The sequence below is a fragment of the Pristis pectinata genome, chromosome 29 (assembly GCF_009764475.1).
Source record: "Pristis pectinata isolate sPriPec2 chromosome 29, sPriPec2.1.pri, whole genome shotgun sequence".
Classification (NCBI taxonomy): Eukaryota; Metazoa; Chordata; class Chondrichthyes; order Rhinopristiformes; family Pristidae; genus Pristis; species Pristis pectinata.
In genome coordinates this window covers 7388483-7460571 of record NC_067433.1, presented here as the reverse complement: position 1 = coordinate 7460571, position 72089 = coordinate 7388483, and the positions used below count along the sequence as shown (strand labels likewise).

The 72089-nt window shown below is 42.5% G+C and overlaps 1 protein-coding gene across 1 annotated transcript; it reads left to right on the top strand.

Moving 5' to 3' along the window:
* Positions 1-18624: 18624 nt before the first annotated feature.
* On the top strand, positions 18625-61225 carry LOC127584292 (substance-P receptor-like). The gene is made up of 5 exons (XM_052040963.1): positions 18625-19250; positions 39825-40025; positions 58180-58330; positions 58984-59180; positions 60930-61225. Exons 1-5 carry the CDS (start codon positions 18859-18861, stop codon positions 61204-61206), a joined length of 1218 nt encoding a protein of 405 aa, XP_051896923.1. The 5' UTR covers positions 18625-18858; the 3' UTR covers positions 61207-61225.
* Positions 61226-72089: the final 10864 nt, after the last annotated feature.

Here is a 72089-nt window from a genome sequence, read left to right as displayed (position 1 = left end):
GCAATTTTGGGCCCTGTATCTAAGGAAAGATGTGCCAGCCCTGCAGTGGGTCCAGAGGAGGTTCACAAGAATGATCCCAGGAATGAAAGGCTTAACATATGAGGAGCATTTGATTCCTCTGGGCCTGTACTCGATGGAGTTCAGAAAGATGAGAGGAGATCTTATTGAAACCAACTGGATACTGAAAGGCCTGGATAGTGTGGGTGTGGAGAGGATGTTTCCATTAGTAGCAGAATCTAGGATTTGAGGGCACAGCCTCAGAATGAAGGAGTGTACCTTTAAAACTGAGATGAGGAGGAATTTCTCGAATTGATTGCTACAGAGGGCAGTGGAGGCCAAGTTATTGGGTGTATTTAGGGCAGACATTGATAGGTTCTTGATTGGTAGGGTGGTTAAGGGTTACGGGGATAAGGCAGGAAAATGGAGTAAAAAAATCAGCAATGATTGAATAGCAGAGCAGATTCAATGGGCCAAATGGCCCAATTCTGCTCCTATATCTTAAGGTCTTATGGTCTTGATGCTGTTTGTATGGTTTACATATTCACCCTGTGCCCACTTGGGATTCCCCACGTACTCCAGTTTCCTCCCAATTCCCAAAGACATGCTACTAGGTTAATTGACCGCTATAATTTGCCCCCTGAGTGGGCAAAAGAACCAGAAGAGTAGAGTTAATGGCATGTGTGAGAGAGAATTAGTTGCACGGCAACAGAGAAGTAAGGAGCTGGGGAATGGGAAAGATAAGATTGCTCTGTTGAGTATGGACCTGATGAGCAAAATTGACTCCCTTATCATAATAAGTATCACCCTATCACCCTTGACTGCCTTCCATTGATAAGAACAAAAATGTGCAGGTTAGTAGGTTAATTGGCAACTGTATATATACCCTAGTTTGTACTTGAACAGTAGAATCTGTGGGGAGATGATGGAATGTGGGGGAAATAAAATGGGTTAGGGTAGTACTCGTGCAAGATTAATGCTTGATGGTCAGCATGGACTCAGTGGGCTGAAGGGCCTGTTTCCATGCTGTATCTCTCTGTGACTATATGAATGTAAGCAACAGGAATCTCCCAGTCAGCTTCTCTATTCTATTCTTCCTTCAATAAGATCATGCTGACCTAAATGTGGCCTCAGCACCACTTCCCTGTCCTTTTCCAATGCCCACAACGCCCTGGTAGATCAAATATCTACAAGTCTCAGACTTCTCAATTCTATTTGGGTAGAGATCCCAAATAGTCAGGAACCTCAGAGAGAAGAAACGCCTCCTCATCTCAGTCTGAAATGGGCGACCACTTATTTTATATCTATGCTTCCTAGTTCTAGATAGCCCCACCAGAGGAAATATCCTCTCAACAGTATTACTGGTGAAACTGGTACATCTCCACCTTCCTCTACTATCTCAGAGACCTGTTAGTTTTTCCAAGTTGTTGTAAGCTTCAAATATACTTTTACATTAAACATTGCACCAGACATAGCAGGGAAGAAAAATACTCTAGAAAAATTATCCTCTCCTTTCAGATTCCATCTTCTTCAGCCCTTTGTCACTTCCACCTATCACCTCCCAGCTTATGGACAGGCACGGTAGTGTAGCAGTTAGCATAACACTATTACAGTGCCAGCGACCTGGGTTCAATTCCGGCCACTGTCTGTAAGGAGTTCGTACATTCTCCCCGTAGCTGTGTGGGTTTCCTCCCGGTGCTATGGTTTCCTCCCTCATTCCAAAGACGTACAGGTTAGGAAGTTGTGGGCATGCCACGTTGGCGCCGGAAGCGTGGTGACACTTGTGGCTGCCCCCAGAACACGCTACGCAAAAGATGCATTTCACTGTGTGTTTCGATGTACATGTGACTTATAAAGATATCTTATCTTTCTTTTTCAATCTTTTTATTAATTTTCAAATTAATATAGATTGATACATATAACATCAGTAATTATACACGTAATACAAAGAGATCGGGAGGACAATCATGACATATATAGTCATAAAGAATAAAAAACATATTCTAGACCCCACGGTTTCTTGGTGAATCAAAATATTACAAAAAAAAGTCAAAAGGAGAAAAAAAAGATTTATTATATACAAAAACAAATCAAGAAAAATGTAAGTAATAAAACGAAACAAACTAAAAAAAATACAAAAGAAAAAAAACTGGACTGATATTTCTTGATGAACAAAGAGCATTTATTATGTTGTCAACTCCGCTCCTCTAAATTCAAAGATTATTGAAAAGGGATCTATATCATATGAAAATATTAAAGAGATCTTATCTTATCTTACTCTCAAAATGTCTTAATAAATGTTTGAAAACAAATTATCTTTCTTTCTGTAGTTGGGGCATATTTTGAGAGTCGGAATTTCAAGCACTTTTAGTCCTAAGGGAAGTTGTTTTTCTCCCTGACTTCAAATGTAGCATCTTTCCTTTTAAGTAAAATTGGCGGATGCTCACGGTATTTTAGAGGAATAAAAGGAGATCTCTGAGACGTGTAGGGTTTGGGATCAATGGAGAGAAGCTGCTTCCTCTGGCTGGAGAGCTGAGAACCAGGAACACGATCTCAGGGTTTGAGACCTGCCAACTTAACATGGAGAGGAGGAAAAATTTTTCCACTTTCGGGGTTGTGAATCTGTGGAATTTTCTACCCCAGAGGCCATAGACGCCGAGCCCTGGAGTATATTCAAGCCTTTGACTGGTAGTTATTCGGATACTCAAAGAATCAGAGGATAATGGAAAGCAAGTGTTGCCAAGCCAAGTAACTTTACACCACTTTTAAATATCCAAGCTTAAACAGGACCAGGATCTCCTTGATTGGAAGAAGTTTACCTCCCTAGTTTTAAACCTCACCACTGCCTTCAGACACATGTTTGATAAAGTCATGAAGCCCTTGTTGATAAAACATTGCAATACTGACAATAGATGAATATCTACCATCTGAGCTTGCCACAGGGCTTATTTGCAGACAGGAAGATTTTAAATTCCACCAAGATGTAACAACATTTTGAAGTTTTGTGCGTTAAGTTTCAGTTACATGTGGATGGGAGTTTGCTGAGAACTGAGATGTTTGGCCGTTTATCATCTTACAAGGGAACCGCTGATGTCCAAGCAACATAGGCGCAGGGTCGGAATGGAAGAGTGCCACAAGTGGTTTCACCCTCACACTAACTAACAATTGTCCACAGTAAGCCCGAATGGTGATATTGGAGGCCCAACAACTCCTTAAGCTAGAGCACCTGGAATGTACTGTGACACAGAGCACTTTGGACAAGTGAAATGGAGGGTGTAGGGAGGAAACGCAAATGCAAGGCCCTGAGAAGGCTATGAACGGAGGGTGGAGAAAGTGTAAGAAGGAAGGAGCTACCAAAGGGCAGCAGAGAGCATTCAAAGTTCAGCTGATTCAAGTTCTTGTTAAGGGCACATATACCAAGGGTATAAATGACATGAAAATTAATTTTTTGCAGCAGCAGAACAGTACATTATAAACATGACAACATAAATTACATAAACCCAAATTAACATAAATTATACATAACTTTCATGACAAAATAAACAAAAATAGACTCGACAGCATTAGTGCAAGTTGAGGGAAATATAGTCCGAGGTAGAATTAGGGTTTTTCAGGTCCTGATGTCACTGGGGAAGAAGCTGTTGTTGAACCTGGAGGTGTGGATCTTCAGGCTCCTGTATCTCCTGCCTGATGGCAGCAATGAGAAGAGGGCATGGCCCGGATGGTGGGTGTCCTTAATGATGGAGCAAGAGAACTGGAGCAAAGGAGCTATGTATTTCATTGGACCAAATATTACTTTCACACAATCATAGACCCATAGAATCATTGTGGTACAGTAGATCATTCAGTCTATCAGGTCTAAACTGGCTCCTCGCACAGCAATTCCATTAATATTAGCCCTCGCATTCTCCGCATAACCCTGCATGTTGTTCTCCTTCAAGTGCCGATCCAACTCCCCCTTGAATGCATTGACTGACTTTGTTTGTACCATGCCCACAGGCAGCAAGTTCCAGATTATCACCATCCTCTGAGTAAAAGAGTGATTCCTCACATCCCTCTTGCATCTTTTGAGCAAGGTTTCAAATCTATTTCACCTCATTGGCTTGAGCCATCCGCTAATAGCAACAGCTTCCCTCTGTATGCACTCTCTAAACCAGCCATGTCCTTGTACACCCCTACCACATCTCCTCTCAGCTTTCTTAATTCCAAGGAGAACAATCTCAACTCCTCCAGTCCTGCCTTACTTTTCTTGTCTGAACTACATCTGCAAGGGTAATTATCTGTGAAAGAGTAAAGAGGAAACTGGAAGACTTGTGTCACATACAACATACATTCCAGTTTCCTCATAATCAGTTTAGAGATAACAATTGTCATAACATTGGTTGTTTGTAATCATTGCTGTTCTCAGCTGTATCACTTCATGGATTGTGTCATGTGGCTGACTGCTATCTATGTTCCTACATTGTTTAGCGTGGAGCTTACCAGGAGCTCTCTGCCTCTTGGGAACAACATCAGAGTAAGGAAATTCTCTCACTGATACCGTAACATCTGTCTTACATTTAATAAAATACCTCTGTTTTGATTTGAATTGCCAATGAATTCTCAGTATTTTGGAGAGAGACAGAGACAGAAAAGTCATATTTCAAGGAATCATTGCCCCCACCTAAGTCACCTGCTAGTATGTAGACATGCAATGCTAGTACACAAGTTTATAAGAAATGGAGTTCTACTAAAGTTGTGCATCTTTCTCTTCAAAGTCAAAGTCAAAGTTGAGTTTACTGTCATATGCACAAATACATGTGTGCACAGGTGCAATGAAAAATTTACTTGCAGCAACATCACAGGTACATAGCATCAGATAAGCAAAATTCACTAGAAAAACATAAATTATACACAATTTTTACAAGAAAGAAAGAACACAATTAGAACAAAAAAAACAAGGTTCATTGTAATGCAAAGTGGTCATCGTGTTGCTATACTGAGGTAGGGATTAGGATTGTGCAGGTTGGTTCATGAGCCAAATTGTTGAAAGGAAGTAGCTGTTCTTGAACCTGGTGGTGTGGGACGTCAGGCTTCTGTACCTCCTGCCCTATGGTAGCTGTGAGAAGGTGGCACGGCCCGGATGGTGGGGATCTTTGATGACAGATTTTGCCTTCTTGAGGCAGCACCTCATGTAGATACTACCAGTGGTGAGGAGGTGGGTATATAAGGTGGGCTTATAAGGTAACTGAAGTCAGAATCATGCTTGTTTAGATATGAAATTATGCTTAATAGCCATACACATCACTGTGGACACCTTACTACGGTAGACACCTTACTACACACATATTACAGTGTAATGCATTTCTAAAAGATTACTGGCAGATTGGACCTTGATATTAGATAACAGATTGGATTTGCTCTGACAAATTGCTTCTGCTTTGGTTCAAACATCCTTACAAGTGGTTTCATTGAATCTAGGTACCCCGTGCCCTTAAACTGGTCCTGGGCTTCATCATGAGTTCATTTATCTTGCTCTGCCAACAACACATTCAACAGCTGTGTTGGCTAATAGACCCCTTAAGTCCAGAAGGTGACTTGCATTAAATCTTAATTTTCTGAATCAAATAAATAAGCCATTCAGTTATCTGGAGGATGCAAGCAGACGTTCCCAGTAGCTAATGGACCGTATTTATCTGATTTTCTTTCATCTCCAAACAGCACAAGTTGAGAAATAGGAAAACTATTAAAGCATCTCTCAGAAAGAAATGTTGAAAGATAAGCATAAACTCAGACTGGGTTTACTAACTGATATTTGTTTAACATAAGCCTCTGTAGTGACAAAGAGGATCGTGTCATCATACAGATCCCAAAAAGCAAGGATGTCAATGAAAAAGCAGACTTCTAAGTTTTAGTGGTGTTTCTTGATTTATTTGCTTCATATCCATGCTCGCCAATCCTTGAGCCATTACTTCAACAGAACAATTGAAGAAAAAGTCAATGCAAAATTAAATGTTTAACTGGTTGCACTCTTGCCTTCAGGAAGTTGTGAGTTCAAATCCCTCTACTTTCCATGGCAGGAAATCTTTTGTGAAGATTGTCGCAATGAGGGTATCTCTGAGGCCCTCAGTGGTCTCCTCATCCTTGCAGAAGCACAAGATGGGGGCATGGAGGAATAATGTAAACTCCACTCTGCGCCCTTTCCGAGATTCAATCAGCTCCAGGCACCCTGTTGTTTTCCTTCTGCTTTCACCACCTTATCAGAAATTGGAGGGACTCCGAGCTTATCTCTCACAGATTGTCGAGCAGGATGGAGGCAGGATCATTTTCATTGACAGTAAAATCTTAATTAGAAATATCTTGAAAATGTTCTCTTCAATAGTTTTTGACAGCTACATTTTTTTAATTAGATGTCTTGCTTCTTTGTTAAGTGTGTTTAAATCATTTTATGTTTAAATACCTCATTTAAAAATACATGGTGACTACATGGTGGTGAGCTTTGGTAGCACTGTAAAAGCCATTATGTTGTGGCTATCAGTGAGATTTCTTTTTATCCCACTTGCCTTGTCTTCCTGCCATTTGTTCATTCAGATCATAGCACCTGCTCTGAACCTCTGCCTTGCTTCCCCAACCATTCATGTTCTTTTGTTTGGACTTTATGTCATTCTGCCAATTCTTGTTCATTTCCATCAAATCACTTCTGGTATTTCCTGGCCAGGAGTCCTTCTGCAAGCATCAACAGTCACCTGAGTATTGCTGGTTCTCTGTCACTGCCATTGGTTGGAGCTTTCTCACTGAAGCCCTGATGGAAGGGACCTTGTTTGACCAAATCCTTTAATTTTTTTCGACACTGTTCTTCTGACAACATAATTTCCACTGCAACCATTCTCAAGAGACAATTTGTTGGGCATCATTGAGTAGATGCAGATGATTCATCCTGCACAGAGCAATCCCTTGCAAAGTGCAAGTCACACGGACATCTTTGTGACCTTGGCCATGCACAATGGCACCATCGGTCAAGTGCCAAAGAAACATCAAAAATCTGCAGATGCTGGAAACCTGAAATAAATAAAGAAAATGCTGGAAAAACTCAGCAGGTCAGGCAGCATCTGTGGAAAGAGAAACAGTTAATGTTTCAGGTTGAAGACCCTTCATCTTCTGTGACATAAAATGACTTTTCTCTTTCCAAAGACCTGCTGAGTTTCTTCAGCATTTTCTGTTTTGAGGTCAATCTTTAGATTACATGCATCAGCAGCTATAAGTACGTTTTATACAATTAATATAACTGCATTAAACATTGAGGACTAATTATTCTAAATGTTGTATAATGTAAGAATATATACGCAAGATAAAATATTATAACCATAAAATAAAGACAGCCGAGAAGAAAGTTGGAACAAATGCCAAGAAGTGCTCATATCTATCTGATTGGCCTGAAGGGGAAAATATTCTTGAATAATATTACCAAAACAATTCTGTCTGTAACATTTTAAACTTCTTTGTTACTTTTCACAGAAGAATGTAAAGGGGCCCTCCAGAGCACAGGAGACCAAGTGGAGTGTTTAACAGGCAGCTGGACAAGGTTACACACTGCCTTTCATTGCAGTATGACAGACTCCCCCTCGTCCTGTGCACGAACCCAGTACTAACTGCAAGTCTTAAAGAGACACCGGTATGTTAAAATAGTAAAGCTCCTCTTTTTATAATACATGGTGGCTGCATGATGGGTGGTGCTAACAATTTCTCAACCCCATGTGCTGGTTGTTTTACGCCTGTCGCACATGCAGGTTCTGCTCTAGGTTAGGCACCATTCTGAGCTGGAAGTATTTCCGTGCTACTTCATTCTACATATCCCCTATTCTATCAGAACTCCTTTCTTACTTTCCAAACTGTTTCCGAGCTTCTCAGATTCAGGGTGTCCAAAACCGATAAATAAAAGGCCAAAGCAAATCAGCATTCCAACAATATTGAAAATTCAATCAAGAATAAACCATGGAAACATCAATGACCCTTGGCATCTAAATGTGCAGCTACAGGTGGACTTTCTGGGACATGGGATCTGATGCATTCGCGAGCCTTGACCATGTGTACGAAGCCGTTAAACTTCACTCAGCACTGCATCCACATCCCTGCAGTTTGGTACATGTGGTACAGGTTTCCTTAAGGTTTCCTTCATCTTAATAGCCAAGGCATCCATTGACTCTCAGGGTACCCATGTTAAGTCATGGAATCCAACACACTCCCAGCAGTTGCAGGTGCGGCCTTGGGCTCAAATGGCACTGGCTCATATCTGGCGCTAGCCTCTCACAATAATGGACTAAGTCAACACACAAGCATTAGGATGGATGTTAATGGAAATATCTGAACTTGAGAAATAAAGTGATGAAGGCCAAATGGCCCACCAATGCTGTTCCACCTTTCAATATGACCTGAAGAGGATGCAGACGAGACTTCCAAGAGTGATATCAGAAATACGAGGGTGTATATCTCAGAAAGGGATGGGCAGACTGGATTGCTTTTCTATGAGGAAACAAAAGGCAAGGGGTGGCCTAATGGAGGCACACAAGGTTTGCATAGACTGGATATAGAGAGCGTGCTTCCACTTCTGGGGAAGGGCACAACCAATTACAGGAAAATCTCCAAGAAGTCAAATAGGGAATTTTCGAAGAACAGTGAGAATGTGGAACTCATTACCAGCACAGCAGTGAGGCGCCACAAGGGGAGGAGGGGCTCACAAGTACATGAGAGAGAATGGAACGGGGGGGTGGGGGGGGCAACACTGGCAGACTTAGATGAGGAAAAACAGGAGAAGGTTGGAAAGGAGCAGGAGGACCAGGATGGGTGGATTGGTTTAACAGCTTGTTTCGTACTGTAGATCCCGTGTGTAAAATCCTGTGTAACTTCAAATTCACTCTCCTGCCCAATTTCCGTATTCCTTCATTCTCTTCCTAACAATCTGTCAACTCAGCCTTGAATTGAATCAGCCCAAGCACCCACAGTCCTCTGGTAATAAGGTGGGAGCACAAATTTTCTGTATACTGGGTCAGACAGGTACAGATTAATGTTGCACTGTGACCAGAACTGTTTAAGTTCTCCCTCATGTATCCCTTGAGAAACACTGTTTAGATTTCCTACTTTGTCTTCTAAGGAGAAGTAAACGTAATCTGAAGCCTTTGCTTCTTCTTGGAGTTTCTTGGAGTCAAGATGATGGGCTTCCACTCCAGCTCTGTGCTCTGTGAGGTAGCTGAGGAGTCTAATATGGGACCTGCAGCCTCTGCTACAAGTCAGGCGGGTGGGAGGTGGAGTCTGATGGGTGGGAGGTTGTGATCTGCTACACTTATTTCACAATTTATGCTGGATCCAAATGATCCTAACAGAAGGTCTCAAGGTTCTCAGTGCCACCCCAAATGCTACTTCTCCCTTTTGAGGGTCATCGGCCAGAAGTCAATTGGATGTTGCTCTACTTCATTGAGGCATTGAAAATATCCTTGAACTGTTTCCTCTGTCCACCTGGTAATCTCTTGCTGCATTGAAACTCAGGAGTCTGGTTTTGGAAGGTGAACAACATGATCTGCCACCAGAGTCATCTGAAGGTAATCACAATCTTGATGCCAGGGACGTTGGTCTGGCAGAGGACTCTGACATCAGTTTGCCTCCCCAGCTCATGGTTTTCGAGTAAGTTGCAGAGTCAGCATCAGGGAAACCTCCCCAGTGTGCCTGCTGTGGTAGACGATAAGGTTTCTGCTGAGTCTGAGGTCTTGATTTCCAAGTACATTTTCCCTCAGTTGACTAAAGGCTGTGCTGGCGCATTGAAGACAATGGTGGATTTCAACATCAATGTCATCAATGAAAGCTGACTCCTGAGCTCCAGGAAATGATTCCCATTTCCCGGATCTAGTCATGGGTCTTCATTGTTAGGAGGTGATGAATGCGCTGGGGGCAGCCTGGGAGAGGTCCTATGATTGTAGATAGTTATTGCAAATACCCATTTTTTTATCTGCTTCTGTGAAGAAGTCCATGAGGACTTGGAATTTACTCTCTCGAAGTGCACCTTTGCAAGCAGCATGTCCAAACTGCAGCTCAGTGACTGAGGTTGGAGTGACCTTGGTGCCTAAGTGAAGACAAGGTACATTGAATAGTTTCCCTTTTGTCCCATGGATTAGCTGCACTCTAGTGGAAAGTTCACTGGAGTTGGGGTGTGGTACTGTGGCAAGATACACGGAGAAAAGTATTTAGGAGATAACACAACCTTACTGCTGATTAAAGAATTACATTCTAGGAAAATCATGAAAAATTTTACAGGGAAACCAGCCTTTCTTATTGCCCTCATTATCCTTCATCCTATAAATAGAAGCAAATGATAACTGAAGTCAGGCCTGCCCTTTGACATCAGCCAATGAAATCACACAAGACTTGGGTTGACCCTTCAGTATCTCTGGGTATATCAGTAGCTGCCTGCTCCTGCTCCTACCTCAGTTCCAAAGCAAGTCTGAGAAAGGGAATGCAGGGCTCAGGAGACCCTACAGTCCTGCAAGCATGGCCTCACCAACGTGAGCCTAATGCTGCAACTCCACAGCGCGCAACATGTACTCATTTGAAGTCCAAAGCTGCTGTAATAGCCCAGAGCTCTCACACGCTGACAGGCTTGAAGCCAACATAAATATTGAAAAGTGTGAAAAATTATAAAGAAAGAAAGCACATGGCATGATAAATGAATCGTGCAGCTTTTGTAACTGCTCAGGTTTTGAAGGCAGTGATGTCTAGATTCCTACTCTGAAAATCAACAGTTATTGAGGACTTGGGCTTGTTCTTCTGAGGCAAAATTGAACTGGATCATTCAACAGGGAGATTTCATTCCCCAAGCCCCCTGATTAGATGCCTGGAGGATGTAGCTTTAAGGTGGGAGGGGGTAAGTGTTAAGTTTTTGTACACAAAGAGCACAAAGGGCGATAGGTGCCTGGAATGCACTGCCAGAGGTGGTGGTGGAAGCAGACACAAGAGTGGCATTTAAGAGGCATTTAGATAGGCACATGAACATGCAGGCAATAGAGGGATCTGGATCATGTGCAGGCAGATAGGTTTAGTTTAATTTGGCATCATGGTTGGCACAAACATTGTGGGCCAAAGGGCCTGTTCCTATGCTGTGCTATACTGTTCTATGTCCTATGTACTATTAGTAGTTATCCTTCAACCATTTACCACAGGAAACAGATGTTTGTGGGACCCTATCATGTGGCTGTCAAGCCTTCCTCCAATACATGTAGGAAAACGTGTTCAGGAAAATGCCAATGATTGCAAAGTGTTACAGGATGCCCCAAGTGTACCATAAACAAGGACAGTGAACTCTGGATGACTTTCTGCAAACTTCAATACATGGCCTCTCACCTCCAACAACCTTTCCCAAATTGACTTTGACACCATTTCCCGTATTTTGATAACTGATAAATGAATGTTTCCAAGCCCAAAGAGAAAAGGAACAAATGATTTTCCTTCAGTGCCATCATGATGTTTCTCCTGCGTTTCTTATCCCAAATTAGAGGTGACTAATCATCAAATTCTGGAGAGGACGAGACAATACTGGAAGTTAGCCAATCCTAATATAATTATTCCTATATATAACTTCAAATCTTTATACAGCTGTTTGGTTTATTTTAACAACTGGCCACAGCCTTTGTCATTTCTGCTGTGTTTATTCCTCATAATGACCAGATAAATGATGATAAAGGGTGGAAATGGGGCAAGTCTTGAGGGAGGGAATTAGTTCAACATCTCCAACCTTTCCTTTCACACCACCTAACTGTTCCTTTCATCTTCATAACCTTGCTTAAACTTTATCACGAAAGCAGTTCCAGTCTGTTCAGAAATCGGGAATTGATTAGTCTGAGGAAGGATCTGGCAGAATCCTCATCAGGCTCCATATCAAACCTTCTTTTTAGCCTTAGAACATTGGCCAACCAATAAGTAATGAATGGTGTAGCTTTAATCCAAGATAAAAGCAAATAATTTAAGTGGGAAAATAGCCTGAAAGGCACTAAGAATATAAACACGAAAAGAAACTACTTGCAGAAAATGCAAATAAAACAATGTTTATAGGGAGGGGGTGCAAAGGTAGTGGGAAGTAGAATAAATCAAGGGGAAATAAACAGTACGTAAGTAATTCAGAGAATCAGAACTCTGATAAAGGTAAGGACACAACTCAGGCTGGACAGAGGTTGGAGTTGGGGTGAGGGTACCTGGTAATTGACCTCCACTGAGAACCCAATGCAACCTGATGTCTGGGACACCTAACAGAAAATTAGCTGAATTGTCAACACACAGAAGACAGGATCTCCAAACCACATTGCCTGTTGGTGGTTGGCTTAAGGCTGAAATTGGCAATAGCAACAGAGTGTGTCTTCTCTTTGGCTCTCAATCATCAGCCAGCCTCTGGTGGAAACCGAACTTCAGTGGTAGACAAGAGGTTATTTGCATCTCCAGTAGACCCATTACAGACTGTCTCCAGGTTAAGAACACCTGACTTACAGTCACCCATATATATGAACGAGCTCCCATAATACTTATTAAATTCAAAAGTCCGACGTACGGACATATGTTCATTCCTGCAAATGGCAGAACTAGTTTCCTCTCTCTGCACTTTTAGTAATCGTTCTTTCTTTCAGTCTTATGTGTTTTTGATGCCATTACAGCACTGTGGAGGTGTGGTTACCATATTGAGTGATTTTTGTGTATTTTCCGATTTACAGACAAAATTGATTTATAGATGTCTCTAAAAACGGAACCTGTTCATTACCAAGGGACAGTCTGTAACACCAAGCAACCTTTCTAGAGTTCTTGCTCTGAGCTCAGCCATTGTCAATAGGAGAATCAGTGAATCTTTTTAGGCTCTACAACTGGCTTGCCCTATATGAGATGTCAACAATTGTATTACCTCCTCAGGTATACTCATAGTTGTACTTCCACTGTTAGGTCAATGTCAAACATTTTCTATGTTGATTTGCCCTGGATAATACTACACTTCTTCAGCACTGTTACAGCTATATTCACAAAGACAAGTAGAAAGCAATCCATTGGTTACACCTCATAGGTGTTGGGGAGGCTATGGTCAGGAGTTGAGCTGATTTCTGCATAATACAAAGCAGTAATGGGAAGTTAAATCTAAATAGAACAATTAGTGCAAAAAAACATTCCCAGGGACAAAGCGAAACCACAAAAGTAAATATTAGGACAAATGACAAATTTGGAGAAAGGGAGGGGGGTGGGGAAGAGAGAGAGAGAGAGAGAGAGAGATAAGCTGTAAGTTAGTGTTTACCCTAACTCTTTGACCCAATCAGATCTTTTCAAAATCTTTCATTGTGTTATTCCCCAGCCTTCCTTTTGGACAAAAATGCCCAGCTTGTTAAAAGTCCCCCCCCCTCCAAATCTATAACCCCCACTAAAAATGAGAAAGGCAGCAAGGGCAAGGGAACACTGCCTCCTGCAGGTTCCCCTCCAACTAGCAAACCATTCTCACGTTGATTTATCATCCATGCTTCAGTGTCACTGGGTTCAAATCCTGGATCTCCCCACATAACAGCACTGTGCAAATAGCTTCACCACACAGACCAGAGCAGTTCAACAAGGTAGATTACCCTCAGCTTCTAAAGGGCAATTACAGGAGGGCAATAAATGCTGATCTTTCAAGCAAGATCTCAAAAAAATGATTTGGAAAAAAATTAATAGAATTGACTATCAATAATATATCCTCTCCAACTTTTCTTTCCATTCAGCTCAATTGAAAATCTTGTTGCAGAGTGAGCAATTAATTCAATATGGCCTTTCTCCATGTTCTATGCTGTAAATGTTTTTCTTGTCCAGTCCTTTCTCTGGGTCTTCCCTTCCCAACACTGTGAAAGTTATTCTGAAATAAGCTCTTTGGAATATTTCCTTCTCTGATATGGTTACATAGCAGTTGTGTTATTGGACCAAAACCCAGAAGCATACCCCATGATCTGGAGAAAAAGTTCAAATCAAATTTTAGGGGAATTTAAGTTCAAGCACTCAAGCATATTGGCAATCAAAAACTAGCACCAGTAATGATGATTGTGAAACTGCTGGATTGTAATAAAAACCTAGAAACAATTGTTCACTATTATTCTTCAGGGAAGGAAATTAGCTAACAGTACCCAATAAAAGAATAGAAAGCTAACACGGGTAATGTGAATTATGTTGCATCCAGAGAGTTTCAGAAGATTTGTGAGGTGGTGAAAGAGAAGAATTGAACCATTTGGGATTAAAGAGGTTATGGGTCTGTGTTAATGAAATTGGCCAGAAGACGGAAAACGGTCAATAGTTGTTAATCAAATTGGAATTAACAATAAAATAATGCATTTATATAGCACATGCACCAACTCAGATCATCTAAATATAGCCCATTAGTATTTCCGAAGTGTCGTCACCATTTTTATGCAGGAACCTGTGCAGAATAACCTCCAACAAACACAAATTTGATAATGATAAGAAAATCTGTTTCTGTGACACTGATTGAAGGATAAATGTTGGGCAGGACAATGGGATGGCTCCCTCCCTCTTCTATGAAATAGTGCCACACTCCCTCAATATTGTATTGCAGTGTTGGTGTTATAAATGTGTACTCAAGTGTAACCAAGTGAGCCAATTGAATATTTGTGAAGTATACAATACTATCTACAAGGGTTGGTAACAGGGCTACATATTGAAGATTTCTACTTTGTTATTTGGACCACAATTTCAAAGGTTGCAAAGGAAATGAAAATTGGAAATGTAGTTAACAGTGGGGAGGAAAGTGAGGCAGACACCCAGCAGACCAGATTTAATGTGGAGAGGTGTGAATGTGATATGTCTTGGATGAGAAATGCAGAGAACCCATACGATATAAATAGCATGGTCAAAAGAGGGTGTAAGTTTAGACAAACTTGGAAAATTAGTTACGTCTTTGAAAGCTGCAAGACATTGATACAGCATTTTTCTAAAATAAAAGATCTGAAAATATATAGAAAGAACAAAACCCACATTTTTTATTGTCTTTCGCATTCTCGCAATCTCAAGATACTTTTGAGCTTATGAAATATTTTGTGAGTGTCGTCACTGTTGTAACATAGCATGGCAGCCAGTTACAATAGTGCAATAATGTTGATATAATCATTTTTAGTGATGTGACTTGAGGGTTATGTATTGGCCAGAACACCAGAGATATTCCATTTTCAGTCAAATTATGACCAAGGCAAATTTTATATCCACCCGAGACCAAGTTTAACATCTCATTAAAAAGACTGTATCTCCATCACTGCAGTAATCTTCTAGAGCTAAACAGCAGTATCAGCCTTATATCTACAGAGCGGGGCTTGAATCCACAACCACCTGACTGAAAGAATTAAATTGAATACATAGCACAGAAACAGGCCATTTGGTCAAACCAATAAATTTCAGCAGTTATGGTCCACTTGATGTCTTTTCTCATCTAAATCTATCAGTATAATGAGAAGCAAATAACTGCAGATGCCGGAAATCTGAACTAAATACAGCCAATGCTGGAAACACATAGCAGATTGGACAGCACCTGTGGAGAGAGAAACAGAGTTAATTTTTCAAGATGAAGACCTTCCTGTCAGAATTGGGAAACATTAGAAACTGTTTGAAGTTTCAAAACAAAAGGGAGAGTGGAAGGAACAAAGAAATGTCTGTGATAGGATGAAGACCAAGAGAAAATGGATGACGCAGGTTTGTACCAACTGAGAGAAGTTGATGAAGTCTTGCTGATGGCCGATACTGTGTCTGGAGGAGGTGTAGATAGTGGGAGGATAGAGGAAAGACAAACATAGAGAAGAGACTGCTGGAGGTATACCGGGTACAGCAGTTCTCATTGTGTAGTCTCCTCTACATTGGCAAACCCAAACACACGTTGGTGACCACTTTGCTGGATGTCTCCATTCAGTCCATAAGGATAACCCTGAGCTTCTAGTGACTTGTCACTTTAATTCTCCATCCCATTACCACTCCCAACTCTCTATCATTGGCTTCCTATACTTTTCCAATGAAACTTAGTGCAAGCTCAAGAAACATTTGTCTAGGTTCCCTACAGCCCATGAGGCAGAGTATTGGACTCAACAATTTCAGCACTTCCAACTTACATTTGAATTGGCAAGTTCTGATGTAAGAGGTTAGAACACCAGAGATGTTCCGTGAATTATGTGGTGCCTGTAGGGAGGGAACAGGTTGAGAACCTTTCATGTCATGTGTTTGTCAACCTTAGTTGTTAATTCTGTTTCTTTTTCCACAAATGCTGCCTGACCTGCTGAGTACTTCCAGTATTTCTTGTTTGCTATCAGTGCAACCCTCTACTTCCAACTCCCTCACATCCACATAAACGTGTTCACCGCAGCCACCCCCATGTTCCATGACTGCCATGCATACAGAAGCTAAGGCACAAAAGCTAAGAAGTTATTTCAAAGCATTATAAAGCAATGATTAGAGCTCAGATAGAGCCATACTGGATATTGTGCTTTGGGTAGAATTTCAAAGCATTGCAGAGGGGCAGAGGAGACATATTAAATGGCACTTCCATTTCACAGTCAGGCTGGAGAAGCCAGGATTGACAAACGGTCATTGACCTTATGAAGGGTCTTCGACCAGAAACATTAACTCTGTTCTTCCTTCCACAGATGCTGCCTGGCCTGCTGAGCATTCCAACAATTTCTTTTTCTTTTACTTCTGGGAAACATGACCATAAAAAAAAGGAGCAGGAGTAGGCCACTCGGCCCCTCAATCCTGCCCCACCACTCAATATGATCATGGTTGATCTACCCCAGGCCTCATCTTCTCTTCTGTGCCAGATCTTTCTCTGTATCTGTGATACTTTATTCTGCATTCTGTTACTGTTTTCCCCTGCACTACCTCAATGCACTGTGTAATGAATTGATATGTACAAACAGTATGGAAGACAAGTTTTTCACTGTACCTTGGTACAAGTGATAATAATAAACCAATCTAATCCAATTCAATTCAATTCAAATCCCCATAACCTTCAATTCCCCAATCTTTCAAACATTAATCTACCTCCACCTTAAGTATTTTTAATAATCTAACCTCCACAACCCTCTGGGGTAGAGAATTCCTGAGATTCAACACCCCCAGTGGAAAGAAATTACTATGCACTTGCATTTTAAGTGAGCGGCCTCTTGTAACTATGTCCGCTCGATCGAGACAGTCCCACTGGACAAACCATCTCATCCTCCACCCTGTTATGCGCCCTCAGTGTTTTATATTCGTCAATAAGGTCACCCTCATTCTTCTGAATCAAAGAATATACACCCAACCTGTTTAGCCTGTCTTGAGAGGACAGCTGGGATTGTTCTCCTTATAGAAGGGAAAGTTGAAGGGATATTTATAAGACTTGTTCAAAAGGATTGGGGGTTTAGATGGGATGGATTGGCAGGTAGACCAGTAACAGAGCACAAGAGAGCTGGAGTTCACGTGTGGAAGTATTGATGTTGTTATGATCTGGATTATTCTTTTGAAAGGGGCAGTGGAAGCAAATTCAAAAGTGACACTTAAAAATTGATCCACTATATGATGACGTCAGGCGGGAACTCGCAGTAGGGCGGGAACTGCATTGAGGGCTCCTGTCACCGAAAGAGCCGAGAGACAGGTGGAAAAGGGGGGGGGGGGGGGGGGGCGGTGGTAGGTGGAGGTCGCGGAACGGTCGACAAAAACAGCGAGGGAAACCGAAACCACAAATCCTTTGCACAACCGAAAGTGAGCAGATTTTAGAAAAATTACAGAGGATGACACTGTTCAGGGTCTCAACCGTGGACTGTTATAGAAATGAAGTTGCAATGGATTTGAATTTGCATTTGAATTTGAGAGTGAAACAGACCGAGTTTAGATGCATTGCAATAACATTTCATCCTTAACGTTATGCACAAAAATTAATTGGATGAGCATTTTTTTAAAAATGGAAGTTTCATTATTCATAGTCCAAATCCCCATCTCTGCGTCCTGCATACTCGGACCTACCTCCAGGAGAGGAATTAGTCATCCGGCGTGTTGAGAGAAGGGCGGAAGGCAGATCCGGGTGAACAACTGCTCCAAGAAAGAACAAACAGAAAACCATGCCCGGCCGATGATGTGTGAGAATTAAAATCCATTACCCAGTAGCAGCGGCACCGAACTCGGGATGTTTAAACTGCCCATTCTGGAGGCGGTCTAACCGGGCACATTTGGGTTACAATGCAGTCCCGTCACTTGTCCTGTAGTAAATCATACAACGCGCGAATCAGCGGCGCTTTGTACAAAGGTGCAATTAGATGAAACAATGAATTAAAAACCTTTTATTAACTCAGTTTCTGGAGTTAAACGCCGTTCCCGTCGCGGGTAATTTGGAAGGGGGTGGGGGCGAGGACACCTAACTACGGGTATGGGGGGGGGGGAAGGGGGGGGAAGGGTTAAGGGAGAGGATTCCTTGAGATATTGAAGTGGGAGGTCCCAGCGTCTTTATTGCCCTCCCCCGAGCACTGACGTCTCCCATGCAAAGACATTGTTTTTAAATGCACCCTCAGCCTCCTCCCATCTCCCAGTGTGTATCTGTCAAGACTGCATGAGCCCACACCTGTGGCAGAAACCGCCAGGCGACACTCAACAACTCACCGCCGCCGAGAGTCGATGCCAGGGAATGGATCCGCAAACTTTCACTGGGAACCTCTGGGAAAGAGCTGCCCCGTAAAGTGAAGACGACGGACATACGCGGCTCTCGGGGAAGGCAGGCTGGTTTCCTTCAACATGTACTGAGCTTCTAAAGGTGGAAGACACCAGACTGGGTACTCAGACTCGAGAGCAAAGGAGGAGGGGCGGGTTTTCAGCGCCGCAGCCATGGATCTCAGCGTTGTCAACGGGTCCTGGAACGATTCCAGCCCCTGGAACGGCACGGAGCTGCTGGACACCAAGTTCCTCCAGCCCAAGTGGCTCATCGTCCTCTGGGCTCTTGCCTACTCCATCATCGTGGCGGTGGCAGTGTGCGGCAACCTGGTGGTCATGTGGATTATCCTGGCCCACAAGAGGATGAGGACGGTCACCAACTACTTATTGGTCAACCTGGCGTTCGCGGAGGCCTCCATGGCCGCTTTCAACACGGTCATCAACTTTATCTACAGTATCCACAACGACTGGTACTTCGGCGCCGGCTACTGCCGCTTTCAGAACTTCTTCCCCATCACCGCCACGTTCGCCAGCATCTACTCCATGACCGCCATCGCCATAGACAGGTGAACTTTCTAATGGGTTTCTAAACCCGGAGAAGCTCGGGGTGATACATTTGGGGAGAGAGTACATGGGAGCAGAGAAAAAACGGGATCTTGCAGTGCATGTCCATGTATCCCTGAATGTAGCGGCGCAGAGAGAGCGACAGTGGTTAGCAAAGCAAATGATAACTCACATTATCAGCCGAGGCGTAGAATATAAGAGCAGGAAGGTATGAAATGTTAGATAGATCATAGCCAGTGCCGGTGTACCGTACTGCTCACCACGTTACGGGGACACATTGGGGAGGGTGCAGAGGAGATGTTCGAGGCTACTCCAGTACTGGAGAGATAGGCGTTGGCTAGGCGGGGTTGTTTTATCTTATTTAATCAAGGCTTATATGTAATCAGAAGCTTATGCAGGTTGCAGGGAAGGTCCTACTTCCCTGAGCAGATAGAGTAACGAAGGTGGGGGGGGGGGGCGGTGGTATATGCATTTAATTAATGGAAAGATTAAAGGGAAGGGAGGAACAATTCGCCACAATTGAGGTAGAGGTCTAAAGAGCGGTGGAGGCAGAACCCCGCAGCGTATAAAACAGTTCATGAATGAAACCTGGTGCGCGTCAACTACAAGGCCAAGGTTATTCTCAATGGGGTTTTTATTGGCATGGATACGAAGGGCAGAATGGCCTCCTCGGGGGCCGTAAATGTCTGTGATTCAATTACTCCAACTTCTAGCTCAACTTACAACCATTGCGCCAAAACCGACGCCTCTTTCAAACATCTTTGGTTCAGATGGTAATTCAGAGGTCATCTCTGTTTTTTTCTCTCTCTCTCTCTCACGTTTCGTGTCATTCTCAAAGCTTTTTCATCATTGCATCTGTATTTTTTCTGTCCATTTTCTTGATACAAAAACTCCATGTAAACTCTTTGCACAATTTCCCTGAAAAAGTGTCCAAAGCCAGTCCAATTCTGTCACGCAATCATTGGCGGGTGCAGTGTTTGCCAACAATCTTGGAGTTCACACTATTTTCTCACAGTGACAGGCAGAAATGCAGAATCCGACCACGACCGACGAGGAGAAGGTGCACGGGAACTTACACCAGAGCTCTGTTCTGATCTTATCCTTCCTGTGAAACTGGAAGTTGCTCATGCATGAACGGAGAGCGCGGAGCTCGCCAGCATTGTGCTGAGCCGGGCGCCCATTCCCAATACAACCTACCTCCGGCTATTTGCAATCTCTCCCAATATTTCAAATGCACCATAGCGCAAAAGAGCTCAAACCCAACACTCCCGACAGAGCATTCATTCACATACTGCCATATGACATTGTACCAGCACAGACAAACTCGCCAGAAAGCTGGTAAACGGAAATCTACAGATGCTGAAATTCTAACGCGCGATCAGAACATGTGAGAGTTTTGTAGAACGGTCGATATTGAGTTAACCTTTTCATTAGGATTCCCCTAGCAGATCAAGCACCTGCGGGTAAAATCGCACTGCGCAATATTGGAACTTTTTGTGAGAAAGTGCTGGGAATTTTTATTCAACACAGGACATTTTTAGACAGGGAGTCTCACATGAATGAGTTAATGTTATCTGGCGAGTAACACGACGGCTGTGGTGATTCCTAGTTCTATCCTTATTAAATGAGAGTTAGTGTGGCTGTATATTTCTGGCTCCTGCACAGAACGAATGATATGAGAGCGGAGAGTCAGTGAAAACAGAATTGCAACAGCCAGTCGTCTGAAGGAACAAATTCTGCTGGAGAATATTGATTCTTCACGTTGACAGGGAACATTTTGTACATTTTGGTTTAAATGTTGCACACGACGCTTTCTTCTTGAGTCTTGTCCCTTTAATGGAAGATTTAAACGCCGTATATAATTGTGCAATGAATGTAGAATCCTTCGCAGTGAATTCTTTGCATTCATTCCGTTTTTCGTTGAGATACCCAGCAGCAAGTTGCATGACCTTAGCGCGCCCGGTTCTGGGAAAGGAATTAACAGGTTGGACAAGAATCCATCCTACCTCTTGTTCGAGCGAAGTAAGCGTTTCTTCCCGGCGTGGAACAAAAAATCTTATAATTCTGTGAGCGGAAAATATTAACGAGAGTTGGAGATCACAGGAAATCGTCCTGTTGTAGGTCAGCATTAGGCAGAGGTCAGAGATAATCTCCAATATGGTTAATTCTCTATCACAATTCCAGCAACATCTCGACGGCTTTTACTTGACATTCATAAAAGGCTGAGATCTAAAGATTTTGGGTTGTTCTCCCTAGAGTGTCGGACGATGAGGGGAGACCTGATAAGAGTTTTTTTTAAATTATGAGAGGCCTAGGGTAGACAGTCAGAATCTTTCCCCAAGGGTAGAAATGTCAAACATCAGTGGACTTTCTTTTCAGGTTAGAGGGTGAAGTTTAAAGGCGACGTGAGGGGCAAGTTTTTTACGCAGGAGTGGTAGGTGCCTGGAATGGGTTACCAGGGGGTAGTAGCGGAAGCAGGCAGTTTGCTGGAGTTTGAGATAGACACCTGAATATGAAGGGAATAGAGGGATGTGGACGATACACGGGAGGAGGACATTTAGTATAAATTGGCATCAAGATCGGCACCACATCGTGGGCCGAATGGCCTGTCCAGAGCTGTACTGTTCTATGGAAACTAAAAATAGAATCTAAACTAAAAAAAAACATACAATGCTGGAAACATTCAGCAGGTCAGGCTACATCTGTGGACAGAAAAACAGATTCAACGCTTCTTCGATCTGGAATATTAACACTGTCTCTTTCCACAGATGCGGCCCGACCTGCTGAATGTTTCCAGCATTTTCTGTTTGTTTTAGATTTCCAGCATCTGCAGTTTAGTTTTTATTTTGCAAGACACACAGGTCGAACCTAATCACCACAGTGTTCTTGAAAATGAACTACGGGGACGCAAGGGGATTCAGGAGAAATAATTTAGCAAGGTTTCCAAAAATGTCCTGATGGCATATCTGATTTTTTTTCCTGTCATACTTTGCGATGAGGTATTTACTCAATACCTCGATTGCCATTTCAGGCCACTGCGACTCATACTACGAGAGCCGAATGCAATCAGCGTAAAATACACTGATGAACCGGCACTCCTTGGGGACAGGGCAGTATATCTCCAGCTCCCACATCCTGTCAAACTCAATAATGCTGTTCACTCCCTTCCTCACGCCAGACCATAAGCGTCCACTGCTGTTCTAACGGAAATAAAAAATCGCCGAAGAGAACATGTAATTGAAACACCTTATCTACACAGCACCAAAGGGAAAATGACACCCATGCTTATTTTTCCACTTGATGTATTTTTTTCCCTAAAAAAGCAAAAAGTAAATTTGAAGTTGATACAGGGGAATATTAGGTGCCTTTAAACATTTTTGTAAACGCATGTTCTGGATGAGCTCATTGCCTGCAGCCTCGCCATTGCAAGCGCTGACTCCCTGGATTGTTAAATGCATCTTAAATAATTGCTCTAAATTATAACAAAGGCTGGGGACAGTCCGGGAGGCAGGATTTAGAAGCATTTACGGAATTTCAATCGTTGGGTATATTCAAGACAGAGACGTGCAGAATGTTAGATATCACTGGAATGGTTGGTGCGGGAAATGGCGCCAAGGTGGAGTCATCGTGCAGTCATTGGTGGAGCAGGTGCTAAAGAGCCTTCTCCTGTTTCATTTGTTTTTTTTTAGCCACTTTAATGCTTGGCTTGCAAAATAACACTTTTGTGGGCAGGGCAATTCATAACAAGGGCACATATAAGTGGAGATGGTATTATTGTATTTTGGGAGTATGAACCTACCAGAGAAGCTTCTTGTGGTGTGAATGTCCTTAAGTGGATAGTTAAACCCTTAATTTAAAGAAAATTGTTCAGCAAGAGAAAAATCAACAGTGCACCTCAAAGTGCTTCATGGAAGTGTAATCAGACCAAAAGAAAAAAAATTCCAGGCCAAAAATGAGATCGGTGACCAAAGTCTTGGTAAAGGAGGGGAGTTCGCAAGGAGGAACAAGGTTGAAGAAGAAAAGATAAGACTAAGAATTTCAGGAACTGAGTTGAAGGTTTTGAGATGCTGTCTTACAGCTACTGTACTAATTTGCATTTATAAAGTACATAGTAAAATATCCCAAGTTGCTGTACAAGAGCATTACTGTACAAAACGTGATGCCAAGCCACAGAAGCAAACATTAGGGTGGGTGAATAGAAACTTGGTCAGAGGTAAATTAAAGAATGTCTTAACGGTGTAGAAAGAGGTAGAGGAGAAGAGAGAGGTTTAATGTTTGAGCAACAAAATGGACAGTTATCAATGGTGTAGCGATTAAAACCCAGCGTTCTCAAGACCTAGCTTATCTCAGGTGGAGTTTACAGCTATAAGGAAGGTGAGACTTCCATTACTTTGAGTATGGATGACCTGACACTTACAACTAATTCAATTAGAGTTATTGCTTGGTCAGCATCAGATGCAGTGTGGATAACCAGACATTCGTTTTTGCCGTGGAGCCAAATTCACCCATTTAACATCCTTTGTTAGGAAGAAAATCTACTATGTCTTGTCATAGCTCAAAGGTCTTCTCACTTCCCTCAGCATCCACCAATTCTGCAGGATATTTTATAATGCATTCATTCTTTGGAATGTGCACGTTGCTGGCAAGGCCAGCACTTAATGCCCATCCAAAATTGCCCTTGCAAAGTTAGAGATGAACCATGTACTTGAAAAGTAGTATTGGTGAAGATGGTCCCGCAGTGCTGTTATATAGGGAATTCCATGATTTAAACCCAATGACAGTGAACCACAGGCAATATATTTCCAAGTCAGATGGTGTGCTACTTGAAGGGGAATCTGTAAGGGTACACCAGTCCCTGCACCTGCTGATCTTATATTTCTTGGTAGTAGAAGTCAGCAGTTTGGGAGGTGCTGTTGGAGTGACCTAGCTGAACAACTGTAATGCACTTAGCAGATGGTACACACTACAATCACTGTGTGCTAGTCATGGAGAGAATGAAGGTTTAGGGTGGTTGATGTGAATTGGGTTGCCTTGTCCTAGATGGTGTGGAGTTCCTTGAATGTTGTTAGACTTGTACTTACAGAGTATTCCATCGCACTCCTGAGTTGTAGGTGGTTGAAAGACCTTGGCATGTCACTCCAGGATACCCAGCCTCCAACCTGCCCTTGTAGTCACAGTGTTTATGTGGCTTCTCCAGTGGAATTTCTGGTCAATGTTGATGCTCAGCTGTTAATGGTGAGGGAATTGGCAATAGTAATGCTATGAAATATCAAGGGTTGGTGATTAGACTCTCTCTTGCCAGAGACTGAATGATACTTGCCAGTTATCAGCTCTTGCTTGCATGTTGTCCAGGTTCTGGTGCATGCAGGCATGGGCTGCTTCATTTGCTGAGCTGTGAATAAAATTGCTCATTGTGTCATTATCAGCAAACATCTTCTGAACTTATGATGGTTAAAGGTTATTGATGAGGGAATTCAGTAAGACACTGTTCTGAGGAACTCCTGCAGTGATGTCCTGATTTGAGTTGATTGAGTTCCAATAACCACAAGCTTTGTGTGAGGTACAACTCCAGCCATTGGAGTTTTTTATTCTTGTGGCCTGTTAACTTCACTTTTACTAGGCTCCTTGATACCACACTCTGTTAAAGGCTGCCTTGATGTCAAGGGAAATCACTCTCACATCACCTATGGAATCCCATTCGTTGGATCAAGACCATGATGGGGTCTAGCATTGATAGTCCTGGTGAAGACCAAACTGGGCACGGAGTAGGTTATTAGATAATCAGTGCTGTGTGATATTGCCATTAACAGCACCTTGCTGATCACTTTGCTGAGAGTAGACAGATCTGGGAGTTTGCTAGATCGGATTTGTCCCTTTTGTTGACCCAAGATACCTGGGCAATTTTCCATATCATTAGGTAGACAGCATTGTTGTAAGGAACTGGAGTAGCTTGGTTCGAGTTGTAACTAGTTCTAGAATGCAGGTCTTCAGTGTACAGCTGGGACATTGATCCCTTCGCTTTTGTGTAGCTGGTGCTCTTAGCCATTTCTTGCTAGCTTGTGGAATGACTTGAACCACCTGAAGACCAGCTTCTATGATGGGGGTCTCAGGAGGAGGCTGGGGTGGACCATCTATTTGTTACTTCTGCCCAAACATGGTTGCAAGTGTTTCAGCTTTGTGGCATGCTGGGCCCAGCCATCACTGAAGATGGGAAACTTCAAATCTCTTCCTCCTGTTAGATGTTTAATTGTCCACCACCATTCATAAATGGATACGGCAGAACTGCTAAGCTCTGATCTGATCAGCTGATTGTGGGATCATTTAGCTCCATCTATTTCATGCTATTTTTGCTGTTGAGTATGCATGTAGTAGCATGTTGGACATTCACCACATTGGCATTACTAACAGGTATGTCAAGTGCTGCCTCCAGCATGCCCTCATTACAGCATGATTGATCTCTTGGCTTCACCTGAACAGTAGAGTGAAGGACTGTGGTGGTGTATATATCTGCTGTTACTGATGGTCCACACCATCCCATGGGTGCCCAACTTCGATCAATTTACTCGCAGGTGGGAATAATTCATGCTTCAGCCTTTGCTGCCATCAGTATTAAATAATGGAGACAAGGTATCTGTGTCTGGCTTGTCACCTGATGCAAATATGGTAATGCCGTGAATGTACCTGGGCAAGACAACAGGAACTTTGTCAGTTCTTCTCCAGTTGGCCATCCTCCCAAGCATGCACAATGCCACTTGTAGCCAACACCTTGCTACTTCCATCCCACTGACTCTGCTAACTTTCATGGCCATATATATAGAACACAACACTAATTCTGGAACTCTTCCCAATGCGCTTCATATCCTCTCTTGCTAAATGCCATTCCTTCATTTGTCTGCAGATGTTTTCTTTTCCTCATTAATATGTTGTAACACTTGACTTAAATGCACTTCATCTCTGTAGTAAAAAAAGGACAAGACCCTTGCCTTAGTTGGTCAAAGTCAGGAAACTTATTCCAAAGTTCACTAATCAAGTGATGGACCTTAAACTCAGTTTGCCACAACTCTGGTGTCCACTGAAAATCTGTGGAGATCATTCCCACTACCAAAAATTGTATTTCTTTTCCATATTTATGATCTGTGAAACATGTTCTGAGTGACAAATGTTCCAAAATTTTCTTTTATCTTTAGGGAAACATCCCAGACATATCAGAAATGTTCTTTATTTATTCTGAGGGACTATTAGTGACTTGACAGGGATACTTGTATAGGTGTAACATAACAGGCTAGTACAGGGCTAACAAGGAAATTTGTACTGCAGAGCTTAGCTACTACAGAATTTCAATTAGAAAGGGTGAAAAAATACAATGTCCTGGATATCATAATTAGGAAGGAGCAGGCAGACCGTGATTTCGGGAAAGAGATTCAGTTACTTGCAATCAGACATGAATATAATAAGACCAGTGGACCTAATGTCTGTGCCCTTATAAGATTAGAAGAAGCTGTAGAAGAATGTTATACTTGAGACCTAGAGCTGAGTGTGGACTTTGATGAAGTGATTCCAAAACAATTTTTTAAAGAAATCTTTGTGCCATTGCTCATGCAGCAATTGAAACAATTAAAGGAAACACTTAAAAGACATAAATTATACACAGGCAAGATCAAATTTGTCAAGCACACTCCTATTTTGAAGCATATGAGACATGGTTTACACTTGACACATCAGACATTTAAACAGGAAATATTATTTCTGTCTTTATCAGGAATTCTATACAGTTACACATAGCCTTAACGATTGACACTCAGGTAAATGATTGGAAGGAAAGATTTGCATTCATGTACTGACTTTGACAACATTAGTCTCCCCCCCCCCAAAGCCCCCAAAGTGTTTCATGAACAATGACATGTTTTTTGAAAAACATCTTTTCATTGTTATAATGCAGGAAAAGCAGCAGTCAATGTGTGCAGAGTCGGGACATACAAACCACAATGTGATAACAATCAGCCAATCTGGTTTGAGATGTTGGTTGGAGTATAAACATTGTCAAGAGAGAACTCTCCTAGTCTTCTCTGAATAGTACTATGGAATCTATTAGGGCAGATGGGATTTCATTAACATCACATACAAAAGAAGGATCTGTGCAGTACTGGAGTGACAGCTTACATTGTGTAAATTTCTCTGAAGCTTGAACCTACAAATTTCAGACTTACAAGCAGGACTGGTTCTAACTTAGAAGCAAGAGTAGTTCTGACTAAATCAACCTATGAAATAATGATGAAAGCAAAGGTCTTCATCAGTTAGCCATGAGGACCCTTGCTTTCATCATTATTTCAGAGGTTGATTTAGCCAAGCATTCATTTGCCATTATATATTATAATTGCCCAGCTGTGATCTATCCTGGATTCAATTTGGAAATCATTGGCAACTGATCTGGATATTGTCAAATGAATGACTAATTTTGAAAGGAGAGTAGATGTGGTACTGTGAGCAAATATACAATATACACAAATTTTGTTAATTCAGAAATGAATCACTTCTTGTACACATCACACAACACTTACATTTTGTTTAAAGCTGGTTGTGTGGTGTTAACCCTTCCAGCAATGTGCTCGACAACAGCTCTGTGGATTACAGCTTGCCATGACTTTCATTCAAGCAAAGTGTGGGGGTTAAAGAAACTCAGGAGAAGTTAATTCGCAATGGCCATTGGAGAACTGGAGTTCAAAGTTCCTGCAGTGGAGCTGATCAAGTATGTGCAGTTTGGTTGGCTCTGCTGTCTTTTGTCCCTCTTTCCTGAACTCTTACTAATCCATCTATGCAGATACGTTGTCACCTCTGACACACTAATCGGAACATTGATACAGATGTACCCATTCTACCCCTTGGAGCCCACTCCATCATTCAGTGAAATCAGCCAATCCATCTCTATTCCACTTACCTACTTCAGTATCAAGATAGATAAGATATTTTTATTAGTCACATGTACATCGAAATACACAGTGAAATGCATCTTTTGCATTGAGTGTTCTGGGGGTAGCCTGCAAGTGTCGCCACATTCCCGGCGCCAACATATTATGCCCACAACTTCCTAACCCGTGCATCTTTTAGAATGTGGGAGGAAACCAGTACACCCGGAGGAAACCCACGCAGACACAGGGAGAACATACAAAATCCTTACAGACAGTGGCCGGAATTGAACCCGGGTCTCTAGCTCTGTAATAGCATTACGCTAATCGCCACACTACCATGCCTGTTATTCCACACACACACACCCCATCCCCTCCACAAGTCCCATCCCCTACACACGCTATCCCCCACACAACCCATCCCACTCCACCATCCAGTTAAATTACCCAATCCATCTCTATTCTTTAGTGTTATTTTACGACTTGTATTCTTGATTCCCCAAGAGGAAATTGACTCCTTATAACTACTGTAATGAATCATTTTTAACATTTTAAACATTACATCAACTATACTGAACAGAAAAGTATAAAACAAGCTGTGCCATGCAGTCTGCCCAGATAAACCTCTGAATCACTCTGGTTAATGGTCTAGACACCCTCCAAGGCCAACATATCCATCTATGGTGCAGTGCCCAGAACTAAACACTGTGCTCCAGATGGTGTCTGACCAACTCATTTGCAATGTAAAAACTGTGATTGGCTGAAGCAAGCATATAACTATCAAATTATCTCTCAAGTAGCCATCCGACTAAATGCAAATAAATCAGAAAGTAGCAAAACATATCTGTGAACAAGGACTAATGAAGAGAAAATTGACCAATAAAATCCTTCAATTTCTTTTCATTGCTACTAGTTATTAACCAACAGACACCATGAAACCAAACCAGCAAATTGCTCATGTAATGTTTTCAGTTAATTGTAAAGAAGAACACATTATAACAAATATATAACAATGCAATTTCAATTGGAAGCACAGTCAGCCCGACCTGATTCCCTGGGAGAACAGGCAATAGTGAAGGGATACCCATCTCTCTTTGGGAAGCAATGTACTTATAAGGCAGAAAATAGAAAACCTCCTGAAATACCAAAGCAAAATGAATGTTAAATGGTAAGATTTTAAATGGTACTCAGGGTGTAGTACAACAAAAAACAAATCATTAGATGTGGAAAAACAAATTGAGAAACCTATATAAAGGTAGGTTGAATCATCACTTTTTTATTTAGAGGAATAAAGGTGATATTTTACCCACAGTTTTACTCAAGAGTTTAATCTTTCTCAGCTGGTTTTACACCTCGCTTGGGCAAATCGCAAAGTCTGGGAGGATCATGTGTTGATAGCAATGCATTAATTTCCACCTGCTGGGGAAAGGCTGAGCTGAACTGACTTTCTGGATAGCACAAGACAGTGCTCCACCAGCCCTCAATCCACAGCTCTATTTGTAAATGATTGCTGGAGCACTCAGCAGTCTGGAGCTACTGGTTGAATCTCCAGTTTACTTATGATAAAGAGGAAGGCCATTTGATCCATCCCATTAGCAGAGCAATCCCATCAGTTCCTCTCCCCATCTCCTTATTTCCATTATCCCTGCAACTTATTTTCTCAAAAGCCCATTAATTCCCTTTTGACTCTTTCCCCACTTCCTACACCAAGGGGCAAATGTTATAGTGCCCAGTTAACCTACCAAAATGAAATTGGAGTACCCAGCAGAAACTCAAATGATCACAAGAAGAATGTGTGAACTCCACACCCAAGGTTAGGCTCAAATCCAGGCACCTGGATCTACAAATCAGCAGCATTAACTGCTGCGCCACTGTGCTACTCATTTTACATTGGCACCTTTTCTGTTTCTGTACTTGCATCACTTGGGCACGGCAGATATAGTTAATCAGTATGGGAGGAGTGCACACGTATGGTAGAGATGTCCTCTGCAGAACACAGTGGCATACCGAGCACACATTTGCATCTGCTGCTTTGGCAAGTGATGGACATAGTGTTCCCAGACTGAGAAAATGCACTTGGCACTAGAGTAAAATAGGGCAAGCATGGAGGATCTAATTACAGATGGGTGTGATCGCATTTTGCATTTGCAAGCTTCAGTGTTATTTTGCTACTGCTGCTGGATTAGTGAAAGAAAACTGATGATTTAAAAAATAATTAGATTGTCATAAACAAATAAAGCTAATTTCAACCTTGGTGAGCATTGACCAGTTAAAATTCCATTTCTCATTCCAAATCATCCTTGTTCCGTAATTTTATTCCATAGTGTTTACAAGCTCTCTGAACCATTGCGGTTTAGGCAATGGAGAGTTTCAGCATTGATTATTTAAAAAAAACATTCCTCTTGCTAATCATGTCACACTGAATACAAGACCATTTTGTACCTAAGTGGTTTTGCATGCAAATACATCCAGAAGTGGAGTTCTGAAGCAGATGCTGAAGTCTCATTAATAAATGTCATCAGGATATAAAGTCACTCCTTGAATAGTTAATTCAATTTTAGTTCATCAAGAAAACCACAGGGTTTAATCAGAGACACAGGGTGCAACCTTGCCCTGAAAGTTTCCGTTCAAGAATTGCTTCATTTATGTGAAAGTTGAATATGTATTTTTTGCAAAGAAATGTTGGAAATCTGAAATTAAAAATCAGGTCAGGCAGCACCAGTGGAAAGATAAACAGAATTAATGATGTTTCAAGTTGATGACTTTTCATCAAGATTGAAATGAAACAGAAAGCATGTGTTAAGTTGCAGAAAAAAGCAGGGGTGCAGAGAACAAAGGGAATGCTTGTGATAGGGTGGAGAGTGCTGTCGTCCAGGTGGCGCAGAAGCCATCTAAGAGATGATGAGAACTGCTTGTCAATCGTTGATGATCTGACTGGAGGTGGTGTTAGAGGGAGGTGAATGAGGGCAGTAAACAGAAAAAAAAACCTGCTGGAACCGTGAGCAATTGCTGGAAATCTGAAATAAAAGCAAATTCTGAAAGTACTCAACAACAAAAAAATGCTAAGCATCTGCGCAGAGAGAAAAACTGAGTTAGTGTTACAGGTGGATGATTTTGCATCAGAAGTGGCCAGTGCTGATGCAAGTACAAAAAGCTGGTTATCTGAAACTATTGAATTCAGTATCGAGTCTCCAGGGCTCAAACTTGCTAGATGGAAGATATTCTTTGGGCTCCATTGGGACAGCATGGGAGATTAAAGACAGAAGTCAGAGTGGGAGTGGGATGGAGAATTAAAGTGACTGGCAGCTGGAAAGCCAGATTCACCCTTGCAGTACTGTAAATTGCTAAATTACTAAATTAATTTATTACTGTCACATGTACCAAGGTACAGTGAAAAACTTTGTTTTGCATGCCATCCATTCAGATCATTTCATTACATCAGTGCATTGAGGTACCACAAGGATAAACAATAAAACGCCATGAGATTTTCCCTTTCCCTGTGGTGAACACTTCCCTGCCCTTCTGTCACTTCCATCTGTCAGTCTGTCCAGAATAAGAAAATTCCCATTGCTGGAAATCTACATTAAAGTGTTGTTGGGTATGAACTGTTAGTATTTCATTGTGCATGGCTCAGTATTTTCCTTCCTTCCCCCTTAATAACTGAATTAAAGTCACCTCATGAAATCTTCTGTGTGATAACATGAAGGTCACCAGTAAATCAGGATCAGTGCCGTGACTGGCAACCCAAGTGCTCCAAGCTCCTACAGTTTTCAATCAGCATTGTTTGGAAAATGTAATTAAGTTCTGGGATTCTGCAGATGAAGTGCACTTTTCATTCACTACTAATGTAGCTTTGAAAGTTGAGTATTTTGAAACAATAATAATAGATCTCAGTTGTAGGAATGTGACAAGTTCCAGCTACGAACATTTCACCAGTGCGATGGTGGTGGATGTGGGGAATGGCACAGAAAATAATCTATTATATGGCAAACAAACTCAATTTATTCAGAAAAAAGTATTTTTAAAAAGTGAAGGAAGCAGAAACTACATTAAATCAGAGTAATAATCTCCGTAACAAATGGCAGTGTGGAAGATAAATTGTACCCAAACTACTGCATAAAACCATTCTCAGCCATATACAGCGTGGGGCCATCAAGTCTAATTGATAGGGAATCTCCACTCCAGATGGCTATACATTCAGCAAAGGCAAGAGATCACCCTTTGCAAGCCCCATAAGAAAACTGGACCAGGAGAAGGCCACTCAGCCCCTCAAGCCTGCCCGGCCAGTTAATGGTGATATTGGCAGAGTGACCCCAGGCCTCATCACATCGTCTGTGCCTGTTCTCCATAGCTCTCAATTCCCTGATCTTTCAGAGAGTATCTCCTTTTTAAAGACCTCAAATGATTTAACCTTCATAACCCTCCTGGTGAGATAATAACAGAGATTTATTTCAGTGCTCAATGACCATGGTGCTGTGGCACATAACACACTTTAATACTAATCTCTCCACTGCCTTTGTATCCATAGGCTTTGAAGAGATAATTCGGTTCCCATTTAAACAATACACCTCTGGAAAGGTAATAGCTTTGGACGATATGCAATCTAGATTCATCACATATAAATTTAACTGAAAATGTTATATTTTGCAAATGCTGGGTCTGGATTGCTTTGATTTGAGAAGATATGATAAAAGGATTAAAAGAATTTAATAGAAGCAATAGAGAGAAACTTGTGGTCAGTGGGAGAATCAAGAGCAAGGAGATATTAACATAAACACCAGAATGCATTAATAGCACACCACTAACATCATAACACATCCAAAGCTTCACGGGAGTATAACCAATAAAAATTCTGTCACTAAATCACATTAGGAACCAGGAAAAACATTTTAGGCAGCATCATGAAGGAGGAAAGAGAGGTGAAGGTTTATGGGGACACAAGAGACTGCAGGTGCTGGAAGTTTTTGCAAATCCATTGCAGAGTTAAGGCCCAGACAACAAAGTCAAAGTCGAGTTTATTGTCACGTGCACAACTACATGTGTGCACAGGTGCAGTGAAAAACTTACTGGCAGCAACATCACAGCAGATAGCATCATATAAGCAGCATCCACAGAAAAACATAAATTAAATACAATTTTTACGAGAAAGAACACAATTACAAGAACACAATTAGAACAAAAAAAATTGTCCATTTCAGTGCAAAGTGATCAAAGTAGTCACAGTGTTGCTAAACTGCTGTGATTAGAGTCGTGTCAGTTGGCTCAAGAACCAAATAGTTGAAGAGAAGTAGCTGTTCTTGAACCTGGTGATGTGGGACTTCAGGCTCCTGTAATTGCTGCTTGATGGTAGCTGCGAAAAGATGGCCTGGCTCGGATGGTGGGGATCTTTGATGATGGCTTTTGCCTTCTTGAGGCAGCACCTGCTGTAGATACTTCCCGGATGTGATGTATTGAGCTATTAAAGGAGGTATTACTGGAGTGATTAAAAACAGGCTTACCTAATGAGGCCTGAACTTAATGAGCAGATACATTGGAGGCTGTGAAGGTAGAGCAAGTTATACAAAGGGAGGAGAAGTTTGAAAAGGAAGATCAGAACTTAAAAATTGAGACATTGTTTAATTGCTTCCTTATGTGGGTCAGTGACATCAGGGAAATGGCTAAATGGAGTTGGGGTGAGTACAGACCCAGGAGGTATTGGTCTGAAGGAACTTAAGTTTATTGAGGATGAAGGCAGGACAGACGAGATTGAAATAGTCAAATCGCAAAGCATCAAAGATACCAATGAGAATTTACAGCAGCATATCTCTGATAGGGCGAGACTGGATGACACAATGCGACAGTTAAGGGACATAAGATCAGTTTAAGCTTCTTTCTCTGTGTAATGTGTTAACATAAGAAATAGGAGCAGGAGTAAGCTATCTGGCCTGTTGAGCCTTCTCCTCTGTCATGGCTGATCTGGCTGTGGACTCAGATCCACCTACCTGCCTCTTCCCCATAACCCTTAATTCCCCTACTACGCAAAAATCTATCTAACTGTGTCTTAAATATAGTTAATGAGGTAGCCTCTACTGCTTCCCTGGGCAGGGAATTCCACAGATTCAATACTCTCTGGGAAAAGCAGTTTCTCCTTATCTCCATCCTAAATCTACTCCCCCGAATCTTGAGGCTATGTCCCCTAATTCTAGTCTCACCTACCAGTGGAAACAACTTTCCTGCCTCTGTCTTGTCTACCCCTTTCATAATTTTATATGCTTCTATGAGATCCTCTCTCATTCTTCTGACTTCCAGCGAGGGTGGTCTCAGGCGACTCAATCTCTCCTCATAGGCTAACCCCCTCATCTCTGGAATCAACCCAGTGAATCTCTGCACCGCCTCCAGAGCCCGTATATCTTTACTCAGCTAAGGAGACCAGAAGACCAGAACTGCATGCAGTACTCCAGGTGTGGCCTCACCAGTTCCCTGTACAGTTGCAGCATAACCTCCCTGCTCTTAAATTCAATCCCTCCAGTAACGAGGGCCAACATTCCATTTGCCTTCTGGATAACCTGCCAACCAACCTTTTGCAATTAATGCACAAGCACTCCCAAGTCCTCTGCACAACAGTATGTTGCAATCTTTCACAATTTATATAATAATCTAATCTTCTATTTTTCCTTCCAAAGCGGATGACCTTGCATTTACCAACGTTATACTCTATCTGCCTGACCCTTGCCCACTCATTTAACCTATCTATATCTCTCTGCAGACTCTCTGCATCTTCTGCACAATTTGCTTCTCCATTCAGTTTAGTGTTATCAGCAAACTTGGCCATACCCGGTCCCCTCTTCCAAATTGTTAATGTATATCGTGAACAGTTCCGGGCCCAGCACCAATCGCTAGGGCACCCCACTCACCACTGATTGCTAACCCATTTATCCCAACTCTCTGCCTTCTATCAGTTAACCAATCCTCTGTCCATTCTAATACATTACCCCCAACTCCATGCATCCATATCTTATGGATAAGTCTTTTATATGGATGGTAAGGCTGTGGGACATGTCCAGTAATCCAGACTATACAAGAAAAGAAAAACTGAGCCAAAATATAATAAATGATGCTAACCTTAGAGGAACTGAATGGCGTTTTCCCATTTCTATAATTCAGATACATCATGCAAGAAAATAAGGAAAGGAGAGTATGAAATGAGTACAGGGTCTTGAGAGTGATGAGCTCCATGCCGAAACAGCAATGTAACAGTAGCTGCATGGGATCATAGGGGAAGCAATAAGCCATCATCAAGTAATAAGTACAAGTGCCCAGATTTGGAAGATTGTCTGGGAAATTTCAAGGGCATTTAATGCATGGCTTATCTGGTATTCAGTATTTACCTCATCATATTGCAAAGTCTCCAGCTGGCTGTGAGGTTTTTAAACACTGGTTGCACAACCAGTCCGGAGGCACACTCGCAGAGTGAGAGAGACCTTGAGGCAAGACTGTGTGGCCTGGCATCTGTAACATCTGAAACCTGACACAGAGTATTTGAGCAATGATGACATTCATTCCCCACCACGGTACCTCTCTACAACCCAGTGTGAGAGAAGAGGAGAAGGTGAGCTTCTTGTTCGGTCTCATGCACAGCACCATTGGCTCTGTTGGCACCACTCCTTACACATTCGGGTAGTTCTTTAAGCACCTTTGACAGCATTTCTCAAAAATTCCATTGGCTGCCTGGTGAGCTGATTCCTTTCCTTTCTGTCTCAGTTTTCATATGAATGTTGGGGAAAAATGTTGGAGAACAATGGGCACCCTTATGCCGATGCCGAGGTCAGTTTGCCTTTGCTTTACCCGTCCCTCTCTACCTTCTCTCCCACTGGAAACAAAACTTGTACTTATCTCTTTCCCACTTCTGACAAAAGGTCCCAGAATCAAAACATAAATCTTCCCCTTCCACAGATGGAGAGTATTTCCAGCATTTTCTGTTTTTGTTTCAGTTTTCCTCAATATTGGCAGAACTCTCCAAACTGACTTCATCACTGTGCTCAGTCATTAATATCTGCTCTTCAAACACAAATCCTTCCCATTTGCCTCCTGTTTTCTCCTCTCCTGAAGGGTCTGACTTGTTGGCTTTTGCTGGAATATGACAGGACCTTCAATCAAATATGCAAGAGACATCAATCAAGTCAGCACTAAACCTGAGTAACAGCATTATTTTTAACTAAGGACAGCACAGCCAAGCCTAATCATTCCCAGGTCTATTGTCCACTGAAACAAGCACAATTGTACACTGAACACACACACACACACACACACACACACACACACACACACACACACACACACACACACACACACACACACACACACACACACACAAATACACATGCACTCATACAAAGGCTAATACAAACTACCCATGCCCACACACATATACAAATGCACATTTGAACACCTACCCTTGTATACACACTCAATCTTAAGTAAGCACATACGTGGACGTAAAGGCACATAGATACACACACTGTCATACAGTGATTAAAATACTTAGTGCAGAATCAGATTTTAATATGTGATGCTCCATTGGAAAGATACTATCTAATTCCAAGGTGCAATTCCACCTCAGTATTAAGTAATCCTGCAATTTATAAAATTACCCTCACTTGGAAATTTCTGTGTTTTCTCTCATGGGAAATCATATGTACGCATGGAATCCATCACCTCAGCAGTGACAAGACTGGTTGAATTCAATCCACCCTTTTGGTTTTGAACTAGCCTTACCCTTAGTTGCTTGTGTATCCCCTGTTCAGCATATCCAGGGCTGTCCTCTCCTTTGCCCCATGTACCTCTGTAAATAGGGCCATGACAGGTACTTTCACGTTGTGTATTCTTCAATCCTGCTCAAGCTATTGCAGCTGTCACTCTGTGACTTCTGGCCATATATTTCTTGGTTCCACCGGGACAAGGCAGCAAACCTTTCCAACCCTATGCCCTTGGGCAGTGACAAATGCTCAGTTTTATTGATTTTACTCCAGTGTCTTATTGGCAAGAGGATAGATGTCAGAGCAAGATGAACATACTGTAAGGGAATCAATTGATATTTAATCTTCTTGTGTCCTCCTGGACCACTTTGCAGTCAGAGAGAGGAGCTCATTTTACATCACGTTCTGTTGCCATGAAATTGCTCCAACTGATGTATAAAGGTCTCAACTTTAGACACGACCCCTGCCTGAAACTCTGGGACTTGAGCCTCTTTAATTTTACTCCTTGATTACTTTGGTGAGATGGCATCAAGCAGCAGGTTATTTGTATGTGGCTCCTGGCAGCACTGTTGACAGTGCTTCTGGTCATGTTGTCATCACTGGGAGCTGCCCGTTGCTATTCTTATTTTGCTGATGTTTCCACATGACTTTCGGTATCCAATGACTAGGCGGGGATGGAAAACAAAACAGTTGTGATGCAACCTAGAATATAGAGCATTGAACAGTACAGGACAGGAACAGGCCCTTTGGCTCACAATGTTGTGCTGAAATAATTAAACTAGTAACTAAAAGCCTACTAAACTAGTCCTTCTACCTACACAAGTCCATATCCCTCCATTCTTTGCACATCCATGTATCTATCTAAGAGCTTTGTAAATGCCTCTGTCGTATCTACCTCCACTGCCACCCCTGGCAGCACACTCCAGGGACCCACCACTCTCCGTGTAAAAAAACTTGCCACGCACATCTCCTTTGAACTTACCCCATCTCACCTTAAATGCATGCTCTCTGGTATTAGACATTTCAACCCTGGGAAAAAGATACTAACCATTAACTCTATCTATGCCCCTCATAATCTTATAAACTTCTATCAGGCCTCCCCTCAGTCTCCTCCGCTCCAGAGAAAACAGTAGTTGTCTAACCTCTCCTCAATGCGCATGCCCTCTAATCCAGGCAGTATCCTGGTAAACCTTTTTCTGCACCCTCTCCAAAGCCTCCACATCCTTCCCATAATGGAGTGACCAGAATTGAATGCAGTACTCCAGATGCAGCCTAACCAGAGTTTTATAAAGCTGCAACGTGACTTCCCGACTCTTGAACTCAATGCCTCAACTAATAAAGACAAGTATGCCATATGCCTTCTGTACCACCCCATCAACTTGTGCAGCCACTGTCAGGGAGCAATGGAATTGGACCCCAAGATCCCTCTGTACATCAATACTGTTAAGTGTCCTGCCATTATAGGGAGAGGTTGGGTAGACCAGGACCGCGTAGGAGGTGTGACCTTACAGAGTTGTATAAAATCATGAGGGGTATAGATAGGGTGAATGCACACAGACTTTTCCCCCAAGGAAAGGGAACCAAAATCTAGAGGGGATAGTTTTCAGGTGAAGGGGCGGGGAAGATTTAAAAGGGGTCTGAGGGGCAAGTTCTTCACACAGAAGGTGGTACATTTATGGAATGAGCTGCCAGAGGAAGTGGTTGAGGCAGGTACAATAACAACATTTAAAAGACACTTGGACAGGTACATGGATAGGAAAGATTTAGAGGAATGTGGGCCAAATGCGGGCAAATGGGTCTAGCTTAGATGGGCATCTTGGTTGGCATGGACCAGTTGGGCTGAAGGGCCTGTTTCTATGCTGTATTAATCTATGACTCTATTAACAGTGCACTGTCCCTTTACTTTTGATTTCCAAAAGTGCAACACCTCACACTTGGCTGGTTTAAACTCCACCTCTGCAGAGACCTCTGCAAAGAAATGAATGTGGATATTAAGCGAGGGCAGGAAGCGCAGCTGTGATAGCCTCACAGTTGAAAAGCTCACCAGCAACACATGGGAAAGAATAACTAAATGATGGTGAGGAGCAACACTTCATTTTCCACCTGAGTAGTCTCCAAGCCAATGGCATGAATATTGAGATTTCCAGTTTTAGGTAACCCTCCCCTCCAGTGGCTTCCCCCCCCCTCCTCCACCCTCTCTCTCTTTCCAATCCTCCGCTGGCTCAAGCCCCCATCACCCGTCTTCTTCCCCCTCCCCCTATTGGCTCTATTTACTCACTGTACATATAGTTCACCCACAGGCTTCCCCTCCTGCCACCCCTCTCCTATATGGTTCTGGTTCCATCTGCCATGCACTTCTCCTCCAATGGTTCCCATTCTCACCTCCTCTACTTATCAGGGTCCAGCAGTGGTAACCCTTTGTATTCCTGCTTATCACCCTCCAACACCTGTCTCCGCACTCCCCTCATCCCACCTCGCTCCATCTGCCTCTCAATATTTTTTCTCTCTGTCTGCCTCCATCTGTCATCCACCTGCCACTGTCTCCCAACTCCACCCCTTCCCTCCCCCTGCCCGTCATCTTTCACCCCTCCTCAGTCCACCAATCACCTCGGGCTCCTGTCTCACCACTCCCGCTCTCCTTACGCTGCCCATCTCCCCTCTCCACTCTCAGTCCTGATGCAGGGTTTTAACCCAAAACATCGACAATTCCTTTCCCCCCCACAGATGCTGCTCAACCTGCAGAGTTCCTCCAGCAGACTGTTTGTTGCTCCAGATTCCAGTATCTGCAATCTCTTTCATCTCCTGTGGTAACCAAATAATAGTATTGTGTGACTAGCACCTACAGAGTTAGTTTGAGCATAACTGAGGGATCTTGGGAGAGGAAGAGAAAGAAAGGGGAACCTCCTTTTTTATCATCTGTCTCTTTTCTACTCTGCAGGTACATGGCTATCATTCACCCGCTGAAACCAAGATTGTCAGCAACTGCAACTAAAGTCGTCATTGGAGTCATCTGGGTGGTGGCACTGTCCCTTGCCTTTCCACAGTGCTACTATTCCAAGACAGAACAGTTCCCAGGCAGGATCGTGTGTTATGTGGAGTGGCCGGAGAATGAAGGGGAGAGCATGACACATGAAGCGACGTAAGTCAACTTTCCATCCACCCCCCTTCACTCACCCCTCCTCAGGTGTACGTTCCCATCGCACGCTAACCCGGAGAGAGAACACTTTCCACCTGTTGTGGGTTTTTTGCTATGTCACACTATGCTTCCAGGTACCTCATCAGTAAGTGTCATTGTAAAGATTGAAGGTACATTCATTGAAGCAAAACATTTTTCTCATCCTTTGATCATAGATAAGATTGCTTGGATTATCAAAACTCTACCTGCTTGTTTTCTGTTGTTGGCATCTGACAAACTTCTGTACCAATTAATTACCCTTGAGTGTGCTCATTGTAGGAAAATGCAGGAGCCCAAATGTACACAGAAAGATCTCACAAACTGCAATGAAATATATCAAAAGCACATCTATTCATTCGATATTGAATGAGGGCAGAATGATAGCTGACTCCACAAGCATCCCTGTGCTTTTTGAAAAGTGTTGGTGCACATTTTGGATTTAGTTTAAACCTGTTCAACACCAGTACGTGTTGACCAGTCCCAATTCCACTTTAGAAGGTGCTGGTGAACTCCCTACTTGAAAAATCCACCTGGTGAAGGCACTCACAATTGTTGATCTGGGAGTTCTGGAGTTATACCCAGTGTTGATGAAGGAATGGTGACTTTTTTCCATGTGAAAATGTACAATTTGGAGGGAATCATTTGGGTACTGGTGTCGCAATGTGTCTGTGGTGTTACCATTTGTAACCATAGCACAAACCAGTCTAACTTCCAGCAATGTGAAAATAAAGTATCAAATGCATCACTTTGTAAGATTAAACAGTCCACCTTCATTCTGTAGTTCAGTGATTTGAATTGAGCTGAGCTTGACTAATGTGCTCACTTATTGTCTTAATTCCACATTGTCGTCCCTTCCCAAAACGTAGTAGCACATGCCCATAATTAAAGTGTGTGTACATGTTTTAAGCACTCAAATCTACACAATCGTTCAATACAAAAAACAGAAAAGGCAGATGACTTGATCAAATTATCATTACCCATTTGTTACAGATTTCCTACAAAACGTCATCTTTTTTTCAAACAAGTAATTGGCTGGTAAGCACTTTGCAAATAAGATATGGTAAGGTGCAATATAAATCCAATTTCTTTCTTGCTGGATGAAAAATACCCTACTCCTAAGACTTTGCTTATAAAATAAGTAAAACTTAGAGAAGAAATTTCAGTCAATGGAGTGGTTCTGTGGTTGAAGCTGCCATCATGGCACATCACTATGTTAGCTCACACCAAACCTTGGCCTTGCCACAACATGTGCTGTGCACTTTATACATGGTCATATTCCCATTAATAAAGAATTCCTCACAAACTCGGCACAGCTGTGGCTATTTATGGGGAATTTTTGAATGTGGTTTGATGTAGGAAGCCCAGCATCCAATTTGTTCACACAGCAATCCCACACACAAATAGTGATCAGATAATATACTTCAATTATTTTAATTAATGGATAAATGTTGGCTAAACCAACAGGGAGAACACAGCCTTGCTTCCTTGAATAATCCCAAGGAACCTTTAATATCTATCTAAGGGGACAGACAGAGCCTCAGTTTAACATGAAACCTCCAACAATACAACACACCCTCAGTACACCCTCAGTGTTAGTCTGGTTTATATGGCCAAGTCCATGGAGTGGGTTTGAACTCACACCCAGCGGTACGATTTACCAGTTAAGCCACAGCCGATCCCCGTGAAAATGGACCCACAGGTGTGCTTTTCCAATGCCTTTGGTTTCTGTGTGAGCTCAAGACCCAATAACAAACAAGATATCACAAACATCTATTGAAGTTATCCAGTTCACACATACTGTACTTAAGTACTCAGTCACAAGTTAAATTTGTTTGGAGAGAAGCCAATTAATCAATTCAAGTCAAGTCAAGTTTATTGTCACACGCACAAGTACATGTATGCATAGGTGCAATGAAAAACTTACTTGCAGCAGCACCAAAGGCACATTGCATCATATAAGCAAGATTCACAAGAAAAACATAAATTATGCACAATTTTTACAAGAAAGTACACAATCAGAACAAAAAAAGATCCATTTTAGTGCAAAATGATCAAAGTGATCATAGTGTTGCTAAACTGTAATGTAGGAGAAAACAGCAAGCCAATAGGAATTTTCTGACTGCCTGTACTTCTTTCTGGGTAATTTAAATATAAGTAAGTTGAACTGTATATCAATCTGCAGTTATTGTCAAGTATACCCACAGGGCATTGGAAAATGCAAACTGCGCCCCAAACTCTGCTTAAGCAACATTTTAAGATGTTGAGGAAAATAAGGCATTTACATTCATATAGTTATACAGCATAACAGGCCCTTCAGCCCACCAAATGTACTCCAACCTTCAAACACCCATTTACAATAATCCTACACTAATTCTATTTTATTCTCCACATGTTCCCAACAACTGCCTCCAGATTCTACTACTCACCTACATGCCAAGGGAATTTTACAGTGGTTACTTAACCTACCAACCTATATCTTTGGGTTGTAGAAGGAAACTAGAGCACCCAGAGGGAAATCCACATGGTCACAGGGAAAATGTGAAAACTCTGCACAAACAGCACCGAAGGTCAGGATTGAACCTGGGTCGCTGAAGTTGTAAGGCAGAAGCTCTTATAGCCAGAATGTTTGCAGCAGGATTGAGGTTGCAGACATTTTCTCAAAGAGATAGCAGATCCAGTCTTTCATGTGACTTTGTTGCAAATAAAAAAATACCAGCAAACATTCAAGTAGCTGCTAAAATGCAGCATCAAGGACAAGGAAACAAAGGCAAGGAAACAAAGGCAAGAATGTTTTCTCTCAGTTTACTTAAATATTTTTTTCAACCACTGTGTCTATCCTTGTTTGGTGTGTCTTTGTGATGGGATTAAATATGTTATAGTAAGATTTGGTACATGTTTGCTCCATTCCTTTGGCTGGACAGCAGAAAGAGAGCCTTCAACCAATCCAGCCAGGATTTGTCCCTCTTCTAAACTGAGCCAGTCTCTCAGACTGCCATAATTATTCACACTAAGGGCTTAATGGCCACTAAAAGGCTGCTGGAGTTCAATGAATGGAGACACAAGATATTCTGCAGATGCTGGAATCTGGAGCAACACACACAAAATGCTGATGGAACTCAACAGGTCAGGCAGCATCCACGGAGAGAAATAAACTGTCAACATTTCGGGTTGAGACCCTTCATCAATGATTCTACACTAGAGTTCAAAGAAATCAGCATTAGTACAAAAAATAGAATTGGAGAGTTTAAGGGGAATGACTATAAACCCCCACGACCTGATGACCTGCATTCTTGGGGGGGGGGGGGGTGGGGGGTGGTGGTGGTTTGAAGGACGTTGCCATGGAGATAGTGGATGCAACCAATTGTCATCTTCCAAAATTCCACAGACTTCAAACTGGTCACCCCCCCACCCCCCCACCCCCCAACTGGAAGGTAACAAATATCATCCCATTATTTAGGAAGGGAGAGAGAATCCAAATTATGGGGAGGTAAGTGTAACATCAGTAGAAGAGAAAATGTTGGAATCTGTTGCTAGGGAAGAAGTAACTTGGAAAATATGATTAGGCAGAGTGACTGTAGATTTATGTTTGCCAAATCTTTTCAAATTTTGTAACCGACAGAATAGATAAGGGCAATGTAACAGATGTGGTGCATTCAGACTTCCTTGAAGGCCATGCAAGAGCTCACTAAACAGAAGCAGAGTGCTCAGTATTGGGGTAATGCACTGGCATGGATTGAGAATGGGTTAATGGACAGAGGATGAGTGATTTTCAGGTTGGAAGGCTGTTACCGGTAGGGTGCTCAAGGGATCATTGCTGGGGCCCTTGTTATTCACAGTTTATATCAAAGGGTGCAACACATCCAAGTTCACTGATGATACAAAGATAGGTGGAATTGTGAGTTGTGAGGAGGTTGCAGAGAGATTTCAGATTGAGATAAGTTCAGTGAATGGACAAGGAAGTTGCAGGTGGAATTTCATGTGCAAGTATATGACATAGAAAGGTGCAGTATTTTTTACATCATGATTGATTTCAAGGCATTGGTGTTCAAAGATACCTGGATGTCTTTGTACATCAATCACTGTAAGTTACCATGCAGGTTGACCAGGCAATTCGGAGTGCAAATGAGACATTATCCTTTATTGCAAGATGACTTCAGAATGAAGAGCAGAGACTTCCTGTTTTAATTTTAAAGGGCCAGGTGTGACTGCATCTGGAATAATGTGTACAGATCTGGTCTCCTTACTGATGGAAAGATATACTTGCAGTTGAGGGACTGCAATAAGGGTTTGCTAGATTAACAACAGGGATAGAAACAGAGTGTGTTCAACTTGAAATGTTAACTCTGTTTCGCTTTCCACAAATGCTGCCTGATCTGCTGAATATATCCAGCATTTTCCTTTCATATTTCTAATTTCCAGCATCTGCAGTGTTTTGACTCTAGGGATGGCATTTTGTCATAGGAGGAGAGATTATGCAGACTAGGCCTGTACTCTCAAGGTTAGAAGAACAAGTGGTGACCTCATGGAAACATTTTCTTAAACCAGGCTTGAGAATGTAGATGCAGAGTTGATATTTCTCATGGAAATGGTGTCTAGAATCAGGGGTCAGATTCTCAGAACAAGGGGTTGGCTATTCGATACTGATGTGAAAGGGAATTTCTTCACTGAAAGAGAAGTGAACCTTTGGAATTCTCCACACAAGGGTTGTGGGTGTTTGGTTGCCGAGTGCACTCAAAACAGAAATTTGATATATTTTCAGATATTAAGGGAATTAAGGGAAATGGGTTAGTACAGGAAAGTGACATTGAACATTGAGGTAAAGATTAGCAGTGATCTGTTATTGAATAGCAGAGCAGGTACAACGGGTCGAATGGCTTACTCATGCTTCTGTTTACGTTCTTACTGATATCAGTTGATAGTGGGCAGGGCACATGCTGGGCCTGGTCAACAACATGTTCTTCAAAATGCTCAACTGACCCCAGGGAGTTGGGTTCTATGTTGAGTTCACTGACCTCAACTAATACACCACTGCACTGCCTGGTGAGAGGAAAATAGCAGAGCCTCAAATTCATCTGGAAAGTGTGCGTCAGACACATTGACCCTTTTCCACTTCACCAACTAGCCTAAGCATTCTCAGTTTTCCCCTCATACTTGAAGAATAATTCATGGACCATAAATGAAGTTTGATTCATTCCGCTTTTTTTCATCACATTTTATCATGTTTATGCTTAATAAATCAAGTGGCCAGTATTATTTTTACAGACAGAACTGTTCATGACTACCATTTGTGCATTAAGATCTTCTCTCCTTAAAGTTATAGCAAGAGGCAATGATAGGATTATAATAGTGTGCTAAGTATCTTCTCCTTACAATATCTGAACTGATAATTGTGTAAAGTTTGATACGTTAGAGGTTTTGCTGTTTTCTTCCTTAGAAGGTGACCACAACAAAATCTTTCCAGGGCTCTGGAGACATCTTGAGCTATGAAGTGTGGGACTTTATCAGAAAAGCATTAAGTTTTCAGAACAGTTTCTGCTAAACAGACAAAAAGAGAAAGCCAAGTTGGAATCAGAATATATTGGAATCAGAATGTAATGCCAAAATATTCTCGTTCCAAAACAAAGTCAGAAACCCTCTTGAAATGTGTACAGAGGTGTTGGAAGTATAAAGCAGGTCTGACAGGAAGTAGAAGGGGAAATGATTGGTTAAACACTTAGAAGAACTATCTCTTCACATCTTAAGCAGTGGGCAATAGGGCTACACTTGATGCATTAACACTGACAGACTTGCCGTGTCTTTCATGAATCTTGTTATTTGAAGAGAAGTGTTACTTGACACAAAAAGGCACAATCTAATGTGCCTCTCCCCCAAGCTCTACATCTACAATGTCACTTTGGCAGCTTGTAATTGATAAAGTTTGCCTTAAATTCTATCTCAGTCCTAAGGCAAACTTCTGGCTTCTGCCAATTGCTGTCAGTTCAATGTGAAAGGATCTGTTTCCAGTCTAGGTTTTGTGCTGAATGGACCCCAGGGAATCTCCACTGAACTGTCAATCGATGTTCATACACTGGCTATGTTTTTTCTTTAATTTGTCGGTTGCTGTCTGTGCATTCAGTGTAAAATACTTCAGAGAACTTCTCTCACTCTCAGGGTTAAAATTCCCACTTGGCTCCTGTCAATCATTCCCGCACAATCTCTGTTCTATTTATGTGGCACAGTGAATTCACTGTGTTCTGAACACCTGCTCACTTTAAGGCCATTGCTGCACCATTGTTTTTGAGACAGGAATGCTTCTACAACTTGACTGAATGCTGAAATATCTTAAGAGATGCTATCACTGGGAGACTGCCCTTCAGCCATGACAGGGAGAGAAATCTGAGGCATTTACTGCTACAGATTTATTTCCTGATCAGTTCAAAAGTTTCTTCAAAGTATTTCCGCCCTAATTTCATCATTTGAATTGGCTTTGATCTGTCTTGTTTTTATGTCGGAAGTGGGTAATTCTGCATGTCTCAGATAGTCGCAGAGGGATACAGTGCGGACACAGGCCCTTCAGTGCACTGAACCCAAGCAAAATAATCTTACCCTAACCCACTTTATTCTTCCCCCCTTTCCCAGCAACTCCCCATGAGATCCTACCACCTAAATACCAGGGGCAATTTACAGCGACCAATTAATTTGGGATGTGGGAGGAAACCGGAGCATCCAGAGGTCACCAGGAGAACATGCAAACTCCTCACAGACAGCGCCAGAGGTCAGGATCAAACCCAGGTCACTGGAGCTGTGAGGCAGCAGCTCTATTATCTATGCTAAGAAGAAGACCATTTGGTCTGTATGGTGCATGTCAGCCCCCAGGGAGCAATCGCAAAAGTCCCGCTCTTCCTATTTTCTTATGCCTGCAACTTATTCTCCATGAGATGCCCATCAATGTCCCTTTGATTCTTTTCTGCCATTAGCCTGCACACTGGAGCCAATTAACTCCCCCAACCCGCACGTCTTTGGAATGTGGGAGGAAACCAGAGCACCAGGAGAAAACCCATGTAGTCACAGAGGGAATGTGCAAGTTCCACACAGACAGGCAGCTCTGGAGGTCAGGATTGAACCTGGGCAGCTGAAGTCATGAGGCTGCAGGTCGAACCACTGCATCACCACTCCTCTGTTAAGTTATGTCCTGATATGTTTGCTGCTGACCTTCTGCTCTGTATTGTTCATTCTGTCTTTGCCAACTACAGTCACACAGGCCATTGACACTGCAAGTGATCTCCACTGCCAATAGTCAATGGTGCCTCATAACTGGCCGACAGCAAGAAGCACCTCCCTTATCCCCTGGAGTGAAACACTGGAGAAGAGGTGGCATCTGCATGTGCAAGTTCAAATAAATACTGGGACCTAATCTGGAATCTATAATGTATCAGTAGGACCAGAAAATAAGCACTCAGGAAAGTCATAGAAAGGAAACAGGACATTTGGCCCACTGTGTACACACTAGCCATCAAGTACCCTTTTATACTAGTCCCATTTACTAGCAATTGTCCATAGCCTTCCCTGCCTTGAGAGTGTAAGTGGTCATCGTGATACTTCTTATATGTTGAGAGAGTCTCTGCTTCCATCACCCCCTCGGGCACTGAGTTCCAGATTCCAACCAAAACATTTTTCAGATCTTCTCTAACCCTCTTACCCTTTCCCCTAAACCAATGCCCTCTAATTTTATGCACCTCTGCCGCGGGGAAAGGATTACTACTGTCTACCCTACCAATGCCCCTCATAATTTTGTATGTCTCTATCAGGTTTCCCTTCAGCTTCCCCTCCTCTGAGGAAAACAAGCCCAGCCTATCCAGTCCCTCCTCAGAACTGAAAGGCTCCATCACAGGTAACATCCTGGTGAATCTTCTCTGCACCCTCTCTGGTGCAACCACATCCTTCTGATAGTGTGGTGACCAGAAATGTACATAGTACTCCAAATGTGGCCTAACCAATGTGCTTATATTCTGTGTCCCAGCTAATGAAGGCAAATATCCTGTATGTCATCATCACCACATTATCTACTGTGGTGCCACCTTCAGGGATCCTTGGACTCACATCAAGGCTCTTTTCCTCAATAGAGCCCTAACGTTCATTATGTATGAAGTATCTTCCGTAGCCTTCCCAAGTGCGTCACTTTGCACTTGCCAAGATTAAGTCCCACTTATCATTACTCTGTCCATCTGACTAATGATCAACATCACCTTGTAACCTGACTATCCTTAATATCAACGACACCAAATTTTGTGTCATCTGTGAACTTACTAATCAAGCCTCCGACATTCAAATCCAAATCATTAATGTATATAAAAAACAATAAAGGCACCAGCATTGACCCTGTGGTACAACACTGGTTATGGGCTTCCAATCACAAAAGCTGCCCTCCACCATTGCCCTCTTCTCCTATTTCCAAGCCAAGTTTGGATCCAATTTACAAATTTGTCTTGGATCCCTTGGGCTCTAACCTTTTAGACCAGTTTTTCACATGGGAACTTACCAAGGTCCTTCCTGAGGTCCATGTAAGCAACATTAACCACACTGCCCTCATCAATACATTTTGTTAACTCTTCGAAAAACTCAATTCGATTGGTCAGACAGGATTTCCCCGTTACAAAACAACACTGACTACCTTTGATTAATCCACACTTTTCCAAAGTGCAGATTAATCATGTCCCTCAGGATTTTATTTTCTAATATCTTCCCAGCCACTGATGTTAGACCCACAGGTCTGTAATTACCTAGCTCATCCCTGCTGCTCTTCTTGAATAAAGGTACAATATATGAATATGAGCACGTTCTTATTCAGTCCAATATTAGAGCTGAACAAAGCCAATGAGAGCACTATGCCTTTCCAACATTATCCAACATAGAATTATACTAACCAGCAGTAAATTTTTGTTTCATCTAACCCCAGGAGGGGAGAAGGCAAATGCGTGGACAATGCATTTTAGTCATGGAAAGATACAGCATGGAAACAGCCCATGCCAAACATCAACCACCAATCACACTAACCGTATATTGAACCCATTTTTATTCTCCCCACATTCCCATTAACTCCCCTCCAGATTCTACCCCTCACCTACACACCAGGGGGCAATTTATAATGGCCAATTAACCTACCAACCTGCACATCTTTGGGATGTGGAAGGAAACCAGAGAAACTGGAGGAAATCCACACAGTCAGGGTAGAACATGCAGACTCCACACAGACAGCACCCGAGGTCAGGATTGAACCTGAGTCTCCAATACTGTGAGGCAGCAGCTTTACCAGCTGTGCCACTGTGCTGCCCATGAGTAAGTGAATGCACGCATAAGTGCTTAGGATTGAAGGGAGCAATTGGGCTAGGTTTGTGTTGTGTAGGGAAAGATTCCTCAGGATTCTGAGAGAGAGGAGTGAATTTGGCAGTGCTGAAGGATTCTGAAATTGGGGTGATCTGATGAATAAGCTGTTGGTGTCACCTCGTAAAGTTGAGGAATTAAAGCAGATGTTCATCTATAAATAGCTATGACCCTGTGACTGAATGCCTGACTTGACACAGTATATTCTCGAAACTTTCACAGTCCAACAACAGGTCAGCATCTCAAAGACAAACTCTTGCTTTGCACAGGAGATTGCAGGGAGTAAATGCCACAAAGTTCTGCCACAGGAGCAATGATAAAGTCTGGGAGAGCAGCTGTATCCTGAAATTTTTCCAATGATCAGCTTGCAAGTGGTGTAAATGTGAAATTATATTTTAAGGAGCCTCTGACCCTCCAAATTCAATAATTAAACAACAAACCCAACGTGAAAACTGAAGTGTATGTAACTTATGTAACAGGATTTATGTCCAGGATTGGTAGGTGAATTGGCCACTATAAATTGCCCCTAGTGTAATTGAATGGTAGAATCTGGCAGGAATTGATGAGAATATGGGGAGATTAAAGTGGGATTGGTGTAGGATTAATGTAAATGGGTCCACAATGACCATCAAGCACTCAATGGGCAGAAGGGCCTGTTTCTGTGCTATGTGACTATGACTCTACGATTGCTCCTAGAATTTTGGAAACCTGTGTTAGACCCTTGGCAAGTTTATTAGGAGGAATGGGATTAGTGTATGATCAGTGTAAATGGGTGCTTGATGGTCAACATGGACTCAGTGATCGAAGAACCTCTTTCTGTATTGTATAACTCTATGAAGACATTTGGACCATTATATGTACTACCCTGTTTAATCCCACTGTCTGGTACTTGGTCTGCAATATGCAGTTCACAATTCTTTGAGTTCACACCAAGTGCTTCTTGTATCCAATGTATTTTGAGCTTATAGATATAGACCTAGTTATTTTATTCACTCTGACATTAGTGTCTCAGTTTGATTCAAGTGACAGTGTCCCATGAATTGAAACCCATTTCTCTCACACCAATCTTTGAAGCACACATTCAGTTCTTAATCTGATTTATCCTATGCCAATTTGCGTATCACCCAGATAGTATACTGTATAACTCTATGAAGACACTTAGCCCATTGTGTGTTCTACCCTATTTAATCCCACTGTCTAGTACTTGCCTTTGTTTTTGCTTTATAATTCAGAACATGGTTGCTAATATTTCTTCAGCAGAATCTCCTTTCTCCTACTGTCATTGGTACCTGCAAGGACCACAGCAACTAGATGTTTTCCTTCTCACCCCAATCCTCAAACCTGGCACTGGGCTGCCAAGTCTTTGGGACTCTTGCTCATGGCTACAGACCAGCCCTCAGTTAGACTTTTGCCTGCTACCAATACATTAATTTTCCCTTCCCCAATTTGATTAGTCCCCTAAACCAGAATGCTATGATCAGTTTACTCAGCCACAGAACTGCAAGCCACATCTGTGGACAAACGCAAGAACTGCACTCCTGTTACACTATCTTCTGCATCATAGGTAGTCACACACTCCTCTTCCTCTCAAATGACCAACAATATATCATCTAAAGGGGGTGTGACTGTTTCATGGAGTGATACAGCACAGCAACTGGTCCATTGGCCCACTGAATCCACACTGGCTATCAAGCACTTTTTCTTTTAAAGAAAGAAACACATTAATCCAACTCTAACCATTTTCTCTACCCTCATTCCCATCAACTTTCCCCCAGGTTCCACCACCCACTAGGACAATGTACAGTGGCCAATAAACCTCTCATCCCACAAATTCTTTTTGTAATGTGAAAGGAAACCAAGTCACAGAGAAAACATGCAAACTTCACTAATTTACAGAATTTGATAATGAGTCTGGAAGACTGCAAAATGCCCAGATGGAAGATGAGGTGTTGTTCCTCAAGCTTGCATTGGGCCTTGTTGTAATAACATAGGAGGTGACAGGCAGATAGTGCAGAGTGGGAGTGAGATATCACTTTAATTCTGCATCCCAGTCCAGGAGTGAGCCCAGGTCTCTGGAGCTGAGGCAGCAGCTGTACCCTCTGCCTCACTGTACCACTCATATCTTTCTCATCACAACCTCATCAACTCTGAACAAAAGTGTCTGCACCTTGAATAACTCACTGCAGTTGTGGTCATCATTGATTCCAATGGCTTCCAAAACCTGCTGCATACTGCAGCAACAATACACATCTGCCCTACTATAATCCTCCCAGAATAATTATTGACTATAATCAATTCATTTAGTTGCCTCTCCCTTAGCAAATCCCTTTACAAGACAAAATCTACATCCCGTGGACATTGTCTCTTGTCGGGCCACAATTTATATTCCCAGGTAATTGACTTGAATCACCTGACTACAATTAACCAGTTCCAGCTTGTTAGCCAGTTACTTGGGAGACTGAAGGTTACATTAAAGCACCGCATTTTAAAGCCACAAGGTGAAAATTTAATAAAATATGGATACTTTTAAAAGAAAGTCAAATTCACTCCTCACTCAGCAAACACCTCACTTTGCTTTAAGCTAAATAGTTGTGGTGTAGGTCTTGGGTTGGGGCTTAGGTGAGGGGATGGCTCGAAAGTTAAGGGAGGAAAGGACAAGTCGATAGTGTAGGGTAGCAATGTGGATAATGAGTATGACAAGAAAGATTTTAAGAGTTTACCTATTAAACATGCAACATAGAACAGTACAGCACCAGACAGGCCATTCTGCTCACAATGTTGTGCCGATCTTGATGCCAATTTATACTAAATGTCCTCCTCCTGTGTATCAGCCACATCCCTCCATTCCCTTCATATTCATGTGTCCATCTAAAAGCCTCTTAAACTCCACCAAACTGCCTGTTTCCACTATTACCCCTGGTAACCCATTCCAGGTACCTACCACCCTCTGCATAAAACACTTACCACTCACGTCACCTTTAATCTTCCCCCTTCTAATCTTAAAAGCACGTCCTCTGGTGTTTGACATTTCTACCCTGAGGAAATGAGTATGACTGTCTACCTGATCTATGCCTCTCATAATTTAAAAAACCTCTATCAGGTCTCCCCTCAGCCTCCGACACTCTAGGGAGAACAACCCAAGTTTGTCCAACCTTTCTTTATAGTTTAAACCCTCTAATCCAGGCAGCTTCCTCTTCTGCACCCTTTCCACAGTCTCCACATCCTTCCTATAATGGGGCGACCAGAACTGCACACAATACTCTAAATGCAGTCTGACTAATGTTTTATACAGCTGCAGCATGACTTCCTTACTCTTGTACTTCACACCCCTAAATAGTTATAATAATAGTCACAGCATCAATAAATAGTCATATTTCTTAAAGGAAAGGGATGTTTGGGGTAAAAGACTCGATTGTGTTGAATGATGGAGCAGCAGCTGAATGTTTTACTTCTGTTTCTCGTTCTGGGAGGGAAACAGCAAAATGGCAGAATTAAAGGATCTTTCTAAATGTGCACGGAATTTGCAATAGTTTAGATGATTTGGTTGCAAGCTACCAGGTTTGGGACTGAGTTAAAAACAGAGAAAAAACGCAACAGGTCAGGCGGTGTCTGGGGAAAGAGAAACAGAGTTATCATTACAGGTCGCAGACCTTAGAACTGAGAAAGAGAGAAAACTAGTTAGTTTCAGTTGCAGAGAAGGTGGGAAGGGGATATGTAGAACAAAGGGAATATCTTTGACAGGGTGCATACATGTGGCAGTTAGAGGTAGATCATGTTTCTTTGTCTGTGTTAATACCAGGGACGTGATACATGTCCAGCAGGCCAGTCTATATTAGTCAAGAGTAAAACAGAACCAAAATCATTGTTAGATGATAGACAGAAATGGTCAGTTCTGATACAGACAGAAAGAAAGAGTGATTTACCTAAAGTGGGAGAGTTTGGTATTGAGTCCAGAAGGCTGCAACATGCCCAGATTGAAGATGAGCCCTCTGCCTCCGGGCCTGTAGTTGATGAAGTTCAGAAGGAAGAGAGGGGATCTCATTGAAACCTACCAGATACTGAAGGGCCTGGATAGAGTGGACATGAAGAGGATGTTTCCATTGGTCGGAGAGTTTAGGATCTGAGGGCACAGCCTAAAAATAGAGGGATGTCCCTTTAGAACTGAGATGAAGAGGAATTTCTTCAGCCAGAGGGTGGTGCATCTGTGGAATCTCGGAGGGCTGTGGAGACCAACTCATTGGGTGTATTTAAGGCAGAGATTGATAGGTTCTTGATTGGTAAAGTTGTTATGGGTTAAAGGGAATAGGTGGGAGAATGGGGTTGAAAAAATATCAGCCATGATTGAATGGAGGAGTAGAGTCAATGATGGGCTGAATGGCCTAATTTTGCTCCTATATCTTATGGTCTTGTGTGGTGTTGTTCCTTAAGCTTGTGTTGGACCTTGCTGTAGTAATGTAGAAGGCCGCAGGCAGATATGTCAGAGTGGCAGTGAGATATAACTTTAATTCTCTATCCTAATCCATCTTTAACAGTGAAAAGATAGAACATATGAAGTAGCAGCAGGAGTAGGCCACTCGGCCCCTCGAACCTGCTCTGCTCTTCATTGATATCATGGCTGATCTGATTGTAACCTGAATTCTGCATTCCAGCCTTTCCCTGCAACCCTTCACCTCCTGGTTGATCAAGAGTTTACCTACCTTTGCCTTAAAATACTTTACTTCCACTGCCCTTTATGGAAGTATGCTCCAAAGACCCATAGCCCTTGTAGAGAAAACACAATCACCTCATCTCTCTCTTAAATAGATGATCCAGGACTTTCAAACAGTAACCACTTGTTCCAGGTTCTCCCAGAAAAGGAAATATATTCTCCATAATAACCATGCCAAGGCTTCTCTGGAGATCCAAAGGGACATTAGATCCATCTACATGGGTCATTATAATGCTAAAGATGGCTGCAAAAAGTCTTATGTAAAGCTGTCTCATTTCTGTAAGAATGGATTCAAGGTATACAGAGCCTGGTTAGATCACACCTGGAGTATTGTGAGCAGGTCTGATCACCATATCTTGTGAAGTGTGTTTAGGGTGTACAGTGCATGCGGTATGGATATACCAGAATGATACATGGGCTCCTAGAGTTAAATTAAGAAGAGTTTACACACAACTCAGGGCTATAGTCTCTGAAATAGAGAATCGCAGGATTACTGAATTGGAGATGAAGCAGAGGAGATCAGCTGGTTTGGCAAAAACTGACGATGGGAGCCAGTGATTGCAAATGCAGGGAACAGAAACCGTGTGAGATCCAGACAGAAAGGTATGATTTCTTTTTGGGAAGTTCTAAAAGCTTGGACTGAGACAAGGCACATAAGGTTGAGACATTTTTTCTGGGAGTTCTGAGTTGTGATAGGTTCTTATTATTGCACCCTGGGGCAAATGTACATCAAAGTCAGAGAGGATGGAGCCTCCAGTTTGCTGGTAAAAGGGACACTGAAAGGTGTCCCTGCCTTTAATGTTGCCACCTCAGTTATTTCCAGACCCACCCTGGGATGTTGAGTCCTCCATCCTCTCAGCCACACCTGTCAAGCAGTAGAGCCATCTGAATGCCAGCACCTTCACCGAGCACCTTCACTCCATCCGCAGTGCCAGCCGGGATCTCCCGGTGGCCAGCCATTTTAATTCCACTTCCCATTCCCACATCGACATGTCTGTCCACAGCCTCCTCCACTGCCGGGTCAAGGCTAAAGGCAAATTAGAGGAACAGCACCTCATATTCCGCCTGGGCAGTCTCCAACCTGACAGCGTGGTGATCGCTTCTCTCTATCCTTTTTCCTGTTTTTTTCTTTTCTCCCTCCTCCTAATCCAACTGGCCCCCCATCACCCTGTCTCATTCTCCTCCCCACCTCCCTCCCTTATTCCATGCTCCATCATCCTCTCCTTTCAGCTTCCATCTTCTTCAGCCCTTTGTCACTTCCACCTATCACCTCCCAGTTTATGGGCAGGCATGTTAGAATAACAGTATTAAAGTGCCAGCGACCCGGGTTCAATTCTGGCCGCTGCCTGTAAGGAGCTTGTACGTTCTCCCCGTGACTGCGTGGGTTTCCTCCGGGTGCTCCGGTTTCCTCCCACATTCCAAAGACGTATGGGTTAGGATGCTGTGGGCGTGCTATGTTGGCTCAGGATGTGTGACGACACTTGCGGGCTGCCCCTAGAACGCTCTACGCAAAAGATGCATTTTACTGTGTGTTTCGACGACTAATAAAGAAATCTTATTTTCTTACATTATTCCCATATTCCCCCCTTCATCTGCCTATCACCCCCTCTCACATGGACCCACCTATCACCTGCCAACTCCTGACACACCCCTTCCCTCCACCTGTTTATACTGGCTATCTCCCCTCTTTCTTTCCAGTCCAGGTGAAGGGTCTCAACTTGAAGTGTTGACTGTCCATTTCCCTCCATAGATGCTGCCTGACCCACTGAGTTCCTCCAGCTTCTTTGTTTGTGGCTCATTCTTAAAGTCAATGTAAATCCCTTCAAGGTGCACTTCAAACCATGATAGCCATTGGTCAAAAGTGCATCCTTGTAAAGTATGCATGTGAACAGACCCCAAGGGAAGAGCTTGTTAAACATACAGCAGAAAAAGGCAATTGTATTTTCATAAAATGATGGAACACTTAGGCTTTGCTGACCTCATCGATAATTTTCATTTAAAAAGACTATATCGTCACCGTGGCAACATTTCTCAAGAGAATTTTAAAACAGGAATAAGATGAGGGATAAAATGATGAAATGATCACATTGCTACTGTTTATTGGTCCTAAGAGATCAAAGCTGTAAACTTGTAAAGTATCACCTAAGGTTATAGATTTGCTGATGTCAGAGTGAGACTTTGAAGAGGAAAACAGGTCTCTTCCATCTGATTGCGTGACATTGCAGAACTTGGACAATCTCCTTCAGGCTAAGTTCTCACATGAGCAGATTTTAAATTCAAACTACTGCTTTGAATGCAAACAAAATCAGGTGTTTTTTGCATATGTACTCTACAGCAATGACCAACCTTCCTCTGAAGGCCCAATTCTGTGGTGAACATTGGTTCTTAGCAACAGGCTGGGGAATAATCTTAAAACTTGTATACAAGCTTATTATAACAGAGAGGCAATGTAGAATGAGTCCCATCTATCAAAAAACTGGTGCTACCAGGTGCAACCTAACATAGCAATGTTCTTTCTGAAGCTTTGGACACACCACATCTCACAAGATGGCTCTAGGAGAAAGCAGATATGAGACCATTTTCTGTAATCTCTCCCAAAAACAAGTCAGATCCAGTTCCAGATTCATACACAGGGTTTTGCTGATGGGCTTCTGTGTTTCCTAATTTTTTTAAAATAACTGTTTTTTAAAATCTTCCTCATTTTTCAGGATTTCTTTAAACAGTTGAGTATGGAGTCCCCTTCCCAGTGTAGTCTTTGATTGTAGATGCCTTCTATCTGTTGAGCTGCCTGTTGTTAATGTACCCATGAGTTGGAATTGGTTTGCTTCTGTCACTGTGATATAGTGGAAAGTTTTTCATTTGTGTGCCATCTAGACAGATCATGCTATACATAAGTACATCGAGGTAGTAAAAAGGAAAACAGAATGCAGAATATAGTGTTGCAGTTACAGAGAAAATGCAGTGCAGTTAGACAAATAAAGTGCAAGGGCCATGATGAGGTAGATTAGGATGTTAACAGTTAATCTTTATCGTATGAGAGGTCTGCTCAAGAGTCTGACAACAGTGAGAAAGAAGCTGTTTTTGAGTCTGGTGGTATATGCGCTCAAGCTTTTGTATCTTCTGCCCAGTGGGAGGAAGGAGAAGAGAGAATGACCAGGATGGGAGGGGTCCTTGATTATGTTGGCTGCTTTTCTGAGGCAGTGGGAAGTGTAGACAGAATCAAAGGAGGGGAGGCTGGTTTGCATGAAAGACTAGGCTGCGTCCACAACTCTCTGTGATTTCATGCAGCCTTGAGTTGGAAGCCAGTGGGTTCAAGTTCTTCCCCAGAAACTTGATTGCCTAAATCTGGGTGGCCATTCCCATGCAGGACTGAGGGGATATTTCAATGTTCGGGATGTGACCTGTTGGATGAGATATAAAAGCAACGTCTCTTCCATCTTCCATATGACAATACCATTGGAAGCCATTCAGCCCATCAATTCTGTTCCAGCTCACAGGTCAACGCCATTCCCCAGTAGTAATTCCTGTAGTCTATTCTCTCCACATTCCCATCAGCTCTCCCCAGATTCTACCTGCCACCAACTCACCAGGAGCAATTTATAGTGGTCCATTAACCTACCAATCTGCACGTCTTCAGGGAGTGGGAGGAAAGCTCGAGAGAATGTGTAGACATCACACTGAAGGAAGCAGAGGTCAGGATTGAACACACTGCTCTAATAGCTGCATCCCTGTGCCATGTGTGTTCAAGAGATAATGTAAAAACTAGTACTATCTTAAGAAGAGCAGGAATTAATATGTACCATTGGAATGTAAACTGGGATAAATTCCCATATGATTTCTTTTATTAATCATTGTCCAAGGCTTTCTGTTACTTGATTTCCTGGAATTAAATCATGAAACTTGTTGGTCAGCAATTTTCTCTCTTGCATGTAGGGATGTAGTTTCCAAATAATTTGTAAATTAACTGTGATCTAGACTCCCCATAAACCCTCAGGGATTAGAATTGCTGGATGGCATTTTTCACTGACTGATGCTGAATCTTCCCAACAGGTATCACGTCTGTGTGATAGCCCTCGTCTACTTCCTGCCCCTGATGGTGATGGGGTTTGCATACACAGTTGTGGGCATGACGCTGTGGGCCAGTGAGATTCCAGGGGATTCCTCGGACAGATACAGGGAGCAGATGAATGCTAAGAGGAGGGTGAGTGAGACCTGCTGTTGGCAGTTTTCCTTCAACGACTGGCACCTGGAACGTGGAGAGGTTTGGGAGAACGGAAACTCCGTTTGAATGCAATCCCTCTGCTTTTACGATTGGAAGTAACAATGCATAAAGAGTACCTGAACATAATCTCTTCATTGCACATTGGACATTGTACACTAAACTTTCTAACTGGTTTGTGGAACTTTCAAACAAAAATATTCCATATGCCTCCATATGTGTCTGTCTGTCCATTCTATCTATCTCTCTATCTAACAACTATCTATCTATCTATCTATCTATCTATCTATCTATCTATCTATCTATCTATCTATCTATCTATCTATCTATCTATCTATCTATCTATCTATCTATCTGTCTATCTATCTATCTATCTATCTGTCTGTCTGTCTGTCTGTCTGTCTGTCTGTCTGTCTATCTATCTATCTATCTATCTATCTATCTATCTATCTATCTATCTATCTATCTATCTATCTATCTATCTATTTTCTTCCTATTCCTCCAAGTTGTTGCTTTGCTCAACTCTACAGAATTCAAGACTGAACCAATCCAGCCTGATGTTGTGGTGTGGTTTGGAATCAAGGGCTGAGCATGGGGAATTAGCCACCTAATGGTTGTTCCTTTGCCTGGTGCAGGTGGTGAAGATGATGATCGTGGTTGTGACCACCTTCGCTGTGTGCTGGCTGCCCTTTCACATCTACTTCCTGCTCTCCCTCTTCCACCCTGAGATCTACCAGGAGAAGTACATCCAGCAAGTGTACCTGGCCATCTTCTGGCTTGCCATGAGTTCCACAATGTACAACCCCATCATCTACTGCTGTCTCAATGACCGGTAAGCACTAACAGGAGAAAGGCTCCTCCCACTAATGGAAGATCCCCTAGGGTTAGCAACAGCCAAGTTAGAATCTCCTAGCACCCACTTCCTACCAGCTTTGCAGCATAGTGGAAACCTTGCTAAGCATGCGTGTTTATAACACACACAGGACACAAATTTTTTCATCAGGGGATTAACCTCCATGAAGTCTGCAATTCACTGAATTAGTTTGATCAGTGTCAGTATCTGTTTTGTTCGTCATCCGAGTGAGGCTTTTCCGTACATATACTGCCCCGGTGTGTGGCTACAGCCTATTCAGCTGTGGGAGGATTTACAATCCATATCATTTCTTACTTGAATGTGAAGCGCATGCACACACACACACACACACACACACACACACACACACACACACACAGACAGACACACACAAATGCACATACAAAAATGCATGCAATGCACAGAGATGTATACAAATGCACATACACAAATGGACACACAAATACCTGCACATGCATACATGCACACATACATGCACTTGCAAACATGCACTTGCATACAGTTACACACACACACTACACACACGCACACACACACACACACACACACACACACACACACACACACACACACACACACACACACACACACACACTTATTGTTCAGCACAAGGTGATTCCATGCAATGCCGGAAACACTTTGGGGAATAGGGATGTGAGGGGCATCTCACCTGTGCTGCTATATTTTATAGCCATTTAGTGTGGGTGGATGGGGTGGGGCAGGGGGTTTAATGCAGATGGATGTGTTGACCTAAATTCTTGATCATTACTTTTAAAAGTAACTTTTCTGTTGGGAATCCCATTTGGAGACAAGCTGTTCCATCTTCCCCAATATGTAGTTTGTCTCCTCATGGGATGTGGGGATCACTGCTTCGGATATCCACCCTCAATTACCCTGATGGCCAGTTTGCTGATTCACTTTAGAGGACAGATAAGTGTTGGTCTGCAGTCACATACAAACCTACCAGGAGGGATCGCAAATTTCCTTCCCTTAAGAACATTGTCTTTTCTATTTATCATGATCATTTTAACTAATATCAACTTCTTATTCCAGGCTTTTTTTTAATCAACTAGACTTAAATTCCACAGGTAGAATTTGAACTCACAAACCTGTCCAGGCAACTGGCTTATTAGCCCAGAAACAAAGTCACTTGTGCTATCATAACCCATATCACAGGTTATCTACACTCAGATCCACCCTGATGTTTACTTCCTCTGTTATAGCCTTTTTTGCAACTAGTAACCCTCCTACCCCAACCCTGGTAAGTTCCACCAGAACTATGACGTAGCTGTTGAGGAAATGTGAGCCCTTTATATTTCAGCAGCAGACAATAGAGTAATATAGCACGGAAATGGACCCTTCAGCCCAACTCGTCCAAGCTAGGCCCATTTGCCCACAACAAACAATCTGCTGGAAGAACTCAGCAGGTCGAGCAGCATCAGTGGGAGGGAAGGGAATTGTTGACATTCCGTGTCCTGATGCAGGGTTTTGATCCAAAATATTGACAATTCCTTTCCTCCCACAGATGCTGCTTGATCCACTGAGTTCTCCCAGCAGATTGTTTGTTGCTCCAGATTCCAGCATCCCGTGTCCCCCTTTGCCCGCATTTGGCCCATATCCCTCTAAACTTTTCCTGTCCCTCTAAACCCACCCAGATGTCCTTTTGTTGAGACAATGTTGAGATCTCATGTCTGGTTTGCATTGCAGGTTCCGTGCTGGCTTCCGCCGTGCTTTTCGTTGGTGTCCGTTCGTCAAAGTCACTGAATACGAGGGTCTGGAGATGAAATCTACCAGGTATTTTCATACCCAGAGCAGCATGTACAAGGTTAGCCGTATGGAGACCACCGTATCCACAGTGATCAACCAAAACGATGATGATGCTGATGAGACCGGCAAGGCGATACATTTGCCTCTGGACGTCACCTCCAATGGGTCTGCACATAGCTTATCAAAGGCTGGTTCTGACTCTACCAGCATCTACTAAAGTGGTCAGTTCAAGCACATGGCCCCAACCTGGCGTGCAATAACAGATTGAATTATTCCAAACAGGCACTGTCCAATATTCAGATCTGATGAGCTGATCAGTTTACTGCGATAAAAGCAAGATTGGTGCTCCATTGGAATAGGCAACTAGGGGATCTAAGTCAAAACAGGAGCACTAATTTGGGCCTCAGCTCTTCAATCCTGTAGCTTGCACAGTTTACCTTCAGCACATTGGTTGCAAATGATTTCATCACTGATGGTGCCAGCTTGAAACTAAAACCCTTCCCCACCTTTTCAGCGACACTGAAGGTTTGTGCTTGTAAAACTCTGGACCCCATCAGTTTACGCAAGCTGTGAGTTGGTGTAACCCCACTGCTGAGCACCAGGAGTATAAACTCCTGGTGTGTTCCTTCTGTGCCCATAACACCATCCAATGCAGCCAACCCTGAGCTCACCACTCTCCATACCCAATGCCAGCTACCTTTAAGATTGAAGCTCACTATATCAATCTACCCAAACCCAAAGTCCACAACAATTTACCAACCAAAGGAAAATTGTTCTAGGATTGTTGAGGTTCAAGCCATGGTGCAACTGTGCAGGAATATGGTCCAATACCAATTCGAGTCAAACTTGTTCTCAGTTGACTTCCACTTCTGAACTAATGAGACCATCAGACAAGTCTTTGGTTAGAGTATCCGACCACTTCACTGAAGATAAACTTTCAAAGAGAAGTGTGTTTGAGGCAAGGGGATGTGTGTGGGGAACGGTAGATGTGAAATCATGAGCTCGAGGGATGAAAGATCACAGGAGGAAGTGACATACAGTGTGGGTGATGTCGGGGAAATGTGAGGGACAGTCTCACCGCTCATCAGCACCCTGAGTGTTGTGGATATGGAAGTTAGGAGTCCCCTGCTTGTCACCTAGAATGGAACATTCAAAAAAATGGCACTTTCTCTTGTTGGAATCTGACAGAGGGAGGAAGATCACAGCAACTGGGAGAGATAATGATGACAGTGATGTACAGCCGCGTTGGTAACCATGTCACTAGAACACCTTGCCCTTCCATCTGGTGACAGCTGCGTGCATTTATGTGACAGTTACTACAAAACAAAGCCCTGAAGTACTTTATAGCAAATCAAAAAGTGGACAGTGCTCCAGTGGAGATCTTAGAGACTGCAGATGCTGGAATCTGGAGCAGCAAACAATCTGCCAGAGGAACTCAGCAGATTGAGCAGCATCTGCGGGAAGAAAGGAATTGTTAATGTTTTAGTTCTAAACCCCGCATCAGGACCGAAGCCCTAAGGATGAAGGGCATGTGTGCCCTGATGCAGGGTTTCAACCTGAAACATCGATAATTCCCTTCCTCCCACAGATGCTGCTCGACCCACTGAGTTCCTCCAGCAGATTTTTAGTTGCAGTGGAGATCTTAGATGTGGTAGGGCTAACCTTATGAAAACAGTGGATTTTGAAAGTGGGATGTTTAAGGAAAAAGGGTTGAAATGTAAAGAGCTTGGGAAAGGGTTCCCAAAACTTGGGAGCCTGTTGGTGATAGTCACATCGGTGATTCTGTTAATGTAATTAACACTGCATCAAGTTTTACGTACACATCCAGATTGAAACGGGTCAAAGACCTCGTGGCGCTGAGATGTCCTCACAGATATGCCACCTGAATCTAGTGGCCTCAGATACCTGGAACTTAATCCAGCAAGCGTCAAAGCTCTGACAGCTTGGCTTCAGTCCACAGCTCATCACCAGCTACCTGTACTGTGAACTCTTTTATATCTGTGGAAGACTTGATTAGGTTGCAATCCTTCACACACTACAGCACAGAAGTCCTGTGGATGGGACTCAGACTGGTAAGTGTGGGAGGACCTGAGGTGCAGAGCAAAGGTTGAAGGGCTGGTGTTACGTTGGTGCTGCTACACCAGGTATGATGGGTTGTAGCTCAGACTGGAAGTCCATCCATGGTACCCCTGGCAGTGGTAGTTTGCTGAGTTCCTCGTGGGTTTTCCGAGCTCTGCTGCTTGTGTTTCTCCCATGACACAGAATTCACTTCCTAATCCTGGAACCAACCAAGGATTCTGTTCTCCAAGAGACTTAAGGAGGTGTATCAGCACATTTCACTGGCCTCAGACAACAGGAGAAATTTATTCTCCTGGTCAATGTCATTCTTGAGGCAGCAATATTTGTTTTATTCATTCTTAAGGTTCAGTGTTGCTGGCAAGACCAAGGTTTATTGGCCAAAGCCTAGGAAAGTGAGGCCAGGGTGGGAATTTCCTTTAACTCCGTGAGGAGCAGGCTCTCTGGGCTTATGAGAAGCAGTTCCAACAGCGATACCTGAATGAATTCGACAAGTAGTAACCTATTGGTCCAGAGCTGGGAAGTGGGAGTAACCCAAAGTCTATGTTTGACCAGCATGGACATGATGGACTGAATGGCCTCCTTCTGTGCCATAAACATCCGCCATTCTGTGAAGGATCATGACGTTGTTACAGTTGTTAATGTTTCAGAGGACTAACTGCATATAATACCAAAAATCGTTCATCTTTGCACAAAGACATGATCAGGAAAATGTATGTTTTGCTCTAAGACTGATCTTGTAATTGGACTTCATAAAATTAAACAAAGAGGTGTAAGTTTTTCACATCATGGCATGTGAAGAAACATCAGTTTTGCTTATGACGTTGTGTTATTGTTATTTTTCTGTCCAAAACAATTTTATAGAAGTAATTTTCTGTACACCTTTTAATAATGCAAGACTAAAACCTGTCAATTGGGATTTCAAATTGGCCCTCAAAAGAATGTCTGTTCCTCAGTCCTCTGATGAGCAAAGAACGTCTGTTCCTCAGTCCTCTGATGAGCAAATAGGGGAGTGGAATTCATTAAATAGAACTTTCAAAGCATTCAATTAGCTGAATAATCTCCATGTGCAAAGTATGATTCAATGATTTTAAATCAGGTGAGATTACAGGGGATATATATACTAAATATACTGGGAATGAGGAATACACTTTAGCTTGTAAGAAGTGATCTTCAGTTAACACTTCTACGTGGTACTTGGGCATTGAAATCAAATTGATTAATTTATAGCTGATTTTATTGCAAATTTCCCATCTGGGGACTCTCAAAGACTGCAGTGGGACTGACAATAATTGCTCCGGTTTGCTTCAGTTCAATTAATTGCTGAATTTATTGAGCAAAGGTGTTGCCTATCTTTTAATTATATTGACATTGTTAACTCCTTTTCTTAGTCAGCCTGACCGTCACTGTGAAGCACAACTGTGGTGTTGCACTGCCCCCTTGTGGTATTGTTGAAAGGCCGACTAAGGCTTACATTTCCATAGGTTTGATCAGAAGAAGAAGAATTTTTTTTTGTTGGCTTATTTTTCCCAGCTTATGTATAAGAGAAATTATATTAGCGGGCAGTGGGGGGAAGAAATTTAATGGGTTCCAAATCTGAACAGATTTCACCCAGCTGACAAGCCATTCATAAGATGATCTGTCTAATGCAAATCTGATGAAATGTAATTCATTCCAGCTGCTTTGTGCACATTATTTGTGTAGAATGATAGTGTTGTGCCTGTCCTGAGCTCTGTGAATTTACTATGGGTGTTTTACTTGTGAAATGAGGACAGAATTTTCCTTTGAAAGTCATTGTTTCAAATTTGAGCCTCTCTATCCTATTTTTATACAAGAATTTATGTTGCCAAACTGCCTACATTTGGAAAGGAGCCTGTTTGCCAAGCTTGGGCATTCAGGAGAGAAGGGGAAGGTGACCCTGTGATTCAACTGGCAGTTGCTAGCTTGGTGCGACAGGCTAAATTCAAATTCCAAATCTTTTGGTACAAGTTTGCTTTTTGTATATATGCCTGACTGTAGCATTCTTATGTAGATTCATCTTTTTTTGATTGGTTTGTACTGGCCACATGGTACACTGAACTCCATGGTTGCCAAGGAACATTTGGATTCTGAATCACATTCTACAACTGAAGACAGTAGACAACCCATTTCCACAGGAATGGCAAAATTAAACCATCCCATAATATTAAACCAAAATAATTCTTCCTCAGTTAAAAGATTGTACACTCGCAATTTAATTACAACTATTTTAAAACTTCAAGTTCCCAAATAAAGTTCAAAGCCAAATGGTCCCAGGATAAGTTTGGTACTCAGTGTTAGAGTAAGTTAGTCAGTACGTTATTTTTGCCTGGTCTGTTGTCCAATAACTGGTTTTATTTCAAGAAGTTTGACTCGGAGAATTTTGCGTTCTTCTCACACAATCTGAGATTGTGATAATCTGCTTTTTCTGTTTTCTGAGCAATTCCTTTGAAAATCCACCATTTCCTTTGAAAAGGTGCTGGTTTATTTGATATTCCCTTCCATGAATGTTTTGTTATCACCTCATGCAGGAGAAAGGTTAGGGAGAATGAATGAAGGGTAATTGGACCTCAATTTTTGTCTTGAAATCCATATTTAAATCTTTGTTGCCTGCAGAAGAAAGGCGGACAATGAAGTTTAGCAAATAAAATCTTTTGCATAACATGCACCAATCACTGGGTTCAGAAATAAAGGGTCAAGGAAAATATTTTACACTTTGAAGAATTTCAATAGTGTCCAGGAATGACTGATTATGAGATTGGAAAATGAACTTCCAGTGTTGCTATGGACATGAAAGCAATGTATGCAAATTTAAGTTCCGATCAGCTTTCAGTCCATTCATATGGTTTCCTAGCAACCGCATAACCATTTATAAGCAACAATGATAAGACCAAAGGAAGAAAATCAAGAAGGGTCCTTAATTCAGAATGTTTAAATAAGTGCTGAAGTGTTAAATGGAATCTGCTTTGTTATCTGAATTTGTGTACACTACATTTCGTTTCCTGCTCTGTGTGAAACCCCTGTTGTGCTTTGTATAATGATGTCAGTGGTAAATGGCTTTTCCCCTATCACCTTAGTATATGATTAAGATGAAATAAAAATTTACATCTTTCAAAATCTTTCTGAAGCTTCCATCTGTGATACTTTGTACCTCTGTTTATTGGTCTGGTGTAAACTGGGGTCTGAAGCATTTCCTATTACTCACTGATGCCCTTGCCGAAGTTCTTACATCAGTGGTGAGTGATGTTAAAATACTTGACATCTACATCAAGGAGTTTGGGATAATCCAGAGTGAAAATTGGCCGATCATTTTAAAGTTCCAATATGATTAAAGATTATGTAAGCTGTAACATTATATAACTTCCTAATTTTATGCAGCAAACATCCCGTTACTATCTGTGTGTCTCATTGATTGGAGGTAACCGATAACCATGCTCCATAACTTTCAGTCTCTTTGCACTGGACCTTGATGTTCATTGACTCAACTGGCAAGTAAAGTTGCCATTTGACCCACTGGGTCTGTGTTGACTCTTTCACCAAAGTCGACAAGCTTTTCCTTTTAAAGTTTTCATACAATTTCCTTTTGGAAGTTTTCATTTCCAGTGCTCTTCCAGGCCTTGCACAAAGGGCTGAGATTTGAACCCCATATCCTATCCATTGCATTGTCCACTGGCTTCCAACCTACAACATTTGTGGACTCCACATCCCCACCCCAATTTTGGCCCCTTGGCCTCTGTGACTCTGCTGCAAGTGGCATCTCAACTCCAGTGGTGTCATCCTCTCTCTCCATGAAACTGCAACTTGCCCCAAACCCTGCTGCATGTCCTGACTGATGATTCACTCCATCCTTGCTGAACTACACTGGGTAAAGTTCTCAGCCTTGTCTACAACACCCTGAAGACTCCTCCACCTCTGAAATCTCCCTCTGCTAACATCATACTCACTGCGAACACCAGCACCTCTATTGGTGATCTTCAGCTTTTTAATACACCTGCCAAAGACTGCAGGCCAGCCTTTCCTGAATACTCTACAGAGCTACAACCTGATAGAACAAACATCAGCTTCCACCTAAGCTGCAAATAAATGGGATGATTACTCTGACCTTGTGTTGTTGTTGTAGTGTTAGTTCTAAGGATGGTCTTGAAAGGCTCTGGGTACATATCCTGCTCCAGTGTTATTAAATACTAAATATTGGCTGACAGTTCAGTAATAATTACCGACAATGGCTAACACAAGGGGACATAATTTTAAGGTGATTGTAGGAAGGTATAAGGGGGGTGTCAGGGGTAAGTTTTTTACACAGAGAGTGGTGGGTACATGGAACGCACTGCCTGCAGAGGTTGTGGGGGCAGATACATTAGGGACATTTAAGAGTCACTTAGATAGACACATGAATGATAGAGAAATTGGGGGCTATGTGGGAGGGAAGGGTTAGTTAGATATTAGAGCAGGATAAAATGTCGGCACAACATTGTAGGCCTGTATTGTGCTGTAATGTTCTATGTTCTATAGCAGGGAGAGCCTGCTACATTATTGCAAATACTGTCTTCAGGATGAGACATTGAACTATGGCCCCATCTGCTCTTGTGGACATAAAGCCTCTAATTCAATATTTCAAAACACAGAGGAAATTATCTTCATTGTCTCAGCCAAGTTTACCCCTCACTTGGCCTTACTGAAGCAGATGATCAGGTTATTAACAGTGCTGTTGCTGGGAGCTTCTTGTGTTCAGGTTGGCTGCTGTGTTTCTTATATTACAACCAAACCGCACTTCAAATGTGAAGAGGTTTGGACATCCTCAAAGGCAGGAGAAAGGTACAATGCAGGGTCCTAGAGTCATACAGCATGGAAGCAGATCCTTCTGGCCACCAGTTCCTCACCAACCTTCAAACATCCATTTGCACTGATCCCATTTTATTCTCCCCACATTCCCATCAACTCCCTCCAGATTCTACCCCTCACCTACACATGAGGGACAATTTACAGCAGCCAATTAAACTACCGACCTGCATGTCTTTGAGATGTGGGAGGAAACTGGAGCACCCAGAGGAAACCCGCGTGGTCACGGGGGCAATGTGCAAACTCCACACAGAGAGCACCGGAGGTCGGAATCGAACCCGGGTCTCTGGTGCTGGGTGGCAGTGGCTCTACCAGCTGCGCCACCATCCTTCCTTCCTCCGCATTGCGGTTTACCCACATAACCTAGTCACCACTCCCCAGAGGTCACCAAAGCAGTGACATCAAGGGTTGGTTATGATGGAATACAATCCCTTTGCAACGCCTCCAGTTGAGAGACTAATAGTTTGGTGGCAAGATTTGGCTCTGTAGTGTCCATGACTTGGCTGTTACAAGCACTGGTTTTCAACGAACACACATCCGTAAGGTGCATTGCATTTGGCAATGGCACTGGAGCAGTGATATCTGTAACTACTGGAATGATACAGAGCAGGCAGTCTGTAATGGGAGACAGTCAGTCATTGTATCTCGGTGATATAATTAACATTATCAAGGAGCATATGGTGTTTAACAGCAATAAAAGCCCACCTCATCAAACAATGCTCTGCTCAACACCACTTAAAGGGACTGTCCATAATGCAAGCTTCATTGGTAACTGATTTATGGGAGAGTTGGTTGTTGGAATGTAATTATTTGTGTTTGTAAATATCATCACTGATTCTGAAGTTAGCAGGGCCAAATGCAGAAGTATGAAATGCGTCTGGATCTTGCTGCCTCCTCTGGTGTCATTGTCACAGAGTCACAGAGAGCTACAGGACCTTTGGACCACCAAGTCTGCACTGACCATCAACCACACATTCACACTCGTCCTACATTAATCCATTTTTTATTCTCCCCACATTCTCCTCAGCTCCCTCCAGATCCTGCCCTCACCCACACACGAAGGGCAACTTACAGCGGCCAATTCACCTACCAATCAGTGGAAGGAAACCAGAGCACCAGGAGGAAATCCACGTGGTCACTGGGAGAACATGTGAACTTAACGCAGACAGTGCCCGAGATCAGGATTGAACCCGGGTCCCTGGCACTGTGAGGCAGCAGCTCTACCAGCTGTGCCACTGTGCCATCCAATGGAACCCATATCTCCAGATGCACTGTGATAGAGGAAGAAGGGAAGAAGGACCCTCAGCAGTAGAACCCACCCACTAAGGATGGTCAAAGAGCACAGCCCTTCAATGCACACCAGAGAGGACCAATGCATTTGGAGATTGCATTTCACTGAGAGACGTGTGCCAGACACTGCAGTCACACATTAGGGACAGAACGCATCGTCAGTGGTTCACAGTGGTCATTATTTTCTGGGCTTCTGCTAGGGGTGGGGCAAAAATGCAAACATTTAAAATCTTTGCAAATCAAAATAAAACTTAAATTCTGACGAAGGGTATCAGACCTAAATGTTTTCCGCCGATGCTGCCAGACCTGCTGAGTTTTTCCAGCATGTTCTGGCTTTATAATCTAAATCATTATTTGACTGATATAACCTGATAGGCCAGATGGCCTTCTTCTGTACCATAGATGTCTATGTTACTGTAATTTCACTGCATTAGCAAAGTCACGGATGCTGGAACACATCTGCCAAAGCTTCATTGTGTGCCGTCCAACCAATCAACCTTCCGCTGTTGACTGCACCATTAAACACTCAGCTGAGTCTCCTGCAGCAGAACTCATGTGTGACCTTTGACCTTGTCCTCTTGGACTGCCCCTTCTCCTGGTCTGACTGCCACCACCTGTTGTGCCTTAGGGCTTCCTCCAATCTGAAGTGGGGGGGGGGGGAGTTAGTTGTTCATATCTGCAGGTAAGTGGGTCTAGTATAGATAAGGGCAATGGCCGGCATGGACATGGTGGGCCGAAGGGCCTGTTTCTGTGCTGTTCGACTCTGTGACTCCACGAACCAGTTCCTGGACCAGTGGCCATGAACGTCAGGTACTCTGATGGGACGGCTTTGTGTTCCCTGTTTTGCTGCCCAGACTCTGCAACCTTGTCAGTTGGGAGTTTTTGACTCTCTGAGAGGAACAAGTGGCAAGGGTAGGGACATGGTGAGGGATAGGCAGATGTTCCCACACTGGTGGGTTTGCGGTCACCTGTCACTCAGATTGGGTAATGCCCACAGGTTTTCTTCCCCAAAGAACCTTGGTGGACCAGAAGACGATTCTGCAGAGTCATTGTTAGTGTTACTGACACCAGCTTTAATTTGAGATTTTTCTTTTATTTATTCATTTCTTTCCAAACCTGGTGAGGCCAATGTTTACCTGTCTTAATTTCCCTTGCACTGATGGGTTGAGTGGCCATTTCAAGGATCATTTTATATTCACACTGATGCATCTGGAAACATATATCAGCCAGACCAGGTCAGGACAGCGGTGAACCAGCAGTTGTGACCATTAGTTATTTTTTAATTTCATATTTATTTTTAACTCCTTTCACTGTAATGTTGGGATTCAAACTCATGTCTCTGGTCCAGAGTTCCGATTGCTAGTCCTGTAGATTGAACAAGTTAATGGTTAATGAGGTATCTGAGCACAAAATTCTACCAATAACCCTGTCACCTATTTAATAAATTATCACATGAGGCTGAGAGGCAATGATTCTCTGATAGTTGAAAGACTTTGCAATAAATGTTTAAATGTACCACTTAATTTTGTAATAATGTCCTGAGTGAAATATTGTGGATTTTCTCCCCAAACTACTGATCTTGGCACAATAGAAGATTAATTTTTAGAGAGTTACGGAAGACGACACAGAGAGGCTTCATTAATGCAGCTAGTTCAAGAGTATCATTATTACTGTCAATGATGGCATTGTGACTGGGCTTTCTACTGCATCCCTGACCTCAGTCTCCAGAGCTCCTTAAATACTCTTATAATTCTGCATCCCCCCTAAGTATTATTAAACATCTAGATTCCCTGGACAATATTTGGGAAGTTCCTAGAATTGAAACCAAACAGAAAATGCCCCAAAAAACTCAGCAGGTCAGGCAGCAGCTGTGGAAAGAGAAACAGTCAGTGTTTCAGTCTGATGAAGGGTACCAGAACTGAAAGACTGACTGCTTCTCTTACTACAGATGCTGCCTGACCTGCTCGAGTTTTTCCAACATTCCTGCTTTTGTTTCAGATTGCCAGCATCTGCAGTTTTCTTTCATTGTTTTTACTTTCAGGTTCCAAGAACTGCTGTGACCATTTTCACAAGCTATCAGGGATGGTGTTCACAGAATGGAATGGTGTTTATGGGGGTCTATACAGAGGGATTGGGTGCATGTGGTTACAGGGAATGTACACACTCAGGCAGTTTGCAAATTGTATCAACTTTACAACTCATACCATGGCAGGGTATTATTCACAAATTCACAGAAAAACAAATGACATGCACAAATCACAAATAGAGCAACCAATCAAAAAACCAAATCTAGTATTGGTATTGGTTTATTATTGTCACTTGTACCGAGGTACAGTGAAAAACTTGTCTTGCATACCAATCGTACAGGTCAATTCATTACACAGTGCAGTTACATTGAGTTAGTACAGACTGCATTGAGGTAGTACAGGTAAAAACAATAACAGTACAGACTAAAGTGTCACAGCTACAGAGGAAGTGCAGTGCAGGTAGACAATAAGGTGCAAGGTCACAACAAGGTAGATTGTAAGGTCAGAGTCCATCTCATCATTCCATAGTCTTATCACAGTGACATAGAAGCCATCCTTGAGCCTGGTCGTATGTGCCCTCAGATTCTATGTGTTCCAAAGTCACTGAGGACATGTGTCTGCTAAATTCTGAGATACATTCTGTAAATACAGGCATTGTGTACGTACTAACTCTAACTCAGGTATATCCTGTAAATACTGACTCTCTCAGGAATATCCTAACTTTCACTCAGTGTCTGGATGGCACACCGACAAAAGCTTTTCACTGTCTTTCGGTACATGTGACAATAATAAACCAATACAAGTACCAATATTTTGGAGATACTGACCCTCTCTTATGAACATCCTGTAG

Coding starts and splice junctions, on each gene's coding strand:
- LOC127584292 (XM_052040963.1), top strand. CDS start 18,859: ATGGATCTCAGCGTTGTCAACGGGTCCTGGAACGATTCCAGCCCCTGG. Junction 19,251..39,824: donor ACCGCCATCGCCATAGACAG/GTGAACTTTCTA, acceptor TCTACTCTGCAG/GTACATGGCTATCATTCACC. Junction 58,331..58,983: donor AGATGAATGCTAAGAGGAGG/GTGAGTGAGACC, acceptor TGCCTGGTGCAG/GTGGTGAAGATGATGATCGT.